The sequence below is a fragment of the Drosophila eugracilis genome, unplaced genomic scaffold (assembly GCF_018153835.1).
Source record: "Drosophila eugracilis isolate 14026-0451.02 unplaced genomic scaffold, ASM1815383v1 contig_2154, whole genome shotgun sequence".
NCBI classification, from domain to species: domain Eukaryota; kingdom Metazoa; phylum Arthropoda; class Insecta; order Diptera; family Drosophilidae; genus Drosophila; species Drosophila eugracilis.
Genome location: NW_024573038.1, coordinates 7,060,133 through 7,132,221, shown reverse-complemented (window position 1 = coordinate 7,132,221; position 72,089 = coordinate 7,060,133). Strand labels below are relative to the sequence as shown.

The window sequence follows — 72,089 nt, the reverse complement described above, 5'->3', positions numbered from 1 at the left end:
CAGGTTGCTAAAATTAAAGAAACAACTTTTGGGATTAAGATACTACAATATAACCAAGTTATCCTTACGACATTCCATGTTCCTTTTCAAAATTCAAAATAGCTTGATAAGCCAGAGGCGGTCTGTGAAGGATTCCCCTTTACAAATCAGACGTATTTATGCTCAATCTGACTCACCCGAAACTCTTTTGGACACCGCCCAGGAGTCGTTGTTGGAAGGATAGCTCCTGGTCTAAGCGTCGCTGGCTGGATAACTTCCTCTTCTTTCGCTCCATTTCAGGAAAATTGAATCACTCCAAAGGGAATTATTTAGTTTCAGTGGGTAAGTCAGCGCCGACTTTGGTCTGCAATTATGCAAATGTGGATCACAGATCCCTCCGGTTATGATCTCAACGATCTGGCTTGGTCCAGGTTTTTAGCTTCCACAAAGGGTGAAGGTGGAGGTGGATGTGGAGGCATTACCATAGCCCTAAGCGGCAACTCTTTCCTGGAAAAATCCAGCTCTTATGATGTGTGGGCGTTTTGGTTGGCGAGGCTCAAGGAATTCGCTACCTAAATTATGCAATGGCCCCGGGGTCTTGGGCAAACTAATTAGTGTTGGCCAGAACGGGCATTTTTCAAATGCTATATATATACCCCCTTCCAACCCAATTGGCACCTGGCCATAAATTCACCGGCCTTGGGACGGACAAACTACAGTTTCTAGTTAAGTCTTCTCCCGCTTCTCATTCTCTTTATCATTGTGTGGGGCCGACAACCCGCTGGGAGACACCTCCTCCAATCTTTCCAACTGCCGAATCGAAAATGCAAATGCTGTCCCCTTTATTCTTTTTTTCTTTAAAAAATTAGGCATTCTCCAAAGGGGCCAGAAGTCAACTAAGCAGATTTGTTTATTTTATTTTCCTTTCGATAGTTTCTATATCTTAAGATTTTACTTTGGACTTTACGGGTACATGATAGAGGAAAGTATTTATTTTATTTTTAGGGTTTTATTTATTAACTTTGAAGACCCTAAAGAGTTAGGGAAATATTGTGCAAATAATTGTACTTTTCTTAGAGCATTCCAAATTCTCAATTTTTGTAAAACTGTTTAGCCATTCCTCATTCTAAATTCAAATGAGCTGCCACTATTTCTTTGTACAAGGCTTGTGTATAGAAAATGTGTTGAGGTAGTCCGTCAATCACTTGCCATTTCACTGGTGGGTGATGGTGGCTGCTTGTAACCCCTGGAAACATTCTGATAGTATTCATTTATAACATAGAGGAGGATCCACTGATCATGTTTCATTAGGAAAGACCATGAACAGCAGTTTAAGAATCATAAACTTAGCTACTGCTACACAATGTCGTATATGCTAGCTAAGTGGAACCCATGATTTCGGATTGCAAAATCAAAATCATGACCTTCAACTACTTGACGCTATTCGTACGTCATTCTGTAGACTTTTCGCACCAATACTTATTCAAATGACCTAAGCATAAACATGAAATTGGGAAAAAAACCCAATTTATTCGCTTCCTGTTTTTTAAAGGGTAAAACATGCGCCAGCTTTGAAAGCGAACTAAGAAAATTCATGCAAAAAGTCACACTATGATAATTTCTTGAAAATCCGCGACTTCCGTAGTTACATTGTTGCAAGACTTGTTTTTGATTTTCGTCAATGGAATTGCGACTTTAAGAATTTGCCAAATACCCTTCATGAGTACCTTAGAATGGTTTGGCATTAGAAAATGTAGTATTAATAGTTTATAAAACATAAATGATAGCTTTTAAGCTTAAATAAACATTTTTTATGCTTAAAATAACTTCACTTTTTTGTTTAAAAACGAAACCAAGTTGAACATGTTAGATTTTTTCTGCGTGCATGTAGTGAATGGTTAATGTGGAAGCTGTTGCTGCTGCTGCCGTTGCAGATGTTGCAGTTGCAGTTAGATGTGGCGCATCATTAAAGTGCAGACAAATGGCAACGCGGCATGTGCGGCACATGTCAGGCTGCACAAGCTTTAGCAACAGGTGAAAATGCTGGAATTCTGATTATCCACAGCGGCTGCAGTTGCTGTTGCGGTGATTGGCAGCAAACTGTTGCTGCTGCTCCTCCTGCTGCTTCAGTGGCAGCAACTTAAACTGTAACTTTCAGCGATTTGTCGTCGTTGTCGCTGTCGTTCTTCTTCCACTGGCACTTTGATGTTCGCCAAACCAAAACTATCGACCAGACAGCAGCGCAACATGCGCATAATTATCTGAATGGCCCGCCGGCAACATGGGGTGCAACATTCCTTCAGCCACGCCCCCAATTCAATTTACAGCCGGAAGTGTGGGTGTATACTTATTTGATATACATTCGCTCGGTTCTTGGTTCTCAGTTCTCAGTTCTACGTTCAACGTTCTCCGTTCGCGAACTCATTTGCTGGTACATAAATCAAAAATCGCAGCGTCGGCAGCGGCAACTCCCGCATAAAAAACTAAAAAATAAAACCCAAATCAACAGTATGAAAAACGCATTTAATGATTGGCGAACAGCAGCAACATCGAGAGCAACAGCAACAGCAGCAGCAGCAGCAACATAATAGGCCCATCTAGAGGCAACATTCGCGTACCAGCAAAAAGTGGGAGGATGCAGTGAATTTTCCCTCGCCCCTCGCAGTGATGGTTTTTTTTAATGCCATTTGTTGCTGCCGCAGTAGATGTTGCTGCTGTTGCTGCTGCTGTAGATGTTGCTGTTGTCGGGCCGTTTGCCTTTTTGGGGCCCGTGAGGCATTCGCCTAAGCGGCAGGTTCCTGTCTGCCCCATCCAAAGAGACGTTGACTGCATTTTTAAGCGCGCTCCGCGCATAAAATAAAGCCAGATTGCAGGTCTCTGCCTCGGGGCCATCATCCTCCTGGTTTTGGCTTGAATGGGGCGAGTAAAAGTGCAGGATGCTTTGTTGTCCTGCCCCTGGACCCAGCCCAGCCCAGCCCAGCACAGTCTGGGCGAACCAAACTCCACTCGGAAGAGCTTCTGCAGATACGGCAGCTAATTTTCGATGGGCAAAACAAAAAAAAAAAAAAAAAAAAACAACCTTAAAAAACTGAAAGAGAAGCATCTGAGATCTTGGAGCGATAATGATGCAGGTTAATCATTAGCCTGGTACGTGTATTATGCGATTATTAGTTGGGTGTTCGGTGTGTTCTTCTTACTTTTCGCCGGGGATTACCCGCAAGCCCATTTTTTGGTGGGCGTTCGCTCTGCTTTTCGAGCATTTTTTTCAGTAATTTCCAATTTCCGCTCAAATGTTGCATCTACATGCGGCCAATTTGTCAACGCGGCGGCAGCATGTTGCTGCAACATGTAAGTTGTCAACGTTTTTTAAGAATCAATTGCCGCCCAGTAGTAGTACTGGAAATCCGATCTAGCCAGAGTCCGCCTTCTCGGCTGCCGTCTGTCAGCATATAGGATATAGTATATATGTTGCATATATATAACTTATAGCCACGCCGGATGCCACACAAGCGGATCGAAAAAGGCGGCCTTGAACGGAGCGAAAAGCCAAAGTACTTGGCAAAAATCATTGCAGAATTTAAATGAGCGGAGCACACACACACAAACACTGTCGGCCACAAATATTTTGAGGGCAAAAAGCTCGCTCAACTGACGTGCAACATGATTTTGTAGGCGTGCAACATGCGCATGCGCAACAGCCGCAACTTTATCAGATTCTGCGCTCTTTTTAGCATTATTTCTGTAATTTTTTTCGCCTGCCTCGCCGGCATGTTGTTGACTGTCAATTGTTTGGTGGGCGTTGCAGCGGCAGCAACCAGCAACTAGCAACAATAGTCTGGGCAGCAGCAGCAGCAGCAGCAACATAGACTGTCCCACAGTCTGCAGCCAGACTTTTGAAGCTATATCAATGTCAACAGCATTATCACACTACGCTGTCAATATGCAAATGCCCAGAGCAAGCCCAGCAACAAGCACTTGCCAGCCCAAGTAGCAACAACAACAACAACAACAACAACAACTGCAACTGCAAGAGGCAGGCAAAAAAAGACAAATAAATGCTTGTTGCAGGCGATTGTTTTTCATGTGTGCGTATGTGACACTCGTTAACACGAAGCGAAAATGCGCGAAATGCGATATTTCACACGATTTATGCACGGACAACGACAAAAGTTGCAACTGCAAGGGGCAGCACTAACAGCAACAACAGCGAAAGCCGCAGGAGCAGCAGCAGCGGCAGACCACACACATTGCATGTTGCCTGGTGGGGCAGCTTAAGTTCCTGCCTGCTGCTTGTTGCTGCTGGCAGAATATGAAATACGCAACCTGAAGGCAACCCTCCATTTGTTCAACTTAATTTGGACTCCCAGGAAAAGCGATTGGAAAGTGAGTTCGCTAGATCGCTAAGATGTTGCTGACAAGCTTTAAAATGGTTATTTACATGTTGCAAGTTTAAGGCAAAGGTGCCATATGATGACGATTAAGTTGTACAGAGTTTTTCCAATGATCTCTAGCTGAACTAGAAAAGTAGCAAAGTCAAGCTAGAAACCGATAAGAACTGATTAGTCTCCTTGGAATAAATCAAGGCTGTCATTTCCCACAATGTTGCAGTTGGCAGTACATGCTACGTGTTGCTGCCATTCCAGCAGCAGCCAGTAAAGAGTAAAAGAAGAAGATGCACATTAGAGTGTTGCCGCTTTAGGAGTAGGGAGCTGATTAGCCAGATCAGAGCTGCTAATGGCCACGATGCTGGCGTGCTAATTTGACAGTCGGACCAAGTTTCAGCGAGGGAGAGAGAGTGACTCCATAGAGATTTATGCGTTGCCAATTGGCTTTGCCAACATTTGCGCATATACATAATTGAAACGTAATAAATTCTGTGTCTGTGTGTGTGTGTTGCTGTTGCAACTTCTGCTTTTCGTGGACAATTAGCGGCTGCAAAGCACCATCAGCCACTACTAACGACAATTGCTGACCATTTTCCATGACTGGCCGTTCGATTATTAAATAAATAATTTCATAGCGTGGCCAGTATGTGGCTACTGCCTTTGCTGGTTTTACAAGCTGTAAAGTGCGAAATCAACACGCTTCATGCCAACTACAGATCTCTGAAACGAGGGACTACAACTACCCCATTCCTTTCCTGATCCACTGTCCAGTGTCCACTATGTTAGTTGTCAACACAAATGGCAATCGGCGTTGATAAATTGTTGCTGCCTTGGGCCAATTATAACCGTCTTTGGGCCTGGCTGAATATAGCCGACAATCTGACAGCCCCCTTCCGTTGATATTGCCGATTTACTACTTACTACCGATCATGTTGCTGCCGATGTTGCAAGGCTTTGCATACAGATACTCTCTGATCGACGGGTTTCCTTTCCTGCGAAGCCCCGCAAGTAGGCATGTACGTACCACTGTGCAATTTCCGGTGTGGGCGCAACAAAGTGTGCAAGATTTTGTAACCCAATACCCGATCAATCTCCTCTTTCACCTCAACTCTTTCAAATGATTAAATTGTGAAGAGGAGAAGAGGTTAAAAAAAAGAGAGAGAAAAGGGCGCCAAAAGGTAGCCACGTGCTGCAAGGCAAAAAAAAAAGAAAAAAAAACAGGAACTGAGACGAAATCTCAACACCCCCGCACCTGAATCTCCTGTCAGGGTTTCCTTAAGGAACATCAGCTGTTCCCCGCTCACATTGGCGCGCGCTACTCCCTCTGTTCATCATCATCATTATTGTTATTATCTACGGCCCGGTGTGTCCTTATACAATAACATCTAATTTCCTACCTTTCTTAGGGCTACCTAAGATTTCTACCTAGATTTGGTCTTTGATTTTTTGAGTTTTCCTCAGGACACATATTTTGGTGGAAGAAGGGAGAAAGGCAAAGAGAGGAGGGCTATCACCCGCATCACATCCTTGATCGGTAAATGTTGCATATTTGTATGCAGCGCTAATGACATCAGGGGGAGATCCACGGAAGGGGCTGATCAAATCGGGGACTTAACAAAGGAATTTGGGTTTTGGGAAAATGTGAGTAGTGAAAGATTTTTAAGATTGAATGCATTTCGATAAAGGTAGCGAAGTATAGACTAAAGTTCAATGAATCAAGAAAATTCTTAAGAAAACTGTAAACTTTTCTTTCTATACATTCCTAAGTGTGTATTTTTTGGATTTTGCTAAATTAAGATTGGAATAAACTATGAATAAACTTGAAGTTTGATTATCAGCTATGAACTATAAACTATAAAATCTTATAAAATTAAACTTAAAAAGTGAAATCAAGGTTGAATTAAGATAAAACTCATTATTAATATTTCCCTTTCTCTGCTCTCAAAACTAAATTTAGCTAAGATTTCAGCACGAATTCCCTTATTTTCCTCCCTGCAACATGCAGCCACCCCATCTGAGATTATTGACCTCAACCTCTCTCTCAGTAAACAAGCGAATCCAAGGACCCTGCAGGGTAACCATTGTTTGGGCAGCAGAAGCAGCGGCAGGACAGCTGTTGGTGGGATCAGGAACCGACTTAAGAAGTCGTTGGCGCGCAGGCGGGAGAATAATGCTTCAGGAGCTGATGTCGAAGACGCCGCCCGGAACAGAAGTTGTGCCAAGGAAAATCTGAGAAAGAACAGCTGACAGGGAAAACACATACACGAGCCACAAGGAAGGCAAATTGATGAAAGGATCGCATCTGATCCCAATTGCGGTTAAGAGCGGAAAAGGTGTCGGAATTGTAGCAAAACAGCTGTGAAGGTAATTTCGGTTTTAATTGCAAATGCAATTACGGGGAGTCAAAGGAGAAAACAAGTGTTCTGTCAAAGAATAACATGTGGGAGACTGCAGGAGAAGATTAGAGAGTTTACTTCCCATTAGAGATCAAAAAAAAGCAATAACATAAAATTTATAAAATTAAATAACTAAAAAAGTCCATGGGCCATAACTTCCCCTTGGTTAAAACCAAATCCCGCCTTTCTAAATTCAAATTCAATATTTATTTATTGCCTTTTAATGCGTAGAAAAACTTGGCTAACAAGGCCATAAAAATTGAGTACCTATAAAATACATATAAGCAGAATGGTCCTGCAAAGATTAATAAAAAAAATGCTAAAATAATCGATGACCTGCCAGACGTTGAAAAAGCATTGGGGAGAAAGGTAAAAAGATTAGAAGGTGGAGTTTTTTTTTAGAAGATCTCCTCGAGAAGAACCGTTAGTCAAATCAGAGACAGAGAAACATTTCCAGAAACTCAAATGATTTCTGCATTTTTGGCATTCGTTATATAGAGATATATATATGTGTTTATTTCCCGTCTGACTGTTTGACCATGCCCTCGGGCACCCCGCCCACTTAAATTGCGTGCCACGCTGAAAGCATTCATTTGCTGCCAGAGACTCCCCGAGAGAGAGATATTTGTGTGCGTTTATGTGCCACTGGGATGCGGCGAACTACAATTAAATTTGCATTTGTATGATTTTTTCCTGCCGTCGTTGAATGCCGCGGGTGAAATACCTTGGCGTAGGAAACATTTATCACTGCTATGTGGGCCTCCACCACCGCCACCGCCACCGCCAACAACTCGCCAAACCCCAAATGGCCAGTCGCCGAGAGTCCAAAACGCACAATAAAACTAAAACGTTTATAATTTCATATGAATTTCTTGTGCCGGTCGCTTGCAACTATTAGCCGGGACATGCAATTGGCCAAAAAGAAGCAGGAAAACGACTGGAAATATACAGACAGTGAGACAGCCAAGTCAGGGCCCAACTTAATCACAGGTTGGCCAGCTGAATGGCCTAAACGAAAATGCTTAAATTTAATGACATAAATATATACGCTGAGCGGTTTAGCACAGTGCAAAAAAGTTTATAACGTTGTTGTACTTGGTTAGAACTGTGGATTATGATAGCCGGGATTTAATTTAATTATAATCGAAAAAGTTTGGATTTTTAATATTTATTTTGGGATTAAAAATATGAATTGGAAGGGCTAGCTAAAGATACTAAGTTTTAACCTTAACCTTAAGTAATATTTTCTATTAGTTCCTTAAGACATTTTAAAGACTTTCAAAGAATATTATTTTTTACCAATATCTGATACTAAAACCCTCCTCATTTTCCTCTCTGCACGAATCTCATCAGCGATGGCGGGTGGTTCTCCCTCAGACTCCTTCGCTCTTCTCAAAGAAAACGCTGCTCATCTGGTGAAAATCTTGGAAATATTTATCAATCTGTCACGGCACGAAAGCCCATCCATGGAGGATCTCGCAAGCAGGCAGCTGTCCATTTAGGGAAAACGAGTTGCGAGTTGCGAGTGGGAAAAGGTGTGGCAAGATTTATAGGGCGACCCACCAACCACCCTTCCGGGAAAATTGCTTATTGCGCACTTAAAGGGCCTGTCAGAGATCCCGTTTCAAGGACCTATCCTGAGGCTCGCCAACGCCACCCCGTGAGGCGGGACAACGAACGGCTGCTTCTTTTACTGCCGGCGAATAAAGAGGTCCTCCTTCTCCTCCTCCTTCTTCTCCTTACCTTACCATGCCACCCCATACCACCCAAAAAAAAAAGGAACCCATCTTCCTCCCTCTTTAGAATCCCTTGGGATTTTCGCTGCGCAAAGAACATAGAAACTAGAAAAAAAGGGAAGACAGACAGCGCAGCTGCGCCTGCTAATGAACAAACGAATCCAAAAGATACTTTCCAGCCTTTGCTTCTGCGCAGTTTGGGAATCTGAAAAGTGGGAAAAAAAAGCTTGCCAGCTGGTTCGGGACTTCAAATTTTGATGAGCTTTGTGAGTGAGCGGAACTAATTTCCATTGTATCGAAAAGCGAAGGGAATAGATCTACGGAAAGTATCTCACAGCACTCCCTTCCCCATTTTGGCCTATCTACGAAACTATCTCAATCCCAGCATAAACACTGATACATCATCATCGAGGCATAAACTTTAATTCAAGTTCGCTGCCTAAGTCTTTCGTTTGTCAGCTTTCGGCATAAATTATGTTTATTTTTCGGAGCTCCAAGCCCAAGCTGAGGATTACACACGTTTTTAAAGACTCCCACAAGCAGGAGAACACTGCCTTGGCTACCACTTTGCCACTTGGCATAAAATTAACTGTTCATTCAAATAAAAATTAAACTATTAAATGCGATTGGAGAGCGGAGAAATGATCATCGGACGCATAAACGATTAACATACACAAGGGGCGAGCAAACACAAAAAACACACACGATGGCCCACCAAAAAAAAAAAACTGAAGCGTTTCAATATATATATATATGTATAAAGCTGATCAATAAAATATAACAATCATGCGATCAAAAATCTTTCACAAAATACTTCTTTCGAATCCCCCATTCACCTGTAAAAGTGTGGGAAACCATAGAAATAAGAGAGCGCGCCAAAAGCCAAAGAGCCTAAAGAAGAAGAAGAAGATGATGAAGAAGAAGAAGAAAAAAAGAAAACGTTGAAAATTCAAATTAGCCCGAGACTCGTAAATAAAAGATATTATAGCCAATCGGGCAATAAAACCAGTTAATCTCTAAATGTGCCGAGCTGAGACGCAGGCCCTGTCTCTTTCTTTAAAACTCTATCTCATTGCCAGTCTTCTTCGATCTGAGGAAGCTGACCACTCCATCCACTCCACTCTTTTCAAGCTCATCAAAGTGGTTCGGCCTACATCTGGGCCTTTGACTTGGGCTCCATGGCATTTACGATCTGCAACAGCAACCTGCCCCGGCCATGGGCAAAATTATTTAGACTCCGAGGCGGGTGTAGTAGGCCTCTCTGCCCCATCCCTCTATATGATAGCTCCTTGCTTCTGCTTGATCATCATCATCTTCTTGGCAATCAAATCAATTTTATGCCGCTGTTGCATTTTTTATGGCATTTCTAACACACAAACCACACGATAGCCCCATTCACTCATTCATTCACTCGATCGCTGGCTCGCTCGATCACTTACTCGTTCATTCATTGATGATCGGAGGACCGCAGACCGGAAGCGAGTTACTACCCCAATGGTGGGGCAAGAAAAAAAAAGGGGGGAGGTGGTCAGTCGTGAAGAGGAGGAGGCCAGCGATTACCAACAACTTAAAGCTTGGCCACAAAATGTTGCATTCGGATTGGGTTATTAAGCCATTTAAGCGACGTGAGAAAATGCTGCCAACGATTGGGAAAAACTAAGCTGAACTACACGCTAAGGAAAAACTTTAGGTTAATATTTTCGTTATCGAAATCTATAATGTGTGAAAATAAAAAATAGTTTTTTAGATTTAAAGAAATGGAGTAAGTAACGTAGATATTAATGTGAAAATTTCGTTCAAATGTAAATTCAGTTTTTTGCCTTGTTAAAATATTCAAAAATTTATGTTTTCTAATTGCTTTTCCTTAAGAGTCCCAAATTTTTCTATAAAAAATAAGATCAAAGAGGAGGTAGGTAGTTTCAAAAATGAATGATGAAATGAAAATAAAGGTTAAGAAGGGGTAAACAGGGGTTAAAAAGGCTGAAAATCAATTTAAATTTATAAAAAGTGCAAAAAATAGCTGTCAACCCTTAAAGAAATTGATTAAAATTATATGTAAATTGATTGAATTTTTAAGCCATCTTTTAATGGTGAGAAAACTGCCTGCTTTAAGACTATTTTTTCTCAAATATATATAACCTTTTTCCTTCGTGTAACTCAGTTTTTCTCAAAGCTGAAACAGGCAATTACTTGGATTTAATGACTACACTAAACATTTATCGGTGCCAGCCTAACTAACATCAAAATCAATTAAACAAACGCAGACGAACATATATCAAGGGCTCTAAGCTTAAAGAAAACAGAATTGGCTTCTGTCTACGCCTTCCAGTCAAGTCGTTAAACTTCTTGGTTAAACTTCTTCTTAAGACTTAGCCCAGGCGACCTTCCCACTTCGGCTCAAGACTCTAGACTCTAGACACTCAAGTCGTAGAGATTTTCATTAAGACAACACTTTTTGTGAATGAAATGGAGTCGCGCACCCGCAAGCCGCCAGCCTTCCCTCTCATCGCATCAGAAAAGTAAAGGTTAACTCATCTCATCGCTGTAGGTAAATCATTCGAAATTTGTCTTCCAAGCGAGATCTTGGCCAAGATTTCGGGGCGTGCGCGTGATTTAAGCTCATGTTGGTAGCCAAAATACAACCAACTCTTGTGTGTTGGAGGAAGTGCAAAGTGCCGTGATAAGATCTCCAAGTTGTGCCAAAAAAAAAAAACTTTAGAAAAATGAGCAGCAAGAAAGGCTTAATTGCTTGAAAAGCCCAAAACAGAGGGGACAGGTTATGATAGATCGCAGAACATGACTATAGAGAGGGGCGGAAGTTGAAATGCTTTCTGGCTAAGAAACAAACTTATTGATTTTTGATTCTATAGCCTAGCTGAGTACTAATGAAGCCACAGTAAATAGTAAATTCATAATCGTTTGATTGAGTTTAATTTGCCATCATCAGTGGCATCATCAATCACGCCATATGAGCCAAAGAAACTTTCCCAGAAAGCTTACTTCTCTTTTTAGGGGACAAAAAGTGGGGGATTCCCTTTGGCTAAAACAATAATATCAAATGCATATATTTACTTTAAGCAGATTTGGTCCCGTTTTAACAGTGGAAAAGTCATTAATTAAACTTTGTTGTTTTTTTAAACAATTTCTGGGAATTTTCTTAAGTAGCTGCTGGAACGAAAGCGATTTCATGAGCCAAATTGTAGGACAACCTTTCACTCTTCGAAGGTAGAAAAAAGTGCTAAAAGGTTAACATAATGATTGATATTCTAAATATTTTTTTATTAAGTAATTTACTATCTTCAATCTTAATAATTACTTATTTTCCTAACTGTTTTTGTGGCGTTTCTTGGCTTAAATATTATTTACTTTTCCGATTAAAATCCAAACAGCTGTTCGTTCTAAATCATGAGCTTGCCTGACTTTTATAAGAAACTTTCCTGAGCCCGCTTATCCGTGGGAATCTTAGAGGTGAGAAACTAAGCATTCGCATGCAAATTAGATTTTTTTTTAATTGGCGCATAAGCGGCGACATCTCCGTCTGACCCCCAGAATAACGCCCAACAGAAATATCTGGCCCGATCTGGGCTTTATTTTTCTCTTTCAGATCTCCTCTGATCTCCTGCCGTTGGCGTCACCTCAAGGTGCTGAGATGTCATTCGCTTTTATGGTTATTGCGGCGGCAGCTGTTGTTGCTGTTGCTGTTGCTAGTATGATGTTGCTGCTGCTGCATTGCTAGTTGCTGCTGCAAATGCAAATTGCGACTGGCATTGGTTGCTCTGCTTGGGATGTTGGCGTTTTTGCGTGCTTAATTGAAAATTGTGTTTCGGCGCTTCTAATGAATGGGAAAGTCAAAGACGACAAGGCAGTGACTGGATGCACAGGAAGAAATGTGTTAGAAAGAAGTTCTTTTGTAACTTTTTAAAATAATATTTAAGTATATTTAGCTAAAATTTAAGGTAGAGATGATAAATATGAGTGGTATTTATCCTTTTTCTTGAGGTTTTCAAGGCAGGTTTCATAGGCTTAGTAAGAATATCAAATTTACTTCCTTAAACCATTTAATGGCTTTTTTTCATAATAAACTTAAGATTTAAACTAAAAACTAACACTTTTACAAAATATTACCAGCATAACTAACAAATAAAGTTGCTAACAAGATCGTTAAATATTTTGATTTAAAAATTAAGTAGGTTAGGTAAACGTCTGCGAAATCTGTGAATAAATATTTATAACTTCATGGTTTTGATTCCATTCATTTCATTTATAAAAGTCCCTAAAAACCAAATCACAGTTTTCATTGAAAACTCATAATTTATGATAATATTTTCTTTTTTTTTGCAAACTTAACTGCCTTTTATTTAAAATTTGAATTAAATTTGTCAACTAAGCTTAAGACCCCCTGCTTTTCCCCCTGTGTGCCCACCCATCGCGTTGTTTTACTCATTAAGGCCGAAATAAAAAGCCAACCCAATGGGGTGTGGCAGTGGGCGGGGCAGGATATGCGAAAGAGCAAAAAGGAGCAGCAGGAGTCCAAGGAAAAGTTCCGCCTAGAGGGGTTGGATCGTTTCAAGTTCGCCTGGACTCTCCGACAGTCCCATGTTTCCTCTGCCGCAGGCCACAAAATCTCGACGTGATCTTGACTGGGCCGCCTTTATTGTGAGCGCGAAGACGTTCGAGGGAGATTTCCCGCCAAAAAGTTACGGGGGTTGCACAACGGGATCTGAGATTTCAGATCCCGGTCGCCAGCGGTGTTGGTGGTGGTGGTGGTGGCGGGTTGCGATCGGGGTGGTGGGTTGGTGGTGGTGGTGGCGGTGCTGTTGGGGTGGCACACAAGGACGACAATAAGGAGGCTGAAGTCTGAGAGGGCGACGACGACGATGATGTTGATGATGACTGGGCCAAACCGTGGGAAGATTTCCAGGACAAAAGGCAAAGGAATCTCGCTGCGAAATTCCCTTGCAGCTGCACTCAAATCGCATTGAAAACGAAAAACACATCCGAGGCGAGAACTTTTACCTTGATTGCCGTTTCGAGGGGTTTTTTTTTATTTATTTTATTACATTTTCGGGCGTAGGCATCTGCGACACTGAAATGTACTTAAAGTGATTATAATTTTTGTACAGTAGAAACGCACTTTATGGTCGACTTACTGATACCCGCTATGTGAAAGGTAATTAAATATGTTTTTGGATTAAACTTTGTTCTGTTTAAGGTTTCTAGGGAGAGAGAAAATGTACATAACGACTCCTGTTTATAGTTTTGATAAAACAAAGCTTTCTAAGCTTAAGCCTGATATTTTTATTGCTTTCCAAACTTAAAAACTGGATTAAAAATCAAATAATAAATGAGGTTATTTAAAAACAGTTAAAATTAACTGCTTATAATTATTCAATCTCAATTTAACGCTTGCTTATAGCCAGCTCAGTCACAACAATAACTTTATGATGCCCATTTGCTAATAGAGGCTAATCCTAAAAGTTAATATTTCTTCTACAAGCAGCTTGCATGAGCTTAGTAAAATAATAATACGCCCTGTTGGCCCCCAAAATACCGGGTGTATTAAAAAAATGTCGCCACCTCGACGGACGGCTTAATCAACAAATCAGCGGTGTCAATCTGCGTATCGTGTTGGCTGCTGATTACCAGCCTTTCCCCTCCATAAAACACCTTCCCTTTGCTAAAGGCATATATCTCAACGATCGCCGATCGCCGATCGAATGGCCTACACCATTTTGGTTTCGTATCTTTTGTCGCTGTCTCATTTTAATAACTCACAGATACATCTGCATATATGTGTATATATAGCATATGGATATATATATATAACTTATAGCCAAACACCTACGTTCGATGGCTTTTGGCTCTTTGTCGTGCTTCTCTTTTTTCTTCTTAAATACCCACGATTTTTGTACGAATCGCGTAAACGCGTTTATTTTCCCTGCCCACAATCACTCACACATACACAGGCAAGCATTTAGAGTTCCTGGTGTGGGTTGAGTATCTCTCTATGTGTGTGTGTGCGTGTGTGAGTGCGCCACTATTCGTTCATTCACAAATTGTGTTGTTGCTGCCTTGGCATGCTTTTGCTGCTGCCGTTTGTTTTTTTTGTTTTTTTCTCAATTCGGTTTTGTTTTGTAAACACACACATACACACGCACACACCTGGACTGAGGCGCACACACAGTTACACTTACGCTTCGGCAGCTGCGAAACACTTACACACACACACACACAATGTTAGCAAAGAGAGAAAAGGCGCTCTCTCTCTCGCGTTCGACTGCATCGGCATTTCAAGTTCAGTTATCGTATATGTGAAGTTGTTTTTTTGCCGGCATTTCTCACTGTGAGAGCTGTGAGAGAGTTTCAGAGGGAGAGAGTGCATGTGTGTGTTTGTGATGTAGGTGAGCGAGTTTATCCGAAGATTTTATCCGGACTTTTAATGCGGCTAAAAATCTGGCAGCTGAGATTTTCGTTTAATGCAATTGGGCTGAAAGGGAACTTAAGTTATTGGGAAGATTGGAAATAATAATATACATGTAATATGGTATATGAAAAATGCATTTGTATCTGTTAGATTCAATAATTAACAGTTTTAAGATACTTTTAGATCTGCTTATTTAAGGTCTTGACTTCAGTCCTTTAAGTAATTGATAAATATTATATCTAAAAATCAATTAAATAACGTTCATTGATTCTAAAAAAGAAATATTAAATAATAATTCAATATAAATTAAGGAAACTTAATGTTTTTAATATTTATAAAGGAAAATGTTTAAATTTTACTATTAATTTGGTATTGAATTGCTTTTAAAGCTTATAAAATCTATATATTACACATTATAACACCTTAAAAGTATAACTGTAAAGTAAGCCAATCATAAATTGTTAGTAAAATTGTTAAGAAACCTAACCAAAATTATTTAACACATATAAAATCCAAAGTTATACTCATAACCTAATTAGCTATAATGGCTAAAGGATACAATTTAACTTCCTATATATTAGTCAGAATAAAGCACCGCAAAGTGTCTTAAATAACGACCTTAGCATATCCCTTTGATATGCCTGACTGGCATTTTAAATTTATAAGAAAGCCCTCCTTTAAGTTCTACCTTTTATTTAAAGTTATTGCCAAAGTGACCTGAAAGCCAGCCAAGAATAAGGGCCAACTACGGGCTTTCCGCTTTTATTTACTTTGCCTTCCTGCAAATTTTCGCAGAAAATACACCCGCTTCCCGATTCGGATTCAGATTTGGATTTGGATTTTGAATCGGATTCATCGTTGGCTTATCTTCGCATTCGATGTGTTATATAACGCCAGTCGGTGGAAGTGGGAGGTGCCTATTCGGAGCTCAACTCGCAACTGGCGACCCAAAAGCGCCAAATGCAGCCGAGTGCCCCCATTGGCATAGAGTTTTGAGCAATTAGAAGCCCACGCAGCCATAAACAACAACTACACCAAGAGCGGAGAGTGGGAGGAGAAGCTCTTCGAGCAGCTCCCACCAGAGCAAAGAGGAAATACGGAAAAAAAAAAAATAATAACAAAAAAAACTAGAGAAATCTCCACTGCACGTGCTGCTCTTTCTCGCTCTCTCGCCGACTTTATCCGGCGAATGAGAGGCCAACAAATTCAGTGTGCCACACACATACCAAGATACAAACGCCCGACTGCCTTGGTGTGGGTGTCTCACGATGTCTGGCATTGGTATTGGTGTTGGTTTCGCCGCTGAACGAGTGACGATTCTACTCAGAAGTCAGTTTCTTGCTGGGCAGTGTCGGTTCAGGTTCATCGACGCTCCGCACGCGCTGCCGCGATTTCCTCAGTGCTAAAAACGCAAGAAGCGTCTTTTTCGGCTCAAAAATTACACAAAATAAAGAAAGAAAAAAAAAAAAAAGGAGGGAAAGAGGAAAACCCGAACGTAACGAAATCTTCGCAGTGCGTTTGCAGACTCCCCCTACCCCCCGCTCAGTACTCAACGGACTACTTCTACTCTCACTCCTTCTCGCTCGCTCTCGCCGAAGAGAGTTTCAGTGGTTGGTGGTTTTGGTGGTTTGGTGGTGCTGCTGCCGAAGCTCTGCCGACGCCGACGACGACGCCACGTCGGGAAAACCAACCTCTTGCAGTGGAAATCTTTTCGTACGTTTTCGTTATTTGTTATTCGCACGTTGACGCGACGAGACCGCGAAACACACACGACAGCAACGACTGCAGCAAAATGCAATTGCCCACAATGATCGCGCGTGCAACACTAAGTGGCAAGCCCTAAATACCATCTAATCCAAAACTAAACTTGCCAAAATTCAGTTTCTCAAAGCCAAGTGAAAAGTGTGTGTCTTACCATTAAGTAATATAAATCAATTAAAGCCAAGAAAAAAGAGAAAAGAAAAAAAAACACACAATAAGCCAAACACGCAAACCCAGCATAAAGCACAAATAATACATAAAAAAAAAGATAAAGTGTGATATTTTGATATTAGCAATTAGAGTTTACACAACGCAGCCTAAAAAATTATTGTTAAATCTGTGTGTTTGCCACCCAAAAGGCAAAAGCTGAAAATTGGATAATGCTTGGATAATTCCCCGCCTCCTACGATAACAACAAAAACCGAAACGCTAAAGGTGAGTTTGCTTGCGAGATCGCTCAATTTGCCGACGGCTTAGTCACTGCTACCAGGCTAGCCAAAAAATTATGGCATCTCAGCTGTTTTTTTTTTTTTTTGTTAAACCAAAAAATGTGTCAAAAGCTTAGCTCCAGTTACGAAAAGAGAGATCGTTTTACTATAACCAAAGCCTCAGCGTAATATCAGATCGGTAATTAATATATATTTATGGGAATATATATATATATATATATTTGTGACTTAGCAATCGATTGCAGCCATGAATGATGGACGGATGAGTTCATATCAGCACAGGCCCCCACCAGTGGCATCATCCCATCATCCATCTCCCGATTCCCTCTATCTATATTGACGTCAATCGCAGCAGCAACTTGACATCGCCGATCTGCAGATCGTGTGCCTGGCAAATTGACGCACACAAAAGCCAGAGAGAGAGACAGATAGGATAGGACCCTATAGCCTACAGTTCCAGATTTGCACTTCCAGTTTTAGTTAGTTTTGGCCTTTAAGAATTTTAATTGCCCATCTTGGCCAAAAGTGGATCGCAGTCTCGCTCCCTCTCTTCATATGTGAACTATGCCAATTGTCTACACCTGAGCTGAGGCAGAACTGGACAGCCGTCTGGCTGACAAATTTGTATGCACGCGCTTCAAAAGTGCAATATTAATTAATTCCAGCAACTGCCGAGACACGGCAGGCAGCAGGCAGCAGCATCAGCAACTGATCTGTATGCAGCAGAAGTTGCAACTAGCTAGTTGGTTACTGCTTGTTGTTCGTTGCAAGTTGCAAGTTGCTACTTAGTCGAGGCAATTAAATCGTATGTCATTCATTGGTAATTTATACCATTTAAAGGCATGTTCTCGGCCAGAGCTGGGCTTCCTCAAGGATACTTCTTGCTAGCTAGTTGGGGTTTTCCACTTGTTTTCCACTTTTCCCAAACTATTTAGCATAGATTTTCAAATAGTAAGTGAACTTTTGTTGCCTTGTTTTTTTTTTTTTTTCAAACTGTCATTTTGGAAAACGACAAACGCTTGATCGATGATCGGTCTAAAGCGATTCCGATTCCGATACGATCCGGACCGATCGGCGATAAATGCAACTTGCCATGAAAAGTGCTGCCTTAAATGGGCATTAGGCTATTGCACATTTCTCAATATGTCGAGTGATTTTTCCTCGGCTGCCTCCTCCAACGCGGCTGACTTATACGCACCGCGCCTTATATGACGAATGGCGGCGACGTCTGCCGCGTTTGTCCCACTGCATTTGGCATATAAAACAGCCTATAGCTGGTCGTCGGGTTACTGCCACTGGCACTGAAGGTGTCTCAGGTTGGAGGAGTCTCACCCGCACGACGCCATTTTCCAGACCCCAAGAGTCAAGAGGCAATTTGCATTTTCCACAGACAAAAGTCAGCTTGGCATGCGCTCCTGGAACCCTAGTAAAAAGAAAAAAAAAAATATATAAAAAAACGAAAACTCAAACCCAAAACCCCCCTTTCTTTGGTCGACTTAAGGTCCCTGGTTCATTGGTTAATTTATTTCTGGCACAGCCTTAAATTAACAATTTTAATGCAAACAACAAAAGAGCGCGCATTGAAATTGAGACGTTGAGCGAAATACAAAAAAACAATACAGAAAATACAAAAAACACAAAAAAAACATAAAATAAATTTACAGCAAAACAAAAGCGTGTAACAGAACAAAGGGGAGAGTGCTGGCTGGCTGGCTGTGTGGCTGGCTGACTTGGAGGAGCTGTGGCAGAGGAATGTGTAAAGTGAAATAAAATTCTGGCGCGTTAATTAACTTTAAACGATTGAAAACGAATTGATTTGGAGAAGCCATTTGATTTGGATTAGTCGTGCCAGGTTTAAGAAAAGAAAAAACAAAAACAAAAACAGAGGTTGCGGAGGTGGCCGACAAAAGGGTTAAAGCTTTTGGCCCAGCCGAGTTGCCAAGTCGGGCTTAAAATTAAAATTCAATCATCACGTGTCCGTTAAGAGAGACACATACACAATCAGACAGATCATCGGAGATGTTAATTGGAATGCGTTAAACAATAAAACAAAGACTGTCAAAGTCTGGCACTGTACACCGCAGCAGACTTAACACCTCTGCCTTTTTTCGGGAGATCTGCGGTTATGGCCAACATCTTCGACATCTGATAGGGCCAGCACAGAATCGACCCTGGACATGCGTCGTTATCATGCATTTGATAAACGTTTTGTTTTTCATTAGAGCCTGGCCGCGGAGGTGGAGATTTCAGTTCAAATCACACCCCTTTGATTAGCAGGGAGTTCGGTCTTAGGTTTCCCCAAAACTTTTGATGGCCATTCTCTGATGTATTATCTTGAAGTTATTTGGAGTTTAGATAGGTTAATACTGATTCCTAAAAACTCTATTTTAAGTTCTGAAATGAAGTTAAGCCCTTGCTCTTGATGTCTGGCCAATTCAGCCATTCAAACTTCAATTTCATAATTATTTCTTAGAGATTAGCTTTCAAGCTATGGAAGCGATAAAAACAAACAGGAAACGAATTTAATCTAACTTCCTACAGCTACATTTCACCGACATTCCCTGGATGTCACTTTTTATATTTTGTTTTAATTTTAAAAACAAACCTTTTTTGTTATCTTAAAATACAGCCAGACTAACCACAGTTTTATCGGTAGATTCTACTAGTCTGGGGTTTGCTTAAGATAGCCAAGTTCCCACAACATTTGGTTTAATATTATATATATATATACTATATACATATACTTTGGCATATCAGGCAACCACACGCAGTCGGTCCTCAATGAAGTGAATTATTTTTCGGTGGGGCCAACGCCGCAGCACGTACTTGAAAACAACTTTTAATCTCGAGTAGTTTCAATTAACGTCATTGGACTACATAGATCGCTGATTACGAATTGAATGAGCATTAAAAATATATATATATATATGCACGATTATATATAGGAGTATTGGGTATGCGTATTGAAAATAGAAACGAAAACAAAGTTAAAATCGTGAGCGGAGATTGCGCGATTGCGGCCACCCACCGCACATGGTCGTCTGTTATCGGCGGGAAAAGCTATATATATATATATATAGGCTATATATGCCATATACGCACATATAGCCAACCGATCCATTGGGCTATCTGTCCTTCGATTTACGTCACAGCTCGGAGTCGCAATTCATGAATTTCTCGCCTGGCACAGAGGAAAAAAAAAACAATTCTATTTACCGGACGCCCACTTTTGAGTGGGTGGTTGGTTGGGTTTTTGAGGTGGTGGCGGGAGGTGATAAGGAGGGGTGTTTGATAAGCACAACAACTGGTCAGTGGGTGGGCGGTGGATCGAGTTAGGAAATTTACGGGCATTGCATAAAGCCAACTGATAATTTCTGACTCAGCCAGCGAGCCAAGAAACTCGTGCAGATCTTTTGATTGTTTTAGCCACTTTTTTTGATTACAGCCAAACGTATCATAAAAGCGGAAAACCTGTTGCTCACCAGGCCAGTTTTCCCAACTGCAAAAATTTGCAACTTTAGCTTATATAGTGTCCAATATTTTAGCCAAGTTTATAAGCACAAATGTCTGTCGCATAAAACTTAATTGTAATGTTTGTTTACGAGCTCCACTTGCTGGGTTTTTTCAAAGACCGAAACTGAAACCGAAACCGAAACCGAAACCAGCCACCACCCCCGAAAAACTAATGGCAGCCATAAATCCAGCTAGTATCTCAAATATGAATTGCACTTTAATTTCTCGGATCTCGGATCTCGGATCTTGGATCTCGGCGAGTGCCTAATTTATGTAATACCCCCGCCTGCTGTTTGGCTGGAAGGAAAGTTCCTCCTCCGAAAAGTGTTTTAAGTAAGCGACGACGCCGAACAAAAACCGAATAATAATAATAAAGAAATATCTTCATGCCAACAAATCCATTACAGTCAAGTGCACGACAACAGCAACAGCAAATAAATAAAAATATACGAGACACACACTCATCGTGTGTGTGTGTGTCTGTGTGTGTGTGCGTGTCGAGTTTAAAAAATTAACCGAAATTTTATTAGTATTTGCGCAAGCGCAAGCCAAAGTCAACCTCAAATATTTGACGACCAGCGTTGACCAAAAGAGCCCGACTCTGCAGGGGAAGGGGTTAAGGGTATCGGGGAGTCATCATCATCATCATCATCATCATCTGCATTCTCCCAGCTACGAAGAAGACTCTCTTTTCGGGCGGGAAGAAATGGACCTGGTCCAGGAGAGACCAGCAAGCATGGCGAGGCAAAAGGCAATCAGAGTTGACACTTTTGGATTTTAGGTGATGTCGGGTTTATTTTTTAATGGGATTTTGGTTGGCTTTATACTGTGGGAATTTGGTAAACCTAAAAATATTTAAGATTTAAAATCACTAAAATATTTGCTATTATTTATGTGATGATCAAATCCCAAAGCTTAACCAGTTTCTTTTTGTTGTTTTTTTCCAACTCCCCCACAAGCTGAGAAAAAGATTTTAAGAACTGACATTTGGCATTAACATTTATATACAAAATTATTTATGATGCTCTCAGATCCAACAACAATAGAATAATCTTTGGCAACTTTTCAAATAATTTTAAGATTTATTTCTTTGTTTTTAATAACTTTAACAGTAAAGAAAAAAGATCCATAAAGTTAGATATATTTTTGTATATTTTAACACCTCCTTTTTTATTAATATTTTCCAAATCCCCATTAAAGGGTGTCACCAAGCCTCTCTCTCTTTGGTCTTAGCTGCTTCTCATGATCCCAGGAACTCCAAAGGGTCTAAAGAAGATGTCCGCTGGTCCAGCATCCAGCTCACCTCTACCGAAGTCAACTTCGTTCAGTTTTTGGCCGGGGCTTAGTGGCTCTGATGGCGTTGACGTGCCCAGGGGACAGTTTAATTTTCACTAGACATTGCCCACTTAAAAACCATTTTCACTTGAGACGTGACCGCTTGGCCAGATCTTCTTCTTCTGCTTCAGCTTCTTTTGGCCATCAGCATCTAATGTTTGAAGTTGGTCTTGGGCATTTTTTTTTTTGAGTTTTAAACCCTGGTCCGGGAGATCTGTTATTTATGGATCAATATTGACGCAGCAGCCGGGGGGGCGGGGAAATATCTGTAAAATAGCCAGGCAACATTGTAAACAAAGTGTAAGCCGCTTTGTTGTTGTCTCTGGCAACAGCGACACCTCCCCAAAAAAGCAGACCCCAACCAGCAGACTACAACCAGAAAGAAAGAGAAAAACTGTCACTAAAGCATTTTTCAAATCCGATTTTTCTACCTCGAAAACAATGGCCCCGAAATCGATGACAATCAGATGTAGTAGAAAAATGCAGGGGGAGTGGCATTTAATCATAAATTTGTCGCGCGATTATTTTTACAGTTTTTTGTAGTTTTTTTTTTAGTAAACTTGCCTTTCCACAAATATTAAGTGTCTGGGCGAGTGATTCCAATGAGTTTAGCCCTCAATGGCTGACTTATGGTCTTAGGCTTCAATCCGATGTTAGATGAATATGCAAATGACTTGTTATTATTATGTTTATGCATATTTCCAGCGGCTTTCGTCTAACAAATGTGTTTCTTGTTTGTTTATTTGTTTTCTATTTGTCTCTCAGTCATCTTCGTTTCTTGCTTTTTGCCTGGCACGTGTGCGCTTAAGTTTAGTATATATTCTAGCGAGTTGAGTTCTGAAGTGAGCACAGGAAAAAGGGAAGCCTGTTGAGTTCTTTGAGCTGATTTCCGCCTGCAATTTATTCGACAGCCAAGAAAAAACAAGGAACGCAAAGGGCTGAAGTCTCGAAATTCCAAGACGTTGCCTGAATTTTTTTTTTTTGCTGAATTCACTTGGAGAATTTTGTGGCAGCAGCAACAAGAGAAATGCATTGCCAGAGAAACCACAAGGAATTGTTTCTCACGCTTGTGACCGGGCCAAACGGGGGGAATGAGAAAGGATCCTGCCGAGAAACGACACCCACGACAGGCGACAGAGATTGGAGATGGAGCTAAAGGAGACAGCAAGCCAAAAACCCATTCCACTTGACTGAAAAAAATTCCTGAAAGCCGCTTCTCGACCAATAAAGTCTTATTATATACTCATCAATTCAGCAGCAGATAAAAGTCAAAAACTTTGAGATACGCTCACGCTGGATGTCGTCGATGCCGACTAAGGCACAAGTCAGATAAATTATAATTAAAGCAGACGAAGAAAAGGAGAAGACACCACACCACAGAAGACGAAGACACATGGATGGCTGGTGGGGGCCACTGATGTCAGAGCGTATTTAAAATACGAGTAGAATCGCCGCTCTCGCTTGCATTCAAAACGCCGACGCCGCCACACGACCCAACAACCCGACAACCCGACAACCCGACAACCCGCAACCAAAACTGAAACCAAAACCAAAAACCTAAAACCCAAGAGACCGGGTTAAAAAACCGAAAGCCAGGCCAAAAACCGACGGTTAAACAAAACAAATAAACAGCCAAAGAGGCGCAGACGTCGCATAGAATCGGGCTTCAGTCAGCGGCAAGAAAACACCTGTCAAACTGGTCCAAAAGAACAGAACTGCGAGGGGCCAAGTTAAGGAACGAAAAAAAAAAAAAAATAAGTAAGAAACCAAATACAAGTCTTGGGATAATGACTTGGCAAAGGATGGATCCCATCCACCAGCCCTATATATGATGACAATGATGATGATCGTGATTTGAGCCAGGGCCCGAAAACGGATATGCAGCATGAAAAAAGAGGGCCAGAATCGGAAAATGAAAAGAGAAACTGATTAGCCAGTTATTGATTTAATTGAAGGCAGGCCAGGCAGAACCCAAAACGGAAGTTATTACGCAACATGCAGTTTGGCTTTGCCTTTGCCTTTGCTTTGATTTGATTAGATTAGATGATGCTGCAGATTTTCCCTTTCTTCCAGTCGACTAATTGCAGTCTAAGGTTTAGTTTCCCAGGCCCAGAGAACCCGAGAGCAGGAAATGGGGGAAAGGGAAGAAAGGGCTTAACTATTTCCCTGTGAAAATCCTTTCAATTAGCAGACACGCAAAGCCGAAAACGGAAAGCCAAGGACAAAGTTTAACAACTTAACTCGAAAAAGAGAGTGAGAGAGATAGTTACAGATACTAAAGCAAATCAAATTACCAAACTAATCGCATGCAAGGCGGACAAGTTAAATGTGTCTATTTGGGGGAGTTTGACTCTGGGCTGGAAGTTGGGTTGTAGTGGGGGATGTGAGAAGTCAAAATGGAAATGGAAAATGGCAAGGAAAATGTAAAGAGAAAACTTGGCGCATTTTGAAGGCGTTATGCAAAACAACTGCAATGCGTGCGTGTGGCAAAAAGTTTGCACAAAAGTGGGGGAGCTAACTGGCTTCGCTACACATATACATGAAGTTGAAAAGGATACAGAGGGAACTTTAGTCGACAGGCGACAGGAAGTGCGCAAAATGCCACAACTTACGACCGCATTGTGCTGGCAATGTGCTACACGAGTTCAGAGCTCTTAAGCTATCTCTTTCCCTTCAGATTTCCCATTTGCCTTTCAGTTGGCTTCGCCGTTTGGCCAACAAACTATTAAAGTTGTTGCATGTTTGGTGCTTGTAAACAAGCTTGTCGCTTCGGCCTATAAAGTAACAAAATATTATTAAATTAAAACTGAAAGGCAAGTGAAGAGAGTGGCGTGAAGCGTGAGGCGTGAGGCTGAAGGCGTAACTCCACCCACCCTCCAAAAGCACCTCTGCGTTTTGCTACATATATAGCTTATATACTATATATATATATATATATACGAAGTTAATTATGGATTGGGTAGAGTATGGCGACTGGTCATTAACTGCCTGATGAGCCAAGAAAAAAGGGGCTGGGGAGTGGCACAGTAGCCAATGCCAAAGTGGCAGCCACTCTGCTCTAGGAGAGCCAGTGAGCTGCCCCTGGGCCGCATAAATAATTATTAGCAATTGTCTGCAGGTGCAACAGGCAACTTGCAACTGGCAGCAGCAGCAGCAGTAGCAACCTGCTTGGGCCACTCCAAATTGCACACTGCAATTTGAGCATTTTTCACATTTCCCCCCGCCAAAAACAAAAGACTCAAGCAACGAACTCGACAGGATATACCACTATCTCTCTGGCTCTCTCTTACCCATGCTCTTACCTCAGTCTTAATGCCCCAAATAAGGTCAAGGGGTTGGAGGTGGCCACCCACAGACACCGCATCTCCACCAGGTAGCCAAGAAAAACATCAGAAAACCCTTTCGAATGCTGTAAAGCACTTCAGCGGCGGGCAGGAGGGGGGTTCTCTCTTTTTTGAGGTAGGTAGAAATTATTAACTGACATTTTAATGATGATAATGATGAGGCCCCGTTGACGTTGCCCCTGCAACTGCGTCGGTGGCTAGACATAAACCCCTCACCTCCCCCACACAGACATTAACCCCCTCCCCCTCCGCCCCACACACACACAGAAATGGAAAATAAACAGGTAAAGCTGAGAGAAAATCTTGGCCAGTTTTGTTGATGCTACATCGGCGTGATTTTTATCAGCTCCACTCGACTGGCGCCAGCTTCATTTCGAAGCCAGCTGCTTGTCCCTTCATTTTGGGGGCACAAGAAGAAGCTAAAGGTACTCCCCCCTCTCTCCAACAACAACAACAAAAAAATATAAATAAATAACAGAATTCGAAGGGAAGAAGTGCATAAAAGCTATGAATTTTAATTGATTTTTTTTTCGCTCTAAACAAAGCCCGGGAATGCCGTAGAAGTTGTAATTCATTTCAGCTTTCGTTGCGCTTGTAAAGATTCCTTTTTTGCTTTTAACTTGCCTTGCCTCTCTCCGCCTTGCCGCTGCTGCTGTTGCAGATGAAGCATGAAAATAAGTTTCGAGTTGCAGAGTGAGAAAAGGGAGTTCAACTTGGTTTAAGATTCCAGAGAGTTTCTACATTCATTTTCTCCACCATTCCTGAGCTCGTAAGTCAATTTTCTTCAGTGTATTTCTTGACTTCCCCCATTTCCCCCCTCACCCTACCATTCTGGCTAATTTCCGAGGCACCCACAATTCGCTGCAGCAGGACTCATTGTCAGTTTGGCGAGGCAGCGTCTGTTTGCAACATGCTTAATGTCATGCAACAACAGCAGCCCGATGCAGCAGCAGCAACATCAACAGCAACAACAACAACGCACTGTCACTGTCATGCATCATCATCTCGGTGGAGTTACTCGGAGTCTGCTGTTTGAAAATTATTGCATGTCTCCGGGGCCGTTGGAACTGCAGACCGAAAAACAGCCTGCAACCTGCCAGAGGAGGAGCGCTGGCTCCAAAGGAGAGACGACTCCCAGTGAGTGATGCGATTATCTGCAAGATTCGCTTATCTACGGTGATCCATCAGTCGCAGTCTGCAGCAGCCTGCAGTCTGCCGTTTGCAATCCTGTCCAGCCTTTGGCTTTCGTGCAGAAATGCAGATCCATGGAAAGAGCTCCAAAGAAATGCGTAGCCTGCGCGGGCGTCCGCCTTATAAATTAGAATGTGAGCTGCGTATGCTCAGGTATCTTACAGGTATATGAGTATCTCGGGGATGTGTTTGTGTTTTTAATTTACTCTTTATGGCCAGGCTCCCACGGTTGAGCGGAGAGCAGAACTTGACCACCTGAGATGGCCAAGAGCACCCGCTAGCCAGAAGTTGTTGCCGCTTGTTGCGGTTTTCTTCTGCTGCCAGGAAGCTGACTTGGGCTTGGTTAAAGTAAACCACAGTGGGTTGTCTTTTTACTTACTTTTTTTGTTGACTTTGATTGAAAGTTGACACAGCCAAGCGTTGAAAACCACATCCGTGGCGAGGCCTACGCAAGAAGCAACATCAGCAGCAGCAGCAATCCCTCTATCTCTATGCAAATGCAATTAGTTTTTGATTAAGTTGTAGGCTGCCGAAAAAAAGAGAGAAGAAGAAATGAAAAAGAGCGGGAGATTCGCCAGAGACACTTTGCAACCAAAGTACACTTAAGCGCAGAGCCAAGCGACAGACCGTTAAATTGTTGCAATTACCATTGCTAGTTGCTGCCGTGGCGGCGATATTGCTGCTGTGCTGCCGCCATATTGCTGGTAAAACAATATGCAAACTCGCTGTGTATATGTGTGTGTGTTAGAAGTGGGTGTGTGTGTGAGTGTGTAAGTGCATTGTGTGGCAGCTACTGTTGCTTGGGGCAATTGTTTAGCACGCGCTGCTAATTTTGTGCCGCTGCTGTTGCTGTTGCTGTTGCTGCTGTGCTGTTGCTGTTGCTGCTACTGATGTTGCTGCCAGGCAGCAATTTCTACGTTGCATGCACGCCTCGTTGATTGTAGTAGGTGGTCACCCTCGCCACAATCATTTTAATAGCAGCTCTTTCGGTGGTCAGTCCGAGGTTCTATGTAATTTATGCCCCCAACTAATTGCATTTGAAAGTTTAACTGCAAAAGTCAAACGGTTTTCCGATATGCTAGGCAGCTAGTATGTATATATAATATGTATTGGGGCATGCCATAACCCAAAAAGCTATGGAAAAAATATAAATAAAATTCCCACAGCAGTGAAATAGATTTTCCCTGTTGCGTGGCTCATTTGAAATTCGAATTTCAATAACGCACACAAAACGATGTTTATCTGAGGTTTCCACTCTTTGGAGCTGGAGGCTTGAGTAGGCGTTGTCGAATAGTTTGGAGTGCCTTTTGGTCCAGTTCACGCACAAAGATTCAGATTTAAGATTGAAGAGGCCAAGGTTCGTGAGATAAGAGCGGCTTCTGGCTGTTGTTGTGGGGGTGCTGCGATAAGGCGGAGCCAGAGTTTATCAGCCAGCGCGGTTCCAGTTGCGCCAGCCAGCTGTGGCACAGATACAGATACTCACTGGGTATTAAGGCAACAAGATTTGGTTTTTCTTTCTTATTTTTAGTTTTCAGATTTTCGATTTTGAGTCGCATTTTTGTTAAGGTCGCACAGCTGCTGTTGTGAGAAGTTAGAAACTGGTCACATTGCTGGTCATATGTGGCACATGCAACCACAGCATGCCAGCATGTTGCCTCCATAATTGCAACAGGTGGCAATCGATGCTAGCAACATGCCAATTAGCCACCGAAACAAAGCACCCGCACTCCGATGCAAATCATGTTGACAATCCTCGTTATAAATGGCTTAAATTGCCAAGATAATTAGCCAGTAATAGCCGCAATTGTCAGGTCCAAAAAAGGCAGTAGCCAGCTATTGCAGGCTGACATTTATTTGCTTTTTTTGTTTAACGTAAGCGGGGCTACTGTATTAATGAGCAAAAATAAAAAAAAAATATTTATAATTTATTGAAGGCAATTCTAAACGCTTCCCCCCATCAATCAGCTGCCGTGGCTTTTGCCTTCGATTGCCAATCAGTTGGCGGCTTTTACCTTAACTTTTTTGATATCTCTCTTTCGGTGGCCAGGTAACGCCCCTTTAATTTGCCCAGCTTTTTGTGGGTGGCAACCGCTCTTTTTCGGTGGGTCTAATTTTGTAAGTAATATTAAAACACTTCAATCAATCAATGTCTGTTCGGGGGCTTGATGGGGTGGGGAAGCCCCACTACAAATTTGGCTAAAATTTTCATTAAAAACCGCCAAGCAGTCTGAGAACCAAAAACCGATCGCTATTTGCCTAGACACCATTAAATATTTATGAGCTCTCTCGGGGGCCGAGAGTTTTGTCCAACCTGCCAACTATTTCCAGCTTGATTAATGATCACCGCGCTCGGCTCGGTGTTCTGCTTTAATTACCCCAGCAATTAGCAGCTGAAAAATCAGCCGCTTCGCCAACTAGCTGCCACAATTTGTCATAGCCTATCTACATGCAGCAGCAACAGCAGCAGCCGCAGCAACATCATCGCCAAAAAATCTAATAATCTCCCAACCGCATTTCTCTTCTTCTTTTTTCCAGACTATGCCAGATCTCTAGAGATTGCGACTCGGCCACCAGCTAAATCAAAGAGGTAAGTTTCTCACTGCACCACCAGCTGCAGTTTTAATTTTTTTCGTTTTTATTTTTTTGGCTCTGAATGACAACCCTGGCCTGGCTGCTTTATTTTGCGATCGCAACTCCACCTGGCCAGGGGCAACCTTCACAAAAAAGCTGAAACGCATTTTGAATTTAATGCGTGTGGCTTGTAGAGTCCAGGGGAGGGGTGGTGTGGTGTGGGAGGGGGCTGGATCCCCTTCGGATCGATCATGTACGGCTCTGGGGCTGTCCAACTTTGCCACAAGTCAGAAACGTCTCTTGACGGAGAGCTTTTGGCGAAATCAGAGATGGTCATCGGATTCGATAGTTAAGAAAGAAAGATTTTTAAATCTAAAATACAAAATTTTGTCTTAAAAATCATTTTGAAAAAGTAACTAAAATTAAACTTAATATTTTATATGATAAACTGAATATGTAAAGGAACTCTAAGATAGTTACTTTTAGGATCATAAAACCCAAACCTGGAACCCTCTTCTGTAAACCATCGCCTCCTTTGTGAACGGTTTCAGGTATCGCTCTGCAGGTGCACCACTGGTGCGTGGTGGGGGCGTCGTCTTAGCGACCTTCCCCGCCAAAGGAGTCGCCGGTTGCCATTGAAAGCGAGTGAAGCTGAGCACTCTAGACAGATTGCCAAGTTTCGTCTCGTACGAGTTGGACAAAAAACAAAATAACAAAAAATCAAAACGATTCGAGGCAGTGCAGCTGGACCTGGCCACTTTTGAAGATTAATTGCTCGCGACAGTCGCAAGTCGCAAGCGGCGAGTTGCGGGCTGGCGAGGCTGCCCCCTGAAGCTGCTGCGGCTGCTGCTTGCTGAATTCGATGCTGCCTCCAAAAGCTGGCAACCTGACCATAAAAATCGGCATTTGTTGGCAACACAAACAGACTAAAAAATAAAACAAAATTAACATGACGTCAACGACAAGCGGGCAGCAACAGCTCAATTGGCCGGCAGCAGACGCGACCTTTGCGATTTGGCCTGGCCAGTGGCGATTAAGGCCAGAAAAGCGTTCCACATGTCCGAATGCTCCAATGTGCCAATCTTTCAAAGCTGGCCAAAAGTAATCCATCGAATAGCCAGAGATTTCTTTTGACACGCCCCACGTTTAGCTGGATTTTTTCTCCCCCCTTTTTTTCGGGTGTCATCACATTCATATTTTTTTTGTCATTTCGTTGGACATTTTTTGCTAGCTTTTCTTGAATTTTTTTGGAACGTTTTTGGTTTTGGATTTTTATGTCTCGTCGTCGGTGGTGGCGCTTTATTCATAAATCCGTCAGCTGCATGAAATACAGCTTAATTAACAAAAAGCTGAGAGAAAAGCCGCAGCAGCACGCAGCGGAGGCGCAGTTCCATTCATTCAACCGCCCATTGAACAACGGCCGGAGTCTCATTTTTGGTCTTATTTGTGCGACCGAAATTTGTCAGCCATCATCGTCACAATATCTTCATAATTGAGCTGAGAGAGATACGGATTCAGTGCGGTTGTTGTTTTTCGATAAAACGGTACGCAAACGGTAAATACACGGGGCCCATAAACAAACGAGTCAAATTACAAGCGAATGAAATCAATTAACACCTGCCGGTGATGAGTTCCACCATCGATCAATCCACCAATCTCCACACCACGAGCTGCATAAATTAGCCAACATAATTGTGTGTGTGTGTGTGTTCTTTCAAGCGATTTTGAAGAGAAATTAACATATCAAACACAGCATAATTGCGCTTTAATCGCGCCAGGTTACCCGGGTAAGAAAATCAAAGCCCCAAGAAACTGTGATCGGACATTGGAAATTAATGACTTTCAAGGGCTCCCCGTCGAGCGGGCTGTATAGAAAAATAGTCAAGGAAGCTTAAGGTCATCTCTAGTCACAGTTTAGTTTCAGATTTTCTATGACAACAAAGATTATTTTAAATGGGAAGTCAAAAGCCTGGACTTTGTAAAGGAAAGATTTCGAAGAAAGCCAAACGAAAAGGTTTTTGGGTTTTAGTTTTAATATGATAAAGAGTATGAAAGTTCTTCTTGTTAATACATGAAATATATATATTTAAAGTTCTTAAAAATTCCTAAAACTTTAGATTCGTATACTTAATAGATCAACTGGCCTAACCCTCTTCACTCCACTTTCCTTTCAATATCAATCTAAGCAAATTATTTAAATTTTCTACGTTTCTCGTTCGTTCTTTTGCTTATTTTTGAGTACCTGACGCTTATCGAAAGGCCTTCCGACCCTCAAACACCCCTCTCCTGAAACCCCCTAAAACCCCCTGAACGAAAACCTCTTTTAATCCCTCTCTTGAAAACCCCTTTCTGGACTCTTGGACTCGTATAATGCAAAGTGACAGCAACGGCTTGTAGGCAATCAAAATGCGAGCCAAAACACGCGCAACTTTGCAATTGTGTATGGTTGTTGTTCTTGTTGTTGTTGCTGTTGCTGGTTGTTGTGTTTTTATTATTATTTTAGTTGTTGTTGTTGTTCGACTCCACCTGGCAACGCAAATTGAAAGAACTTGTTGCAGTCAACGGGGCAAAAATTGAATGCTTTGCACTTGCCTTTGCGGTCACAGAACTGCACTCAGAGAGAGAGAAAGAGAGATATTGGTGGTGCAGTTGGTGGTGCTGTGCTGTGGCTGGTGGTGGTGCACTTTTGGTGGTTACAACTATTGATTACATGCCATGGAAAGGCTCACATTACCAGAGCAGCAGCAGCAGACCCACAGATGCGGGTGTTGCTGCCGTGCCCCAATACTTGCAGCAGCAGCGGGAGCAGGAGCAGCTACATCGGAACGGAGTCTGTAATTAATGCGGGAGCCTGCGCTGACATTTTGAGAAATTTATTGCTCCAAGTGGATTTATAGTCTGCGACATTTTATAGTTTTTGGCCCCGCGTGAGCCTGCGGTTTTAACCTGTCCAAGAATGAAAACACCAGCAAAAAGCGATCGCCCTTGCGAGGATCGAGGAGGAGATCGACCAGATCCAAGGCAGATCGATGTGGGAACTGCTGGGGAACTGGGAATTGGGAACCCTTAATGCGCATCATGTGCGCGCGCGCATATATAATTTGGCTACCCGATAATGATCGGCCTTTGGCATAATAAATTTTACACAAAGCGAAAAAGAAACGGGAAAAGCACAAAATGTGCCGCAAAACGTTAAGAAACTTTCAACTTGTTGCTGCTGCCTCTGCGTATCCCCACTTGCAATCTATATTAATTTTTATACGAAACCAAACTGAACCGAGTCACGCTGCTGCACTTTCATAAATGCCAAAAATTTCACCTGCTTTCACAAAGATGATTAAAAATAAATATGCAGGCGCTGCAATTCTCGACGGCCGAAGGTTGATATACGATAATTTCGTTCTGATAATGTGACGGACGGAGGATGAGACAGGCTGGACCTGTGACCCAGTTGAGGGTATTCTTCGGCGAGCTTCGTGTTGAGCCAAAAAGCGTTTAAGGCTAATTGCAAAGATCGCTTTTGACTGATAAACGAACTGTAGAGGGCCCCGAACGGATATGGAGAAGGTGGAGTGGGCGGACTCCGAGGTTTGCCCCCTTGGCGCTGACCCAAAACCTTTTGCCCAAAAAAAAAAAAAACCTACGTTGAGAAAAAAAAAATAAGAGAGAGAGAAAAAAAAACAAATACGCGGCATTCGAAGCTCGTGCTTAATGATGATTGCTGGCCCCCAGAGGTTAAAATTAAATAATTTCCGACTCCAAATGAAGTCGAAGCGCGCTTCTCTGGTCTAGGCTAAAATGGCGGGCGTTCCAGCCATTCATTTTGGCCCGGCCATATATAATTAGCATGAAATGAGCCAGGGATCTTTAGTTTGGTCAAAGAAACCATTTTTTTCAGCTCCGAAGACTTTTCGCTTGTGGCGATTGTTTTTTTTTTTTACATTTTTTGTTCCTAAGTTTCATTTCGTTTTCAGCTGTTTTCTGCTATTTATGTTAATGCAGCGATTAAGCAGCAAATCGTGTGCCTAATTATGATAAACATTCGCCAAAGTCAAGAATAGAAAACAGCAAGAGGAAGTGCCGCATTAAGGAGTGTGACCAGGCTGTGGTTAATCAATTACGGAAACTTGTTCTTGAATTTTGGCAGTACTATAGACAGTACCAGAGCTATAAATACTAAGGAAGTAGTAAAAACTTAAATAGTGTGGCCAATCACAGTTTATTGCCATTTTATGGTCTGACCAGTCGGTGTAGTTTCTTTTTTCTTAAGCACACCCAGTTTTAAGTCTTGTGACCCATTTAAAGTTTGCCCCAATTAGGATCAGGATTTACTTTTAGATCTACGAATATTTAAGAAAGTTCAACACTTTAGAGTGTGACCATGCTGCTTTAAATTCGTGTCTAAACCTGTTTTGAGTTTATTTTTATTTCCACTGCTGCCCCTTCCCAATTTTTGTGGCCCTTTTAGGCGCCTCAGTTAGTCGGCAACGATAAGGCGGCAATGGTTTAATTTAGCTGCACCAGCGGCAGCAGCAGCAGATGACGACAGGATCGTTGGGCCAGCCTACGTGCAACAGAAGTTGCTGCAGCACCAGCAACAGCAGCAACAGCAAAACAAATGTGTCTGTATATCGCAGCTAAATTGACTTTGATCACGCGATTTCGGTCCCCCTTGGCCCGAGCTTATATAGCCAAGTTCAGAGACGATTCCAGGTTGCAGGCTCCAGGTTCTCGGGCGCGGCCTTTTGTGGCTCAAACGGAAGTATGCTAAGCAACTTGTTGCTGCTGCAGCAGCAGCAGCTGAAGGTGTATATTGCAAAAATAATTACATTTGATTGTAAAAGGCCAGCGTCTCTAGGCTGGGGACTCGAGCTCGGACCTCGGCCTGCCAGAGAAAAATGTGCAACATGATTGCAGTTTACAGCCCCAGCAGCAGCAGCAGCAGCAGCAGCAGCAGCATCAGCAGCAGAGGCAAAACCAACAGATAAAATGCATTTACAATTGAATTTGAATGTAATTTTATTTAAGCTGCGGTCAGCCAGGGGCAGCATGTTGCTTGGGTGTTGCTGTTGTTGCTTTTGCTCTTACTGTTGCTCCTTGGCACGGCAGCAACAATTGGCCTGGTGGCAGGAAATTGCCATTATCTGGTATTATCCATTTGGCCAACGGTAGCGTAGGCTGCAACCTGCAACCTGCAACCACGTCAATCCCCAGATCAGAGCCCCTCTTAATTAATGATCCGAGTCCATGGATCGGTAGCAGTGCCAACTAATTAGCATATCGTTAGCTCACATATTGACGTCAAATTTGGTCCGGGCCAATTCGCAGTCGTTTTCAAATTACAGTGATCATTTTAATTGCAGTGCGCCAGCAGCTCGGACTCAGACTCCGACTCAGATTCATATATACACAGATTCACATTCAGAGGCTGTGCCTCCAATTGATGGCAAACGAGCAACAGTAGCAGCAGCAGCACCAGCCAAGCTAGTTATAATAAATGAGTTAGCCTCATAGGCCATGTAATGGCGGGGGAGCAAGGCGATAATGAAATGGCTAGATATATAGTCGAAGATATATAGAGATCAGAGTTCAAAGCAGCGATAAATTACAAAGATAGATAGTATATAGCTCAAAGATCTGATATTAAGGCTATGCATATGATGATAGGAATGGAAAATTAAACAGTGACATACTTATTTAAATGATAAGCAACATATTCCTGTTCATTCATTCCCAAATAAACTCCTTGGTTTTCCCATTCAGTTTCCCAAACGAAAACAATCGAACGAGTGCTTTTCCAGCCAGTTGCGAGCTCGTGTTGCTGCGGGGGGCGGTCTCAGCAACATGTTGCTGCTTTCATTGGCTACCAACAGCAACAGCAGCGATTGTTGTAGGCGTACAAAGAGTTTTCCCCACTTTTTCTTTTATATATATATTCAGTTTTTTTTTTGTATTATTATTTCTCGTTTGATGAGCAGTTGAGTTCGTTGTCGTGGCTAAGCAAATGGCGTTTTATTTTATTAGCCATATTTCTGCTCCGTCATGCTTTGTTTGCCTTCGGGCAGCGGGCTGTTGTTGGTGTTGTCTTTGCACTTGTGATTGAAGTTGAGGCTCCATACAAGACAAAACCCACTCCTACCTCCTACCCCTAACCACTGCCCAAGCACAACACTTTTCTCCAAGCGAAAAGGCCTGTCCATTATCAATGCATATCACGTTGAATGCTGATGTTTATGATGTCGTTTATTACGACCAAAGACAAGTGAAGTAAACTCCAGTGAAGTGTGGCTTAAATGGCGTCAGAGACATTTGCCAGATTAATGGCCACAGTCCCCCGGAGATTTTTTATGGGGGCGGGGTAGCCCGACAGGGGCGTGGCAAACATCAAGCAGTAACACTAACAACAACAACAACGACAACTGCATTCGCAAACACACACACACATACAACAAATTGTTTACATTTTAATTTCTGCAATTTTATTTGCTTAGCTCTGCGAACTGTCGTCGGTTTGGAAAGGGGTTTCGAAAAGGAATGGGTTTTCCAGGGGAAGGGGAGGAGGGAGGGGTCTAAAAAGGAGGCACATGGCACGAGGCTTATCGCGGCGTCTCTCGGTCCCAAAAGGTGGGGGGGTATAAAATGTGTTTGACGGCTGCTACTGCAAAACTTCATCAAGTTTCGCTGTGTGTAATAAGCGTGACAAATGCCAGGCAAATACAGTGGTCACTCAGCGGGGAATACCTCTTGAAATTGTCAACTTAATAAATAAGTCATAAATGATTTTTCAGATTTAAAAGGAGAACTTTAACGATAAGGAATACGTTTCCATTGTTAAAGTTATAAGCACTTTTTTAGCCCATTTTCTATCTTATTTACCCCTTTCCCTAGCCAAAGTGCGTCTCATAATTATCATAATTATGGTCACCTATATGGTTGTTGGACTGCTTAAAAACAAAAACTGGCCGTGAATCATATTTCCATGGCATTGCACATTTTCAGTTCGCAATTCGCAATTCGCAGTTTTCGCAGAGAGCGTTTATAACAAAAGCCGAGTTGGCAAATCTGAGGTTCTCGTTTTTGCCATTGTTGACAACAAATGAGCGCCATTTAATGCGCTTCCTAGTTGTTTGCTAGTTGTTGTTGCTGCTGCATGTTGGTTGTTCATTGTTCGTTGTTTGGCGTAATTAAGCAGCAGCGCTTTTCTTCAGTCGCCCAGCCACTCAGCCACTTTGCACTTGGCTTGCACTTTTACAGCTTTCGGTTTCCAGCGTTCAGTTTTTCAGATCATTTACGAGCACTTGGCATTCGCCGTTCCACTTTGCCAAACATTTGCTTACAAGCATGTTTCGGTGTCCGCTCTTTTTGGTCTTTAGCATGGCGACTTGTTAGCGCCATGTTTACACTCTAGAAAAAGCTTAATTAAATCTCCGAATGCTCGAAAGCTTTCTTTCCATTACCCATTTTTCTTATATTTTATATATATTTTTTTTTTGGGCATTTACCAAGTCATTCCACCCGTGGCCAAAAATTAACACTTCATTTAGCATAATTTCACACCATCTCCACATCCATCGCCTGACAAGTCCATTCTGTCTTTGCCATTCTCCCATTATGTAATCTTTCTCGCTTGGCCAAAAAAAGAGTCCCATAAATGAAGGGAGGAATAAAGTTTTTGGGTTACTTTATAACGAAACTGGGAGTACCCTTTAATACAAAATAAATCTTTAAAAATAACTAAAAAGTTTCCTACAAAATATTATAAGTCCTTGCAAAATTATCGATCAATCTGAAGAAAAATGACTGGCAAACCCTCTTTTAGCATACAACTTCATCGATTCAAAGTTCTTTGGCGAGTTAATTAACACTTGGCAAAGGGTATGAACATTTATACGGATATACGTACATTTGTGTTTATCCAAACTCTGCCAGCCATAAATCAAAAATCTCGACACTCACCCGCGGACCCTGCTCCTCCTGCACCTCCTCCGTGAATCCGATGCCCGATTTCGCGTGCTAACAAGGCCCCAAAGCGGCGGAACCTTGGAGAACCCAGAAGAGAACTTCCACTGGCGTGAAAATTTATGTTTTTTTTCTCCCAGCTTTTTGTTCATTTTTATTTTATGAATATATATATATGTATATATATTCTTGTATATATATATATGGGGGACAGCTTGAAAGAAGTGGGAAAAAGTTGAGCGGAAAAGCAGGAAAAGAGCCAATGCCGTTGGCCACATTTGCTGGTGTAAAGTTTTTCGCATAGTTGTCAGCATTGCGCTGTTTAATTACCCTAATTAAGAATATTAATTGCCCTTCGGGTGGATAATAGTAATAAAAAAAAACAAAAGGCGAGAGCGAGGAACGGTGTTGGGGTGGTGACCCTATTTCCCGGAAATAGAACATGAATTATGATATGCAAAAAACTTTCCACAACGTTTTCCATTTAAGTTGCGAAATCGAAAAAGTTGAGACAACTTTAAAGGGGGGCGGGGCGCAGCAAAGAAGAAGAGGTAGAGGGTCACGGGGCTAGGACAAAGGACACGCACTCCATTAAACCAAAAACGGGGCCGACACATACATATGCGACAACAGTAACAACGGCAATAGCAAGCCACTAACTGGCAGGAGGTGAAAGGTGAAAGGCAGCCCGGAAAGCTGCGAAGGATGAGCAGATGGACACAGGTGTCCTGTCGCTGGCCCATCAACACCTCTCCTCGACTCGGCCAACAGACCAACAATAACAACAACAGGAAAAACACTCACACACATTTGGAAACAGACGGGTCCGGCTCTTTTCATTTTCTCAACACGTAAAGCAAACACGTGACCGTTAAGGACATGGACTCCTGCTGCCCCTTGCTCTTAGCCCCAAGTCCTCAGCCCATTCCACTCGGTTGTAGGCGCAAATTGCCAACAGAAGGACAACGACAACGAATGCACTGAAAGAAATTGGTAGAACGTTCTAGTTCTGCGGGGTTATTTAAGTCTTAAAAGGAATTAAAGATTATTATTTCGGTCATTATTTTCTCCTAAATATCTTCAGTTTTATAAAATAAATTAGTTTTTAATTTTAGAACTAGTTTTAGTAGTTTTTTCTCTTAGTGTACAACCGAGAGACTCCACCATAAACTGACGGCTTATGGCAGACACAGCACAAAGCTTCGCTCTGCTCCTGTCCTGCTGCCCCACCGCCCTCGGCACCACCCCCTGCCTTGCACCAACACCACCACCACCACCACCACCACTTCATATCGCAGCTACGTGCGTGTGTGCACAATATTCATATATCACAAGGATAAGCGCAATGCAGCAAACGTCCTTCCAGACGTGCCGTTCCTTGTTGTTGTTGTTGTTGTTGCTGTTCTCGTTTGTGGTGCCTTGTCCTTTTCCCGAGCCAACTTCAGTGGCAGTAGCAGTAGCAGTAGCAGTAGCGACACCACCACCCCCTCCTCCTGGTGTGTGTGTGGTAACTTTTAATTATTTGCGAATGTTGGCGCCAGACGGCGAGATGCGATGCGATCCTGTCCAGGACTGTCGCCCTTGCCATCCTGTCTCCTTTCCTTCATTGATTTCGCTGACCAGAAGTTTAGGATGAGGCAAAGGAGGAGCGGTGGGTGACAAAGATAAAGGGGGAGGTGTGTGCCGCCGGTCAAGGCGAAGGCAGCGCCAAAATCCAAAGGCCCCATAAACATTGAGCGCCATAAAATCTGCTGGCAGCGCCATAAAAATTCCCACAGCGGGAGTTGGAGACTGGAGACTAGCGACTGTACCCCCGAATACCCTTTATGCGCCCTACTAAACTCCACAAAACTCCACGTCCCGGTTAGATAGAGTCGTCCCTCTCCCACCCATAACAGACAAACGCATAAAACTAACGCAGCGTAAACGCCGCCGTTGTTGTCATCTGTCTTCTCGTTACGTTATTTCTTTTTGGCAGCTTCAGCACAAAAATTTATCTTATTTATTTCTTTGACTGAAAGCCAACACAAACGGATGCCGGCGAAATTGCTGCATTTTGATGCTTGACTGATTGCTAAATCCAAAACATACAAATCTTTAATTTTCTTCGCTCTTTTCTCTGCTTCATTTTTAACCCATATTCGATCTAACGTAACTTTACGACAACTTGGCGTAGGAGTCGTAACGATCTGGCAACACTGAACGTGTAGATTTCTGAAAGTAGCGAGTGTAAGAGGGACGTCTAGTTGTATTGTAGGTGTGTGAAAGAGGGATAGATAGTTTTCTTTTTACCGAAAATTTGCAACTCCTTGCAGAAAATTTTCGTCTTCAAGCCGGAAGAAAGCTACATTTTCAACCTTCGCGAATCTGGATTTTTTTTTTAAGTTTCCAGATTTCTAATTAAATAACGTGACTTAGATCTTTATTTATCTAACTGAAGTGACCATTATACTTTTTGTTACTTTATTTTTTGTGCAAAAAATATGTCTGAGAAAAAAATGGTGGTGGGTGTAATAAAAAAAAGTGTGAAATGGTTAAACAAATTGCTTAACTGGTTATACATTGTTTTAATTGTTAAGCTTTTAATTGTTTTCAGATTAACCTAAAAATTTGTGAAATTGTTGGTAAGAGTGTTCTGAAGGGAATGAGTGCCTCAAAAATGTCACGTCATGGAAGTAGGAAAGCTTTTAGGTTAGGGTACCTTAAAAAGGAAAAAAGAAAATGTACTTAGTGAAATGTGAGTTTTATGGTGATTATATTATCACCATTTTGAATTTCATTGGTGGGTGTTGTAAAAAAGAGCAAAAATGTACAAATTTGTTAAATTTTTGCGTGTTCTTAAGAGAAGAAATGCGAAGTCATCGAAGTGGAACAATTTTTTGGTTAGGGTATCCTCCAAAAAAAAATTGAAAATTTGCTTGGTGAAAAGTGAGTTTTATGGTGATTATAAATACCATTTTCTCCCCTGAATCTTCAAAACTAATTTTTAATTTTCCCATCTACATAATTAAAAAACTAATTTTAAATAATTAATGTAATTTTCCAATAATTAATATACTTTGTTTTATTATTTAATTTTTTTTCAGTTTGGAAAGTCTCGCCAGGTTGCCCGCAAGAATCCCAATCCACGCAGGCTGGATACCCTGTGGCCAGAGTTGCCAAGGTCACACCCGCTGTATAAGGAGACACGACCCCCGACCCCATCCCCAACTCCAACCCAATCCCAGCCAAAAGCCTCCAATCCGCAGGAGAAGCCGCCGCTTAAGAAGCAAAAAGTTGACCTCATGACGATGGCAGAAGGCACCGACCCCATGGGGCATGGTCACCACACGAATCCGCACAACCCCCCGCCCCAGCCGCCGCAGCACCATCCGCACCACCTGCCCCTGTCCCATCCCCCGCCGGCACCGCCGCCGCAACTCCTTAATTTCAATCACCACCAGCAGCAGTATCTTCCCCATATGTATCCTGCGCCCGCGGCTGCGGCTCAATCTCACTCCCACTACGGTGGCTTGCAGTATCCGCATCCACATGCCATGCAGCATCAGCAGCACCACCCTCATCAGCACCACCTGCCGCTGGCATTGAGCCTGCATCAACAGGCGGCTGCTGCGGCGGCAGTGGCTGCAGCGGTGGCCACCAACCACTCCAACAACAACAACCAGGCCTGTGTGGCCAACAATAATATCGTGGTTCCATGGAAGCAGCGCAAGCGCAAGAGGCTCTCCGCGGTGCTGGACAAACTGCACCATAATAATAATAACAACAACAATGAAACCCACTCCAATGGCTTGGCCTGCAAAGCGGAGCCCATGGATATGGAGGAGGTTGAAGATCCTGAACAAGATGAAGAGGATCATGATGGTTCTATGCCCGATGATGAAGAGGATCAGGAAGAAGATCCTGGCAAGTATATCAAAAGCGAACATCCCGTAAGTGAGGACGAGGAGAACGAACCGGAAATGGACAACGACAACGAGGACATTTCTGGGGAGGATCTCGAGCTGTCGCACAGCGATGATAATGATCAGGATAGCCCTAGGATCAGCATGAGTCCTCTGCAATTGCAGGCCTCCCAGAGCAATATCCCCCAAGACCAGAATCAGCCGCTGAACAAAGAGAATCCGCTGCATGTGGACATCAAGACTGAGATTCCCGGCCCCTACGATAGATATTTCCCGATATCATCACCTCTGTTCGGTTACTACCTGCACACCAAGTATCTGAATGAGGTGTTCCGCCGGCGTCATGATCTCTATCCCTCGCCCCTGCAGCACACCCCATCTTCGATAGCTTCCGAGACGGAGACTTCACCCAATTCTCAGGAGCGTAAGAGCAGCTCCAATCACATGTTGCCCCATGCTCTCTTGGCTAATAATTCACCACCGCCATCGCTGCCCTCGCCACCGCGCAGCGAATCCTCGGTGACCAATAATGTAGCCGCCACCACCACCACAACTAGCAGCACCACCAAGAAGCGCACCAGTCCCAAACCCAAGGGCAAGAAGGGCGACAAGAAGCCCATGCCTCCGCCACAGGAGCGTCCCTTAGATCTTTGCGTGCGCAACGAGGTGGAGCCGCCCAAGAAGTACAAAAAGTCCGGCTCGAAATCCTCTCATGAGTCCCGTTCTGCCGTTATGATGCCACCACCGCCGGCCCTAAGTGCGGCTAGCAGTTTGGAGAGCATGAGTGCCCTGTCCCCGGCTTCGAGTAGCCACTCAGGTCACATGCCCATCACCACCGCTGCCACGCCCAACCACCAGCCACCGCCCAATTCTCCATATGCCAATGCCATGAACGCTGCCCATGCAGCTGCAGCGGCAGCGGCAGCCATGATCAAGATGGAGATGCCATTGCATCCACTGCACCACCAGCAGATGCATCACTCGCAAGTGCCCACCACCACAGTGGGTGTGCCGGTGATCAAGGGTGATGTGGCCTCGCCCACAACCAAGGAAACTGTGGCCTGGAGATACAATTTGGATGTCTCCCCGGTGGTTGAGGAAATGCCTCCCGGGTCGGATGTGGCCTATGTCTGTCCTACTTGTGGACAGATGTTCTCGCTGCACGACCGCCTGGCCAAGCACATGGCCTCGCGTCACAAGTCCCGCAATCCTGCCAATGATATTGCCAAAGCCTATTCCTGCGATGTTTGCCGGCGATCCTTTGCCCGCTCCGACATGCTGACCCGCCACATGCGCCTCCATACGGGCGTCAAGCCGTATACGTGCAAGGTGTGCGGTCAGGTGTTCTCTCGCTCGGATCACCTGTCCACCCACCAGAGGACCCATACCGGCGAAAAGCCCTACAAGTGCCCGCAGTGTCCGTATGCCGCCTGTCGTCGGGATATGATCACCAGGCACATGAGGACCCACACGCGCTACGATTCCAAGGGAGGATCGAGGGAGGGCAGGGAAGGACGCGAGGGCAGGGAGAGTCGCGAGTCCCGCAGGAGTGGCGAGCGGATCGAGGAGCCCAAGTCCCCCAATTCCCATCCGCTGCTCGACATGAAGATGAACATGAACATGGGCATGGGAATGGGCCTGAACATGGGCCTGCCCATGAACCCCATGAGCCTGCTGCAGGAAGAGCTGCTGCAGAAATCCCAACCCGGCTTAACCCTCGGTGGCCCTATGCCACTGGTGGTGAAGACGGAAAGCGCCTAACGGTATCTGTATGCAGCAGCAGCCAGACCGTTTATGACCTGTTAGGTGTCAACGTCATCATCATCTCGATATTGACAGGCCCAGCTTAGTGCTACACAGAAAGAAAAAAGAGAAACAAAACAACAAAACAAAAATCTAAAAAGATAACATATTAACTAGAGCAGTTTGTACTTGTACCGGAAATCTCTGCTAAGACTGAGGAACCTTAATACTACCTACAGTTTAAATAGGCTAAAAACAACCATCTAACTAACTTTGTAAAAGAAAGAGAGAGAGAGAGTTTGAGGGCAGCACTCAAGACCACCCAACGTATTAGCACTTAAACTAGTTCTAGTTGCTAGATCCATTTTGCGTTAAATGAACCCCCAGGAGTTTAGATAGCCAGGATCTTCGATACAGCTAGCAATTCCATGTTCCACACTTAGGTTATACTATAATTTACTATATATATTATATATATAAAGATGATCAGATCCCTACTGCGATCCGATCTCTCAGCATTTTGAGCAACGTTGAAATTATTAAGCTAGACTCGCTACTTAGGCTAGAAGTCATGCCGCATTGGAGAAGGCATTAATTTTAATTAAATTTTAATTTATTTTTAACATTACTCAGCAGCATGTAAACAAATACCACAACAATTTGTATTAATTGAATTTTACTCTATTTTATTTAATTTAATTTAATTAACTAGCCTACGGAAAAACACAAACAAAAGACAAAGAATTCTCCCTAGGGCTCAAAAAAAACAACAACTACTACTCATTTTCCATGGAAATCTTAAAAGAAAAACAAACAAACAAACACTAAGCAACAAGAAAAAACTATTCCTTTTTTTTGTTCAACAAAAAATCTTTGTTAAATTTACTTTATCTTTGTAATTGATTTAATTCTCGCTTTTTTATATTCTATTTTTTGTTTTCATAAAATGAAATAAAAACCTTTAAGTTTTCTTTAGTTCATAAACCATTTTTGGATTGGACAAACCTCACCCCCTGCCGATCCCTGATATGAGGGGGGGACAGGTTAACCCGTTTGTCCCCCCATCGGGAGCGCAAATCCCCTCCGGGGTCGTTTCCATGTTTCAAGTTGAAGTTTTTCGTTATTTATTATAAAAAAAAAAAGAGAAAGAAACAAAGCCCCGACTCCCACTTATTGATTATTAGTTTCTAGCTAAACGTTTAAATAAATTATTAACTTATGTTATTCTAGTTGGTTATGATTAGCTCTTAGTTAAAAACGTTTTTCACAAAATAAAACAAAACAAAGTCTGCACACCGATGGACAATGTCATACAAAACAGAATTTAAATCAAACGCATTTTGTTTTTATTTTTTAAATTGGATTTTATTATTTTCAGATGGGTTGATTTTATGGTTTGAGAATGATTTAATCGATCTAGTTTATGTTTTTACAAAAGATATCCTTCTTTTATTAAGAAAACAAAATATTGTTTAACAACTTGTATGCTTATTTTCAACTCCTTCACGAAAACAACTTTAAGACTTAAAGTTCCCTTAATACCAATAACAGCCTTAAAATATTTAAACATATCCTTTCAACGTCTGGCCACCTAATTTGGTTATTATTTCAATGATTAGCCGTGTGGATTTTTCAGACATATTTTTTTTAGGAGCCTAAAACCCTATACTTTCCCTACAGTTTTCTTTTAGTGCCCGTGCCGGAGACGATGTCGTTGTTTTAGCCGTAGTCGCAGCCGGAGCCGGAAACTGGCTTACAAGCTTTTAGGCAATGGGAATCGCTTACAAGGCGCAGTCAGCTCCTTTCGCCGGTCACGAAACTGCATTTTGGCACGCAGCCCCCGCTTTTCCCACCCACTCCTTGCTTTTCGGCTGGTTTTTCCCACGCTAAGGATGCGGGGGTGCCTAGGTGGCCGACCAAGAGAAGGAGAAAGGTGGAGGAGTAGCACACCAAGTCCTTGTTCTTCGCATGGAAATTTTCTTTGGGGGCCTAATGGCCTCGAAACACGAAGAAGGCCGTCCAGGCGTGGGAGTTCCATGGATAAGGTGGGTGGTGTTTGGATGTTTCAAGGGGCAAGGAGTGGCTACTCTGTGGCTCGGGACTTGCTGCATTGCAGTTTGCGGCTAATGTCTGACCTTGTTTTGCAATGACTAAATTAATTCCTTAATAAGTGCGGTTGCAAAACAAACACGAAACTGCAGTTGTGGCACAGTTGGCGACGAGTTTGCCGGGTAGCACCCACTCTGCCCGCCACCCTTAGGAATTTCCAACTCCACCCTCTGCTTCTGGTGTAATTAAGCAGTGAAAATGCCCCAATTGACAGACATTGTGTTGGCTGCGGGAAAATGTAGGAGTCTCGCATCTCTGGGGCAATAAATCAGGGCAAGGGGCAGACACAAACTATGGCTAAGTAGCCATCGTGTTGCAGCTAGCATGTTGCACTCTATCACTTTTCACGGGGAGCGAAGGATGGTTGGAAAGGAGATGTGGGGATTCCGTGGAGGGTGACTTATGGCCCAAACTGTATTAGCCGGGCCTAGATGAGATGATGCCGCATTGCATAATCCGCTCGGGTCGTGCATCATTTTGGTCAACATCGCCATCGCCTGACATTATTTGCAGCTTGCAGCGGATTTTTCTCCTTTTTAAGATATCCTGTATTTTAGTAATGAGGGGTATATTGGTACTAAGGTCTTTAGGGATTTAGAAAATCTTTAACCTTACTCAGCCCGTGAATATTTTTATAATTTTTAAACAATTTAAAAGTTTTTTCCAATAATAATTCCTTCTTCTTTTTTGTTCTTAGTAGGTCAGATTAGATAGTAAGTTCCCCCTTAATATTTTAGCCTTTTCCAGTGGACACCAAGTGTTCGGATATCGTGGCTATAGCCATTATGCGTTCTCCTATATTTTCACTCGGTTCTAGTCTGTGGCATGCATAAATCTCTAAACAAGGCGCGCGTGTCGTGCGTTTATTATCACTTCCTCTCCACAAGTCCACAAATTTAGAGGGGCAGGGCGGTGTTGCAGGGTGCAGAGATTCAGATTCAGGGGGATGGCTGGCATCCAACTTTCCTTTTGTCTCCACTCGCGAAATTTATCGCCGTCATTTGTAATTGTGGCGCGCAAAATTGAGTTTGAGTTTGAAGTTTGGCCAGGGTGGTCAGGGGAGCAGCCCCACACAGGAGGCAGGGTTGTCGCCGTTCGCCAGTTTATGCATTGTTTCCATCAACATAATTCAGTTTGGCTTTGGATCAACTCCAAGTGATTGTTTCGCCTGGCGGAGATTTACGGGCACTAAGCTGGGCAACGCTAACAAAAACCCGAAACGATATTTGTATATAGGCAACCATAAATAGAGAAATAGATCTAGATTTATACTTAGATATAGTGCTATATATTTCCGTCACACGGAAGTGCCTTATAAAACAACAACAACAACAACAACAACATTTTTGATACTCAACAAGAAAGAAACTAAAAAAAACGAAACAAGAACTAAAATTGAGATATTGTAAGATAGACTTTTTGCCTTGTACATTGAGCGACTTTTGCCAGGCCTAATCAACTTTTTGACTAATGATTAACAATAAATGATAATGGTTAGCCCGTGCAAGGGCACATATATATATACATATAGATATATAAATAAAGTATATTTACCAGAAATACGTAACATATTTTTAACAAACAGAAAACTTAGTCGTAAGATTTTTCAACTTAACGCTTCTGAGAAGTTAAAAATTTTAAGCATTAAATGCTAAACGCATCCAGTCAAGTATTTTTTAATAAAACTCCATTTACTAGACTCGACAAAAACGCCTATAAAAATACGAAAAATAAAACTTTTAAAATTCAACAAAAACACTCAAACTTCACTCAACTAAACTCAAGTAAATTTTATGAATCGCTTTCAGAAATATTTTTATAGCGCTTTTCGAATTTTAAATCAAGAAATCAAAAGAAGATCTAAACTATGTAAATTAAATCAATAACTATGATAGCTAATCGATCAAAAGACTTTTCAACTCTTAGCTTACATTTGCCTTCTAGTCCTAAGAATTCCAGAATCGAAGATATATTAATCGAAATTTTATCGAAATTGCATTGAAGTGGAGAGCGAATCAGCGAGCAACATTGTGATATTAGTTGAGAACAAAATCGAATCACTTCCAACTGCTAGTTATGCTATCATTTTGGGATACCCCAAGCCCAACCCAATCCGATCTTCCAATTTGATTAAGGTGCTATTAAGTTCGATCTTATCTTACGGTGCTATGTACAGTGAAAAATGCTTGGTTAGTTTAAGTTACCCTTTTGAACTTCCCCTCTCCCTAGAACACTCTGACAATCCTTAGCTGCCCAAAACCAAAACAAAAAGGAAAAACATTATATGATTCATTATTGTACTAAAGTCTCTTGGAACCGTCTTAGTAGTTCCGCCATTGTACGCTAAAGTTTAACTAAATTATGAATAACTACGAGTATTTCCATTAAGTCTACTCTAATTAGTTTCTCTTCCATCGCAAAAATACGAAAATAAATAAACGAAAACGAAAACGAAAACTGAAACTTAATGCTGTGGTGAGGAGCGGATTTTTGGAATGCGCAGCTAATGTAAAATGTCTTCTGCCCTGCAGTCTTAACTGAATGCAATCAGGAGGGGATGGGCTGCTTGGCTCTCCAAGATCTCTCCAGTTTGGGCTGGGCTGGAAGGATCGGGAGGATGGCGGATGGGGACACCGAAGGGCTGCGGCAGAAATAATGCGCGTAATAACAAACTGCAGGCGTAACTGAAATGCCAGGCTACTGCGCATTTGTCCAGCTGAACACTGAGAAAAAATTAGGTACATCTTAAGATCTTAGTCCGGCTAATTATCTAGACAAAGTCGGTAAACCTCTATGCTAAAGAGACTTAAGATGTTGCATCTTAATCTACTGTCTCCATATCCTCCATATCTCCATATAGTTTTCCATATTTTCCTATCCTATATTGAATATTAATAATACTTGATTCCAGCTTACATGACCTTCCTCTCAGTGTAAAATTGGCGAAGGCGTTGGCCCCGACGGACGGGAGGCGCAACTGCGGTAATTACAATTGCCGCCGGACATGGACGGCAGAAGCGGCATCACTGCCACACCGCACCGCACCAAAAGCGAGTTGCACAGTGGCAGGCACAGCTGTGTGGCTCCGTCAGTGGATCCTCATCCTCGCATTTCGAGTCCCTGCCCAAGAGACAATTATATGCTGCCAGAGACGCATGCGCAGCTTCCTGGGTTGCGGCTGCATTTCGTTTTTACGTTTTTATTTGAGCAAATTGCTGGCAACTTTGCGCTGACTGACTGACTGACTGAATGATAGACTCACTGACTGCTTCGGAGTCCGGGTTTTTGAGTCCGAACCACAGTGACTGACAGTTGCCAAGGCTGGGTCCCCCCAACTTTGCCAGTTCTGTTCTCCCCCCGGTTACTTCTCCAGCTTCCAAGCTATCCAGTTCTCCTCCAAAATGTCTACGTGCGGGCGTTTTGCTCAAGAATGCTCTCGGGTCGCTGGTCTCGAACGATAATGATGATTGCAGTCTAAATTATGATGCCGGGCTGCTGTACAGAGAGAAAGTGTAGCATCAGCAGCAACATCAGCCGCATCAACGGCAGGAGCAACAGCAGCAACAGAAGCTGCCTGCAACATCATCGACCTGGCAAGCGGCTACTCCTCCTCTTCCTTTGCAGATCAGGGCTGGAATGGATCCTGGTTAGGAAAGGAATAATAGTAAGTTTATATATTTACAAGTTTTTATGTGTTTTCGTATTTATTTCTTTTTAAAATAATTCTTGTTTTTAAAAACCCCTCAAAAAAGGTTTCTAAAGGTTTCTTTCAAGTTCTTCAAAGTCCGCTCCTGGTTTGTTTAGCATAACTCCTTGCCTCTGGCCTCGCAGCTTCACAGAGGAAGCGCAAAAAATCTCATAATTGCAAAGCAGTTTGCCGCAGGTGCGCCACCCGCCCTGGATGTGGATGTATATAGGATGTGGATGTGGCTATGGCTGGGGATTGGGGGATTGGGGATGTACCTGGGACCCTGGACAGAGGACGCCAGATGAGCAGCTCCGATAAAGCGGCGAACTGCACGTAAGTAGATGTGTTGTTATTGTTGCTGTTGGCGTTGCCTTGATGTTGCTGATGTTGCTGCAGCAACATCCGATGGCAGCGACTTGGTCTCGTTCTCGTATTTAATGCATTTGATCCTTGATGCTGTTGAAAATGAACTGAGCCCGAACATGCAATCAAGTTGAGTTGCCCCCTCCGCTTCTTCCATCTTGGCAATCTTGGCAATTTCATGAATGAAAACTTGCCTCGTTTCGTTGAAGTTTGCATGTTTTGGCTTTGCGATATACGAGTACACGCACACCCACACACAAAAATAAGAAAAAATAAAAGGAAGAGAAAAATACGAAAAGAAAAAGGCTCGAATGGGATTTGGTGAACTAGCAACATTCTGCGTCTGCTGCAGCTGCAGCGCATTAACCTCGTTCGTTCGTCTTTCGTCTGTAAGAGTAAGACTCCGAATCCGAAAACTCCTTCTCCAACTCTGGCAAAATATTTACCAAAGTGATTAAGATGCCTGAGTAATTTTTAACACAATTACGCTGCCAAAGAGACGACGCTCTGGAGTTGGAGTTGCTGCCGCTGTTGCTGCTGCTGCGTTTGCTACCTCACTTACACCGCAGCAACGATTGCTGTTGCAGCTGCAATGCTGCTAATGACCAGGCACAGGCTGCAATATAAACTGTGGCATTGTCTGGAGTAAGCCTCGCTTTTTACCCCGTACAGCCCCAAACCTGGACGAACACCCAGCAACTTGTGTGTCTTTGCCATTAGCGCTGCCACACTAGGCTGGCTTTAATCGTAGCGAGGCGACTGCTTCGCGGCTCAAAATCAACAGTGAAAAACCAAAAGACAGGCGGGTGTTCACGCATCACCGTTTTTTGACAGCTTTTTTTTCGCCCTAGACATAGTCACTTATTTTTTTTCTTACTGTGATTTCCTGTGATTTATCGAATTTATGAAGCTTTGGCAGGTGTTGAGCTCGCTTGTAACTTTTGGATGCATCACACATTCGAAGCGTACACAATGTTGCCCCATTCAACGCACGACAAGCTGCAAAAAGAGTCGTGCCGCATTTGGTTTAGTTTTTGGTGGCTTCGTGTGGCACGACTTTTTTACTTCTGCCTCAGAGAGTCCATTCAGATTGCCGTGAATATGTGCACAAATGCACTAACAGCCGGGACATTTGTACAAAATATTTGTCAACGCGGCACTGAGAGAACAAATTGGTGCTAAACTGTGAGAGGAACTTGGTGTTTTTAACAGTTAATAGTTTTTAAAGAACTTAAAAAAACGAAATAAAGAAAAAATTTAAGGCAATGCCCTAACATTAAGATTTTTAATCCCTTTTAGTTTTTTAGAAATACTTTTTAACATTTTTTTAGCCACGAAACATGACTTCGAAAACTCCAAAAATATCTTCTCTCTGTTTTTGGAAAACACATCTTAGGATGGCGTTAGTATTAAAGAGGCAAAAGGCCAGAGAAGCTTAACTCCTGGCCAAGAGGCTAATTTCCTCATAGCCAAGTACCTCTATCTCCTCCTTACTCCGGCGGCTCAATGAAAATGAAAATGAGCTCGGCACGCGTTGCCATGGCGCACGACTGGAAAATTGCAGAAGCCGCTTGGCTGCACTTGCGAAAAAGGGGAAGCATTTTGGGTCGGAGGGTTCCCGATCCCTCTCTTAAAGCTCTTTTAGCCACTTTTCAATGGTGTTTCGGCCACGTGTTGCGCATGCGCTTTGGACTCCGGGGTCCAAGTCGAGAGCTCTGAACATGAGCACGACGCCCTCAGCGTTTGTTTGTCAGGGTCGACTGCGTTGCCAGTTGCTAGTTGCAAGTTGCAGGTTGCCAGGTTGCAACTCGAAACTGCCGCATCGTGCAGCGGCCGTTGCAATTGTTCTTCCCCCAGCGACTGGATGGCGTGAGGCAGGCGCAGGCACACAAGCAACACCACCGACACCGCAGCAACACTAGCCGCATAAGCAACACCTTCACTCTCTTTGGCAGCGATATCGCGATGATGTATGGTCATGGCTGCCCCGGAACAGCCGCTCCCCTTCCCCCTCCCCGCATACTTTTCAAGGCCCCCTCCTATGAAAGGCCCCTCTTCTCGGATTGTAGGCGTCAACTCACGTTTATGCTTTGTAGACATTATCGCGCCTGTTTATCTTTAAATTGCAAGTAAATTACTTTCGGCTCGCACAGTGGATGATAAATTGTCTGGGCCGCGTTGAAGGCTCTGATGGATGCAATGAGACCAAATCAAGGGGAGGGGTGTCGATGCGGGGGAAAATGGGAAAGTATCAAGCTCCACCAATTATTCGCTGGCTGAATTCACAGATTCTCACCCGTTTATCTGAACATTTCGTGAGCTAGCTTAACGCCTAATAAATTCAAAATTATATTAGAAAATATCGAAAGGTGATGTGAGGTATATAGATTGGGGTTTATTAGAAAACTATTTTGAAAATTAGTTAATACATATTTACATTTATTTATTTTGTATTAAAATCCTGAGCTTATCTTTTCAAATTGTCACCCGTTTATTCGAGTTTTCTTTCGTAAACTAAACTAAGTACTTAATAAATTAACAATAATGAAAGAGCGTTTGGCTAGTCAGAGGTTTCTATGGACAATGGATGGTTGTTGGAATCTCTCAATAATGGGTTTCGGTGATCCTGACCTTTCCGTATTTGCCGTGCAGGGCGTGCTTGGCGAAGGACAGCAGGTTCGAGTGGGTGTGGGTGTCGAAGTGGGCTGGGATACTGTGGTGAACCACGGCGGCATGGGTGTCATGATGATGGTGGTGCACCACTGGAGCGGCATGCAGACGGGCATAGTGGTAATGGAGCGGCTCATGGTGGTAAACAGTAGTTGGCAGCGACTCCACCAAGTGGTGATCCAAATGATGATCGAGATGATGGTTCAAATGATGATCATCATGGACAATGGCAGCACTGTGTCCCAGATGGATGCCATCCGAATGGTGGATCTCAGCGTCCAACAGATGAGGTAGTTCCTCGTGATGGTAGCCATGATGGCTATCCAGATGAGGCAGGAGACCAGCCTGAGCAGCGCCCACCAAAGCCAAGATGCACACGAAGAACTGGAATTTAAAAGAATTAATTATTTTTCAAATTTAGGACAACTTTTTGGTTTTAAATTTTAAGTTTCGGTACTTAGTTCTTTAAGTACTTATCCTTAGAGCCTTTTATAACTTCCTTACCTTCATTCTGAGAGATTCCTTGCTTAAGTTGAGGTATTATCCAATTGCTAAGCTAACCTTTTGTCGGCTGAACTGTTGTCGTTTGACTGTGCCTTCATCGAACGGAAGCCTATCATTTTATAGAAGGCTCGTCCACCAAGAAAATTCAAACGAAATCGAAAACCGTCGGCGAGGACGTGATTGGAATTAATCAAAGTTCGAGTGAATGAAAGGTCTTCCCTCATTATGTAAAGGGAGTGCAGGGAGGGCCACTGTCAACAAACCCTAAGTAGGTGCCGACCGATCGTGTCATAATTTTATGGCCCACAGCCCCAGTGCAATTGTTAATGAGTAACCCAGCGACTACTCCCACCACTGTGTTGGCCATTTGGCAATAGCGCGTAGTGAAAGCCTCAAGTGGATGACCACCAACATTATCCGACTATTTTGCCGGGCTTCAATCAACTGGGACGTGAGCAGTCCAAATATTTGGCAAACATCTCGAATAGAGGTGCGAAAATGTGATCGACGCAAGTCGCAGATCGAAAATCGCGATGTGTGGGTGCTGGTGCCGTTGGCAAATAGAAGAGGTGCCACAAAAAATACCTGGAAATGCTTTGTTGGAGGATCAACAGACGCGTTGAGGTGAGCGACGCGTAAAGAATCAATTGGATGCTAATTGAATATATCACTCCCACAAGATGCCAATTAGAGGCTTCCCAGCCTAGACTCAAGGTGGTGCCAACTTGTAATCCAAACAAAAATCGCAAACTGAACTTATTAAAATCGGTTAGGGAGTAGATATTTATTATATTCATTATTCATCAGGGATTAATTGAAAATGACAAATTGAGCACTTAGGATGATAGGCATATAAGGGTTAGTAAATAATTAATTTAATAATATTCGTATTATCAATTTATAAATATGATATGCACCGATATTTAAATTGGAAATAAAATTAATTAAAAACTAACTTAACACAACTTCTTTGCACTTTTCTATTACCAAAGATATTACATCATAAATATTCAATAACCAACTAGCATTATTTTTCCAATTTTCTTAATTAAGTCCGCCATAAATTCTAAATACAACTTAACATTGGCCATAAAACCACAATTAAATGTAAATTATCTTGACTTACCAACATGCAGCTTGTAATATATAAACATGTAAGTATAAAACTTTATTAATTTGCTAATAAATCGCTAAAGTTTATTAGCCCGAACAAATGCATGTGGTTTAACACACATACTTACGCTCAGACGCCTGTTTTAATCGGTCAGGAATGGAGTTAGTATTACCACACAATCCCCCGCTGGAATAATTCACTTTTAGTACATATACAGTAGATTTCCCAAGCTCCGCAGCGAGTTTCCTAATCTGAGTCCCTGGACTGCTGACTTCCTGTCAACGACGTGCCGACAAAAAACACGTTCCATAAGTCAGTTCCAAGAAACATGAATAAATCAGACTGATAAGAGCACCAGCCTGAACCACCTGCTGGGATGTGGGTCAGCCTGTAGCTAATTACATAATAATTTGGTCAATCAAACGACGTGGTGTTAATGAGCCGCACTGTATGCAGGTGACAAGCCAACTTCGCCGAACTTGGCTAACAGGTGACGGCGCAGGGGGTGTGGTGGTGTCTCAGGCTGATTCAATGGGGCGGTGGCTTTGGGGGGATTCGGCATACTGAACCCACGTGCTACGTGCGAACAACTTAAAATGCCAGACAGGTGTCGTTCCCCAATAAGCCGGCGGTGCGAATTTGTTTGGGGTTCAGAAGCGCGATCGCAATTTGTGCACGCCTGACAAATGGTCAAAATAAAACTGATACGTTCTGCCCAGAACGTAGGTTTTATAACTGGACAATCAGCTTGCTAATATATCTCGAGGTAACGAAGATAATTAAATACTTATTTATTAGTTTGCTGTTATTTGGCAAATATAAACAAAGATTGCAATTTGACTGGGAATTAAAATACAAGCTTTGCAAGGTGTGACCGTCTTTATTACGATAATTTTTAGCTTTGTTTTGCTTAAAATACTGACTTTTTTGGACATCGAAACAGGATACTGATCAAAATCAGTATTGTTATCGAATGTAGTATTTTTTTTTGGTTGAATCGAAGGCCTTATTTTTAGTACCTAATCGAAACCTACAAATTTTAATTAACTGTTTAATATGAAATGACTATATGAAAGGACCAAATCGGGGTAATCATATGGCCTGGCCTGCTGGCAAATCGAGCGGGAGGCATAACAAAAGCAGAGCAGCGCCGCATCGAAATTAAAAATGAAAATAAAAATAAATAAACTATAATTTATGCGACGTCACCGCACTGGTCGCTGTAATTGAGTGCATCGTTAGTCGGTTGATGGTGCGGATAGTGGGTCAAGGGGGCTGAGGGGTGGCGGTATGTGGACCCAGGGGGCGGTGGTCTGCATTAGCTGCCACTACCGATGCCAACAACTAATTTAATGCCAACGGCAGCAACATCAGCAACAACAAGCGACGGCAACATGTCAACAGCAACGCCTGACCAAGGATGAGTGGGAAGAAAAAAAAAAGAGGGGAGACTATATATATAAATATATATCGGGTAAAATGGGGGGCTATACACTCTGCATACTTAATGTCTGGCCACCACAGCCCACCCCATTGTGGGCAGATATTTTATGAATCTGCGGCTGAAATCATTTTTGCCACACATTCGCCTCGCCTCGACCACAAATCAGCAGAATGAGAAATTTGATGGTAATTAATATTGTAAGCGAAATTAATGGCAATGCGACACTGCACACAGATACACACTAGTGCATATAACGAGCATATGCATATATGCATAGGATATATAGACGATAGTGCTTTAGACAATTGGAACACTTCAGCTGGGGATGGCAATCAAAGTTGTCGAGATCGAGGGAAGAGATCAAAGGGGATTTCCATCACTCTGCGCAGATATTTATCTGTTGGGTAAAGGGGTGAGTAAAATTATGCTAAATAAGGGTTTTTAGGAGTATCATATAGAAGATATTTTGCCATAACATGTCATCAAGTCCTAGACAACATACTTATTGAATATTATTAATTTTAAGGAGTTAAATCTTGGATAGAGCTTAATAAATATAAATAATTATTACATTTTCATATGAAAACTTTAATATTTAAGTTTAGTCAATCCAAAATCAGAAGCTCAACGATAATAATTGATTATATATTTCCCCCATATATCATTTATAGGTATCCACAAAATGGAATTCCCATACTCCCAACAGAATTAATTTTGCAATCATCGATGGGGATATGGGCAAAACAACAATGTGGATAATCGCCCCGAATGGCTGCTACCTTGATTACCCTTCCTGGGAAGCTTCATCAAGAGAGGTAGGTTCAGTAGCTGGCCAACTTCCTCCTCATCGCGGCGGCCTCTTGCAGGTGTTTCACGTGGCACTGTTCCAATTTGTAAGCGAATATTGTTTTCGATTGGGTCCAGTGCACGATTTTTAATCATTACGGAGGCGATCTTCATATGAGTCCGTGTCTGTTCCTCAGCCGCCATCCCTCTCCTAACCAACGAATTGGCGATACAAATTGCCGCCTAGCCAAGAGTTGGTAGCTCATTCCAGAGTTTCCCTCTCCGCAGCACCGATCTGCCATTAGCTCATTCTCCCCCTCTCGATTATTGCATTTTCGCCAGGTAATGAAGTTCAACAAAAAGTTAATCGGAAAAGCGCAGGCCCCGCAACTAAATAGACAAATGATACGGAACGGAAGCTGCTCCAGACAGCCTCTCTCCTCTTTTTCCATCTGATCTCTTAGCTTTTACTATACTCCTCCGCGGGCTGCGCTATCGCTACACTGAAAAAAATAGCATAAAAATAATATTGGAATTTAATTAATAATGAAATGAAATAACACAAAAACGATATATTTAATATCAGTTTTGATTCTGGTTTTTTCTTTCTGTGCATTTCCCTTCTGGCCAATTGCGCGGTGGGTTTTGCTTGGCACATTAGCGGCTATAAATTGTCTTAATGCCCGCACACAAATGCAGATGCTTCAGAGCCAGAAATCTGGGCTACCAGAGGGGCATTAAAAATCGAAGGAGATCGGGGAGGAGCAGACACCTTGAATGGCGGCAAAGATCAGACTTCGAGATTCAGGCGAGAGTTGCGAACTTTAACCAAGCTGCGATTGTCTCAGTCTCAGTTGCAGTCTCTGTACTCTGATTCAGATCTTCATACATGATCATATAACAAGAGGATGTGGGGAGCTGAGATGAACGAGACTTTGAATACCCTCTACAAACATTGTAAGTACTATTATTAGTCGGGTATAATTAAAATTATTGGGTATTCCAAATGAGAGTTGAGGATGAGTAATGGTGTAGAGGACAGAAAAGCTACAATCATTAGCCGTTGATCATTAGAACTTGGAGATTCCTAAACAACCCTAAGGTAAGTTTGTTTAAAAACTTAATAACCATAATTAAAGATATAGGTAGTGTGATTATTATGATTAAGTATTTCATATTGAATACTGTTTCCCTTAAAACAATATTTATAAAAACAATGAATCATTTTCACTTTAAAAAAAATATAGAAGACCTATCCATAACCTTTTCCAGGGTATGCCAAAAGCCAAGATGGATTTGAGAAGGAGGTGGGATTAGGCTGGTGGGTCTCTCGCCTCGACTTAAGCCATGCTGGCCTCTAGCTTATGCAACTCCTTGGCCCCACTTGCATGTCCAATCGCAGCGAGATTGTGAAAATTGTAACGCTCGATTGAGAGCTCAAAGTTGCTGCCGTTGCCGCCGTGCTGCTGCTGCTGTTGCCGTTGTTGCTGCTGTTAATAATATTGCAACAAAAGGCAACTTTTGCGAAAGTTCGTCAGTTCGATGTGAGACTGCAGAACAATGGCCCAGGCGCACTCAATTGAAGTGTTTGCCATGGCTCAGGTTGAGAACGGAGGCCTCCAGATTCTCGATGAACGATGCCCGTTGCCCGACTTCTCGTTTCCTAGCAGAACTTCACTTGGCCCATTGTCAGTTGATTCATCTGAAATAGAAAGCATGCAATTTTCATGCCATGACCGTGGCGTCGATAGGCGGCAGCAATTGATCTGGCAGCGATCGATTGAAGGAGTTATTACACGCGAACAATGAGCCAGTGGATACCATATACAATACCATAGTGGATGAGGATCAGCAGCTTTAGCTATTGCTCTATTAGCGTTTTCGGAATCAGCCCCACCAGCCCCGAATCGAATCTGGCGGGGCATAATGATTTTGCGGAATTCCAAATGGATTGGACCACAGTCGCAGTGCAGCGGAGAGACAGGTGCTAATTTCATAGAACGGCCAATTGAAATGCCTCGAAAAAGAGTCGGGAAGAGAAAGAAAGAGTCCGTTCGAGATCTTCTAAAGCAGCCGCCAAGTGCGTGGCTAAAATCAACTCCCAATTACACTGGCCATCAGGGATGATTGATCTCTGAAGGAACTATTATTCAGCTAGTAAGGAAAATAAGTCAAATGAATATATAAAATGTTATTTTAAAAGAAAATTAAAGAACAATTTTAGGTTTAGTTCGAAAATAAATATTTGGGCTTTTCAGTAGAAAATAGTAATATTAGTTATATAATTTTAGAAAGTAACAATTTAGGTTTCAATTATTTGTCATTCTTAGTTTTCCCTGTAGTACAGTGTGGCCAATCAGGCAATTGGCCAATTGACTTTGGATAACTGTTAGCGGTTCCAGGTCGCAGTGGCATCCGCTTTGAGTGAAAGAGATGCGATCTGATCCACGGACCGTTTAATTGACCCGGTCTCAATGAGCTGCCGCAGCTGCCTCGGGTGACCTCATCCTGGTGACCGAGCCCCTTTCCCTTCATTCCCTGCTTAATTGCCATTCCCACGCACAGCGGGTGACAACAGGTAGCTCCTGCAGATGCCACACACACAGGAAGCCTAAGGACCTTTAATGGCCATCGATAAGGACGCACTTGTCCCTTCCTCTAATAGTAGAAAAAACCTAGGCAAGCCTCTTTTATGTCCGCTCATAAATTTCAAGTCGTTGAATGAAATCGATTGAAAATTGATTGAGTTTAACTGTAAATGCATTTTTAAGCGTATGTTTTGCTGTGTTTTGTTCGGTTTACTCCCTCCAGTTGTGAGCCCTCTTATCGCGGCCAAAACATCTAAGTGGCCAAGACACCGACTCGGATTCGGCTTCAGATTCAGATTCCGATTCGGGCAGCTCTTTCAAGCCTCCGCTCTCTGCCCTCCGGTCTCTGGTCTCTGATTTGGTCGCCCAAAAACTCTATGGACTCCGGTCTTTGGTCTTCGGACCTGGTCCAATCGCCACTCACTCCGCTTTTCCATGCATTTATGCATATCGATTCCGGGGCCTTGTAAATCTGTGCGTAAGCCATTAATTCTTTTTATTTATACCCTTTCAGCAGGTACTTTCAATCTGTCATGCCATGAAATATTTCTGTGATTTAAAGGTGAAGATTATGATTTTGAGATCTAGATTGTGAGGAAGTTATGGTAGTCATGAGAATTCTCCTTTAAGATTAGTTTAATTGTTAAGATTTCAGAAATTTGTTTATACATTTGATTTTGGTTTGTAAATAAGACAAGAAAATGTCGTTGTTTTAAGATTAAGCTTTTATATACAGCCTATATTTTAGAGTATTAATTATTCGTTTAAGCCACAGTTAACATTCCTATAAGCTGTTTCCATTTCATATATATTTTGGCTCCGTTTCGCTTCGTTTCTCCTCTCTCTGCGGCTTTGAATGCTGCGGGGCTTGTAAAACTGTAATTTTAAATTAATAGCCGCGTATTACAAGCAGTTTATATGCGCAGGCGTAGGAGTCCCCCGACGCGGGGGTGACGGCAACACTGTGGAGTGGTCAACAAAGTAAAAAAAAAACGAAAGAAGTAAAAATATAAGAGGCGCTCCACCGACGAACGCTTATCTAAGGTGTTGAAATCAACAGCTAGTCCAAACTGAATAAGAATTTATAGCGGAATTATGTGACAGCTGCTGCCGAGACCCAACAATGGAGGAGCTTTGGTTATTCGGGGTCTCGTGTTTTGTTGGGGAGCATTTCTTACGGCATTTGATTTCGACGCATTTCATTTGAGTGGATTCCAATCCATTCCATTCCATTCGATTTGATTTCTTTTCTTTGGGCTCAGTTGGCTGGCTGCTCTTTAATTTTCACCTCTTCGACCTGGAAGCACGAAGAATACTTTGGCTAATTTATGCAAATGTATATTTAATCGTCGTTGACAGTTAAGGCGGGCAGCAGTCGAGAACCCATTCTCTGTCGCCGTTGTCTCAGTCTCTGAAGACTGTCTTCCCCCCACCATACCTTAAATCTCCAGGTCTTTGTGCGATGATAGATGTTTATGAGGCGGCAACACCCACCGTAGATGGCGTTGATGTTGCTGCAAATTTGTTGACTGCGCATGTTGTGCATCTCAAGAGGTCTTCTTCTCGGTTCTTGGTTGAGTTCCTCGGAAATGCCGTAGATGACACGAGATCGTGTGTTCCTCCCGATATGGCAATAAAAACCTGGCTCAAAGGAAGTCTTTTGTTCGGTTCTATGTTTGGCCGAACCTTGAAAGCTCCGCGGGAAGGCAAATTAATTGCCTAAGCTGGGCTTACATTTTCAGATAAGATAAATCCCAGATTGAGATGTTATGTGCAGCATTTTATTACAAACTATTTTGTATTGTATTTTAATTCGAAATCATTGCTTTTCTTATTTACAGGCGTGTAAGGATTTAGAAATGCCTTAAGGCACTGCTTCCGGCTTTTCTTTTTTGTGGTCACCAAAGAAAACGTAAAATTTTCTTGCCTAAGTTAAGAGCCTTAAAAATTAGAGCACATAAACCTGAAGTAAATAACCCATTTTAATGATTTGTTTTGGCCAAAGACTACAAAAATTAGCAGAAAAGCTTAGAGTACTTTCACCGCGTACTTTAATGAAGCCATATTTGCCTCAAAATCGCCACTAAACGGGGCTATTAAATCGTTTGGCCAACTCTCGGCATCCTGCGAAACCCTCCGCTAGCCATGGAATTGATTATGTCCGAGTGGAATATAAATATTTTCTTTTAGGCCCACTGTGGCGAGAAGGGGTGCATTAAAATGGGAATTACTACCTGAATTCCGCAAGCGCATAAAAATGGAAAGCCGAAAACAAAGCGGCATACGCTTGCAGTCGTGTTTATCTAGCAAATCATGGACAAAAAGGCGGCCCCGGCAATGGGCGCCATAAAAAAAAAAGAAAAAATACAAAAAATGTAGAAACCGAAAAAAAAAAACAGAGAGACAACCGATTGCTGCAGGATGCAACAGCACGCGCAAGGGGCATACAGCAGACCACTCGCTAAATATAAATAACATTTTTATTTATTTTGTTTGCGGGCATTTGGGCATTTTTGAGTGCATTTATTTGAACGTCCTCAAAGCGAACGTTTTGTAAAACGTTTTGTCTGATCTCCCCCCTTGGTTACGCCCCCCTTTTTTCTGCTATTTGGCCCCCTTCTCTGGCGTTACGATCCAGTGCACGCCGAGATTTTTGCTGGCTTCTCTCGCTTGGCTCCCGTTTTTCCTCGAGCTTAATGCACTCGAAAAAAATCTTAATATTAATATTAAAGGAAATATATTATGATTTTTGTTATCGCAAGTTACTTTAAATTATTATTTTGTTTTCATTTTGAACAACTAATATTTACCGCTATGTCTTACTACGTGTATCTTGCATCCTTCAATCGTAGAGTGCCCGTTCCCAGATCTTCCACTTAATCCTGAGCTTCTTAGTCTTGGCTTAACTTAGTTTTACATTGTATTGGAATAGCGGAAATAAAACATAATTGCGAAAATTCTTTCGTGCACATTACTTTTTCGCATATTCGCATAAAAAGTTCATAATAAAATATGTATTTTTCTTCTATATATTTTGTTAATTTTAAGAAATATATTTTTAAAAAGCTTCCAAGAACCTTTCAAGTTTTCTTTCCGTGCATAGTTTCCAGTAGCCATGGCTCGTGGTGCAATCGACAACTGGCAACGTGCAACTTGCAACTTGCAACTTGCAGCTGCAGCATGGACTGCACTTGTCGATCCCTCCTCCATGGCCAGCCCCCCTGCCACTCCACCTGCACTCCCCCCTTCTGGGCCAACAATAAATAATAAACCTTTTGTGGATTTTGGTCTTGATGGCGGCGGTGGTGCTGGTGGTGCTGTTACTGTTGTTGGTGGTGCTGGCTACCGATCAGGCCTGGCACGAAGATCAAAGCCTCGGACCGCCATTGTTCCGAAAGAAGAAGAAGGAGTAGGAGGAGGAGAAGGCTGTGGAGGAGGAGGACCTTAAGGAGGCGACTGAAAGCCGCTGGCACTTGGAAAGTCCGACGCTTAGACAAGTGCTAAGTGCGAGGCATTTTTATGAAATTTTAATTAAAACTGGGCAGTGAAAACAGAAAGAAAAAGGGAAAATCGAGCGGAAGCAACTACCACAGGCAATATCAGTTAAAATCGGTCACAAGTAGGCATAAAAATCTCTCCACACGAAAAAATAAAACCGGTGGCAATCTGGCCAGTTTTCGGTTTCACTCAAAACCCAAAACCCAAAAAAATAAAAAGGTAAAGGTACAAGTACAAGAAGAAAACACACAAGACGATGGCGGCATCGTAAAATTCTTAAAACATAAGTATTTTATGAGGCAGCAACAACGGCCGCTGGGGCAGGGGGCCAACTAAAAAGCGGCAGAGAAATATACTAACTACAAGTTGACAAATTTGAGGCCCAAAAGAGGTCGCGAGCCTCATCAGGCGGCAAAGTAAGGCGCCCCCAAAAGGAAAACCAGCCTCATAAATGACTGCGATTTAATTTAACGATTCCCATACGCCACACTCAGGGGGTGGAGGGTATAAAAGCGGCATTTAACTGGAAAACCCACAGAGAGCTGGAAAGATTCACCGCCAGACAGAAGCCACCCACATAAAGCAGCGGAATCCGAACAATACCAAAACCATTGTCCCTCGCATCAGGCGCTGAAATTCACTTGAAAAAAGCTCGTAAAAGCCGAAAAAACAGAACAGAAATGGGAATTCCATTGGGATGACTGGCCGAATGAGAAATGCCCTCTAGAGTGGAAGGTGTGGAAATATTTTAGTTTGAAAGATTTTATTAAAGATAAAGGGCTGACGAAGTTTCGTAACTTTAGCTGGCATGGTTTCTTAGTTTATCTTAGTTTGGAGTGGTAAATTTTGCATAGAAATATCGGAAAGTTGTTTGCAAATGTTTTTAGTTTTATTACATCTCATTTTCACTAGAGATATATGAAGGTTCTCAAGGATTTCTTATAATTTCCTTTAAAAAGAGATAGATATTTTATCCCAAGATCTGTGATACACATTTCATCGCTATCTAAACATCGATTTATGGAAACTTTTTTCCAACAGGTTGATTTTCCATCAGCATGTATGTTTTCAACAGAGAGACCAAAACAGAGGCCACCCACCCAATATCTCAAAAGAGTATTATTGACAAGAGTCAACGAAAGAGATCCATAAAAATGTATTGAAAAGCCCTAAAACGAAAGCGACCCGGAGTGAGGAACTTGTGGGCTCAGTGCACCCAAAATCCAAAATCGACATGCCACAAAGAGTAGGGGTAGGAGGAGAGGTGGGGCAACCAATAAAGGGGGGCGGGATACAGGTAGAGATCAACAACGTTGATCACGCGCATGCGACGACATTCGATGTGATTTCGTTTGAAGAGAGCCGCGCGCATGCGCGGGAGCAAAACAATCGCTGACAGTCAGCGGCGACTTTCTGGCGGACTGAGCTGGAATACACTAAGAGAAATAATGAAATAAAATGAAATTATGATAACAGATCAATCAGGCTTACTAAAGCTTTAGGAACTGTAAATGAAATTAAGAAAAGGTTTCACTTTCTAAAAGGTAACTTAATCTTAATTTAACTTTCATCATCCCTGTTCTCAACCCGATTGCTCCCTCTGTAAACCGTGGACATGGGCGTCATCCTGCGGCTGAATTGGGTCAGATTGGCAGATCCCTTCAGGGCGACGCCTCTGGCAACCGAATGAGCTCCTCCTAGACCGCCGCTGCTCGAAAGTCAAAAGTGAGCCAGTGCAATCTGATAATAATCTGACAAACTGTCGCCGGCGTTTGATGGCGCACAAAAGCGCGCACAAAGGAGCAGGAAGAAATCAAATTTAGGCAGGGAGCGGCGGCTCATCGGTGGAATCGGTTCGGTCGGTGGGTTCAGTGGCTCAGTTCAGTTCGGTTAGCTCAATGGCGATCGCTTGCGGTAGCGATTGCCTTTTTCCTAATGATGACAATTTGAGCTGTAGCTTGGAGTTTAGTTGGCTTTAAGCTACACCGGGAGTCAAAGTCGGGGCCTGTGTTGAATTTTGAATGATTAGTTTGATTCGCCATCGATCGGCAGCAGATTGAGCCCCGTCTTTTAAATGTCGCCGGTTGCCTGCATTTGAGCCGCGACTGAGTTGCAGCGACATCTCGGCTGCTTATTAGCCGCACTAAATTGCACTAGGGACCCAATTCCACGACGATCGCCAGTCAGGCTCTCGAATGTAACGTGTGTCAGTTTTAAGGCAAGCGTCAACTCTAATGAACTCTTGTGTGAATTTAGCTGAATTTGATTCGACGAGAGGGTGCACAGTGGAAAATTAGAACATATTTTTTAGTACTTATTATGTTTGTGATTAAAAACAGCTGGAATTTATGATCCAAGTATCATTGGGGGTTCAAGTTACTTTTATAGCTTCACCTTGCTGACCCTGAAATTCTGACACTTACTTGTCTGAGTTTACTTAAATTTACTTACAAATGAAAAAAACATAAATATTTATATTATATATAGACTGAATGGCTTTCAAACATTTACATTTTTTGATTGATAAGTATCAGTAAGTTAAGTGTTATGTGAATAATAAATAAGCATCTTTATAAGGCGTTCGCAAACGTTTTCATATATCAAATCTTTATATAACAGGTTAAACCTAATTAGAATCTTACTTACTCCTTAAACATACTTAACACTTTTGATTTCCAAACTGGAGGCTTATTAAAACATTTTAAAATTTGATAAGTAAATGTCATAAAATAAATTTAAACCTGACTCTTGAAAGTTTGCTATAAAAAAACAAATTTATTTATAACCCAAATGATCATGAGTTCGCCGTACTTATTTCTCTCTCTGATGTAAAATGAAACTTGAAAAGTAAAGGGTGAGTAGATCAGGTACTGTATATCAATTAAACGGACCGACAAGATCGTCCCCCTTTATTTCCTCCTCCCATCCCCCTTGCTTTTTGTGAGCGACGCCCACTTGGGCTGGATGATCAATGATCAATGGAGGAAAACACATTGAGGCACGTTCGATTCTGTGCAACATGCGAGCTGCTTGTCCCACGTCAAGTGCAACAATTGAATCGCATCGCAGCAGCAACATCCCAGCATTGCAGGAACATTGCCGCTGACCGCTGACCAGCAACTCAAAACTCGCTGCTGATGCTGCTGCTGCTTCTCCTCAATAAGAACATTATCGCAGAGGCCGTAATCAAGATCAATTGCAATTACAACTCACAATGAATGCATTTACCTCCATAACTCCGAGACTATGACTGCGACTACGACTCTGGATATGAGCCCCTGACTGGCCATCGATCTAGTTGCTGCCCACCTTTGCGGAGCGACAGGCCAGCGATATGATTACCTTCCTCGGTTATGGAACGGTGCGAGGGAATACGGCTGAGGAATCCGGCGAAGAATCACCAAGACCGGCTGCATTTGTCCTTCTGTGCGGATGATGCGACTAATGTGCTAAATTCACACAATTCATCATCATTGCAGTCACTGCAGTCCGCTCGAAGACTCCGATCTCGGACACTAACAAGCCCAAATCATCTTTTACAGTGGCCAAGGATTAGATTGTCAAGAGATTAGTAACAGAAAGGAAATGCTTTTGAATTGAGAATCTTAATATCTGGATGATGTTTTTAGAGGTGATACTTGTTAATGGAATTTTAAATGGATTAGTTTATATAAAGAAATTAAATTATAAACCTATAATCAGTGAAGTTCTCCCTATCTTTACCCACTGTAACATCTCCAGACCCCGACTGATGTCCCATCAAATCGATCTCCTAGCGCTATAATTGGTTAACGAGCGTTCAAAACTCCTCCAAGGAGGATAAAGAAAAGTGGGCGGCGAATCAGCCACTGGGCAGGCGCCTTAATATGGCAAATGATTGACAAGGAATCGCATATGGATTCACATCATAATATACATATATATATCATGCTTGAAGACGCACTCAGAAATGCGTTGGCGTTATTCAAGGGAAACCGAAAAACGAAATATAAAAAGGGGCACAAATACTCGTATTTGTAGCATTTTGTGATTTCCGCGGAATAGATACATCTACAAATGCGAGTCTATAAAGAGTTACGCCCGCCTGGCCGCCAAAGTCGAACTCTGTAGAGACTCGGGGTAACTCTTGATGTGATTTCGTAGAAGCGTTTGGTTGTTGTTACCGGCGAGCCGGTAGGTCGGTAGGTAAAGCGGATTGCTCCGACGACCTCCGGCGGACAAGCTCTATTCCAAGTCCGATTCCGATTCCGAGCCGCCGAGTCCCGTCATCATTTCATTGTGGCCATAAACTTGCATTTATGATGACTTACGGGTCAGTTTTTCCTTTTGTTTTTCAACTCTCCATCGCCGACGTCGTCAAAATAACAAAAAAAAAAACCAAAGCACTTAATGTCGCACATGAGTTACAAAATGCGATGGTTGGTTCTCCTCCACACACTTGAGATGTAGGAGGCGGGGGTTCTCTTTTTTTTTTGGCGGGTTAACCAGGGGTACCAAGGGGTCTTGGGGGAGGAGCAGCAGCTCAAGTTGGAGGAGTTCGAGCTGGAGTTCGAGTCCAAGTCTGAGTCCGAGCAAAGTTGAGGCGATTTGAGCTGAGTTTCTTCGACTGCAAGAATCCGCTTGGTGTCCATGTCATGGTGTTTGGCTTTTCGGTAGTTTTTTCTCTCGTCTTGTGTCGTTTTCTTATGAATGTGTACTCTGGCAAAGGTTTCTGAAGGCTTGTGAAGAAATTTGAAGGATATACTTAGGGATATGCTGTACAGAATAGTCAATATCTCTCTTGTGCGGACAGTTAACGGACATAAATCTGGACAAATCTGTATGGAATATTTCGTAAAGTTTAATATTCATAAATGTAGGTTCTTTACCTTGTAAAAACAATAACAAAGTTTAATCATTATCTTTAAAGAATACTCCGATAACAAAATTATTGTCCTTTTTGCATTTTTGAAAGAGCTTTACCTTCTTTATTAGTAATAATAATAATAACTTCTAAAGGGTATACTTAGTTTCGATTCAAAAAGATGACCCTCCTTTCTTGCCTTTTTTTTTGTGGACCAGGCCAAAAGCGAAATCGTTGTTGCTGTTGTCAGTTGTTTTCGTTGTTTGTTCTTTTGTGTTAACCTTTTGTTTTTACCTGATTTCGACGTCGCCGACGTCGTTTACCAAACGCATTCGCCCTCAATGTCACAACAACAATAACAGCAACAGCAACAACAACAACAACCGGCAACCACAACTGGCAACATCGCAAAGAGGAAGCCTCAGTGGTTGTTGTAACATTCGTAGAAATCACAAGTGCCACAAGCGCGCTTCTTCATTGTGGGAACTCTTTTTTTCTACCAGACAGAGCTCCGAGTCGTCGATGTGCGGTGTGCCCCCCACTCTATATTTCTCTCTCTCTGTGTATGGAACTCGATCGGCGATCTTGTGGGCACTTCACATGTCTCATCTAATATCCTTTCGAAATCGTCTTGATTAACCTTTTGATGATCGCTGGCGAATGAATATTTATTAACTGCACCCAAGACGCGGCGCCTCAATTTCCCACACTCGGAGCACTCGTAAAACTCAAAAATCGAAATCAAAATCAAAATCAAAATCCATAAACATTAATTTTCAAATTGGGAAAAACAAAGCAAAACAAAAGGTGAAAAATTGATATATTTTTTAAGTATCCTGTCTCTTTTGTAACAGTTACCATTTGATAACTGCCATTAAAATCTAAGAAAAAAAAAGTTTAGTATAAATAAAGTCAGGCTAATTGGGTGTTGGCCCTCTGCGAAGTAGAATCCCCCAGCCAGGCCAATATAAACACGACTCAAAATTCAAAAACAGTTAATTAACCGTTGGCCGATCGTCGGTTTTATGACTCAATTTGGGTGTACAACAAAAATATACTCGTATATGCGATCAAATTGAAAACTTATTAAAAATGGCGCAGTAAAATCTTCTGATCAGTTTAGCTTTGGGCTAGTTTTAGTGGGGTGTTTTCCTTCTCATTTGCATTCGACGGAGATTCGTTAATTGGGATCGGGGCTTTATCAGACCGACAATTAAGCATATGGCAAAAGAGCCTCTTGGTCGTCTGGTGAGTGATAAAAACGATCTCATTAATGACATTTAATGAACCGAGTCTAGGGAAACACATGTCCGAGTTACTTCTGACTATACTATATATTTTAGATATTGGTATAATCCAGCCAGCGCAACGGAAACATAAAAGCTCAGAAACGGTTGTAAAACATCGGAAATGTTTTAAGATAAGCTTAATAAAAAGGAACTTGATTGGTTTGGGCTTAGCTTTGAGGTTTTCAAACAGTTTTCAAATAGAAATCTTAAGTTGGTAGTAAGAAAGCTGAAGAAGTACCTTCCAAAAACATCTTTGAATAATAAATCCTATATTTCAACATTAAATCTTTATTGGATTTCAGCTTAATATTGGACAATGAATATATTAAACGAAACTATATATCTTTTATCAACAAACATCGATAACTTAATACTAATTCATCTTTAAAAAGCATTTATCAGAAAGAGATGAATTTGATAAAATCAAACTTAAAGTTATGACTGTATTAGGTTAAGGTTTTCAGATTGAAAGTGTATCTGAAAATCAGAAATAGATACCCTACGATCCATATACATGTACACTTTGATATAGTTTATTAACCCAAAGCCAAACTCCGAGTTTCACCAAGCGGATGTACGGTATGAGATTACCCCAAATAAACGACGGATATATAACTTATCCGAGTTTATAGCGAACTTCAGATGACTGCACCGCAGGCCACCGAAATATATTAAATATATATTTGGATTGCAGACGGATATTTGAATTTCAGAATAGCGTTCGAGCGATGGGTGGTGGCAAAGTGGTGCGGCGTGTTTGGTTTGGTTTCGGGTGATTTTTGATACCCGACCAGAGGGCATTAGCATAAATATGAAATTTATCAGCGGCCAGTTGAAATGGATGCTGATTGAACTCATTTGGCTATTCAGGCAATTCTTTATGGGATGCCACATCGTAAATTGATGCACAACCACACTCTTGTTTAGACAAAGGCAGTGTTAATAAATAGACACATGAAACACGACAACTAACACCATTAGCTCCACTTTGGATGGTTAAATTATTCACAAGCTAATATGGCCGATTCCGGCGACACACAAAAACCGAACGATAAAAGCCAATTTGTCTGTCATTTTTGGTCAATTTCATACAATATTTTAGTGGTCATTTTGGCCAAAGAGCCAAAGCTCTTCACAATGAATATTTTTGCTCTATATTCGTATATACGGATGATGGCCAGCAATTTAGCCTAGACATATCAAACAAATTAGTTTATCAACAGGCAGAGCTGAAAAAAAGAGCTGCTGATGAACTGATTATGCGGCCCTTTCACCCTCACTCAGTCTCGGTCTCTTTCCTTCGTATATGTCCGTCTCCCTCGCAATTAGCATAAGGCGGGGTGTGGTCGCTTTTGGCCCGGTCGAGCGTCTAAGCCAACCAGCAACTGGCAGGCGGCCATAAACACCGGACCACCAACGGCAGCTGAATGTGGGCAACAACAGGGCCCAATATTAACCCATTATGACCGCACTAAACTTACTTAGCTAAGTGCTTAAAATATATTTTTTATTTAATTTTTGAACTTTTATGACTATCTTAGTTTATATATTTTACAAAATTATTTTATGTGATACATTATTAAATTAATGAGAAATCTGCCAACTTGCTGCCTAGTTAACCATGGGTTAACCGCCTTCTCCTTTTGATATTTATGCAAGGCATTAAAATATCTTTTATTAACAAGGGAAATTAGTACGAGAAATCATAATTTTATAGACATTTCTTCTCCGATTTTATTGTCTTTTCTCTCCCCGCGTAACCTGAGCTCCGATTGAGATGAGCTAAGTTATGGCGGGGACATAAATCTCCAAGGTTGGAGAAAGAGGGATCGTTTAGAGCTTTCGAAGGCTGTAAAATGAACCCCCAACGAAGACCAAATTTCTTGACAGTTATTTCTAAATTAGCTCTTTTTGGAAAGCTATACTCGTATCATATCATAAAAATATGATATTTCCTAATGGCCGAGGAGACGAGATCGAGGAGATATAGTGGATATATAATATAATGGTACCATTCAGCTGCTAATTCGATAGATAAGACACGAGCACTCACCAACTGTAGCAGCATATGGGATATGGGTTTTATTTATTGAAAAGGAGGCGGGTTGCTTATAATAATAAAGACATAGTCATATATTTTGGACTTCAGATCGGTTTCACGTTATGCAAAGACATCGCAGGCAACCAGTTTGGAAACTCGTTGTAAACAGTCGATACTATAATTTTGTCAATTTTTCGGAATTTATTTTATGAGCTACAATTTTTGTCGATCGAAAATAATGCCCAAGTAGTCACATAATTCATGCAAAATTTTATTTCGCTGCCACAATTATGCAAATTTTAATTGAAAGATTTCTCGAAACGGTCTTAGCCGCCGCCACCGCCACCGCCGCCGCCGCCGCCGCCAACAACCAAAAAAAAAAAAGATTTCTTTCAAATATTTTTTCTGAAAAGAATTTCGAAAAACACAATTTTTTGATCAGTCCGCTCGCCGCTGACCCGTTGTCCGTTCTTATTTATTATAAATTTATACTTCATGTTGGCCAAGAAAAAAGCATCAGAAAATTCGAAAAAAAAAAAACGTAAACGGAACGCAGGCAGCGTTGGCCTATAATTAAAGTATCATATAGCACTCGCGGGCTGAGCGTGAAACTGTCAAAATATTTCTGACTCCAGACTCCGTCGTTATCTAGCTTAGGCATAATGATTAGCCTGGTCATTAGCCGGACTCCGGCCAAACCAAGAGAGGGATTCATTTGAAAAGCCTTAAAGCCAAAATGTTATTTGGGGTTCGCTTTTGTTTGGGTTTAGCTCTCGGTTTTGGGTCTTTTTCTGGTATGTCTTTTGCCGGGGGTGCAGCCTAATGATGCTACAAATTTTATGCACACATGCCTCTATAATTATGCAGACCCGTTGAGATCTCTCTCCCTCGCTTGACCCCTCGCTTCCTGCGGCACGCAGCTTCACCCACAATACCGCATAGGAGTTAGATCTTCGAGTTGGGGATCTTTGGCTATATCTTATGGAATATCTGTATCTGTATCTGTATCTGTATCTGCACTGCGCATCTATTTATGCTAACTAAGCTGAAAAATGCCCGTCACTCCATCATTTGTTTCGGTGTTTGGCTTTTGTCTCTGCGGGCTTTGTTTGGTTTTAGATTTAGTTTTCCTTTTTTTTTTTTTGGTTATTTTCAGTCTGGTGGCATCGCTCACCGATTTATAGCGCCAAAAAACATTTGAAAATCAATAACAGACGCCAGAGTCTGACGCTGATAAGCAAGTGACAACGAGATTTCAACATCATCCCAACTCCCTATCAAAATCGAAGTTTATTTTTTATGGCCCAGACGAAGCGAGAGAAATGCCAAAATGTCTGATCAAAAGCTTGACTATCAGCGGCTGCTAAATAAATAAATTAAGTGACTAGCTGTGCAGGGGTGGGGTTAAAAAGGGGTTCTAACTAGTACTATTCTGTTTTATTTTGTAACCAAAAAAGAGTTCAATCTTTCATTTGCTTTTCAGCTTAAAGTTGTAGTATAATAAATAAGCTGTTAATGTTTGTATTAACTATAAATTCTATACATACTATTAGTATAGTTACCCCCTTGTAAGCACTGTCCCTGAATTAACTCTCCACACGAGATTGGGGCTATCTGGTTGTGCATATCAAATTTCATTCATTTCGATCCGTTAGTCAAATGCGATGTGTATCTAAGTAGACACCGTGGCATACAGATTCATTTTGGGTATATAATAAATTTATATATAGATATATCGGCATTATGTGCCGCGACTAAATCGGAGCTAATTAATGCCCCTAAGAGACACTCCTCCCGCATAATGAACCTGACAAAGTCCGAAGTTTCTTTCATTCGACGTTTCTTTGATGTTTATGGATCTGTTCTCAGGCTTTGCCGATCTATCCGATCGATCGGCTTTTGTTAATATTATTAAATTAAATATGTTGTTAGTGTTGTTTACGGCGCCTTTCAGTGTCGCCGTTGATGTTTATGTTCGTATTCGGATGGGTTGGGTTCGCCATTGAACCGATGGACCATCGACTACCGTTATGGCCGATCTCACAAAGGCAAGGCCAGTTCCAATCAAGTGACATTTACATGCTCTTATGCAAATCCCCTGGCCTCTTAAAATTCTAATTTATGAAATAAAATAAATGTTTACGGCCTTTTAATAAAACGCGCGTTACAATAAAATCCATGAAAATTTATATAAGCCAAAGTCCGGACTAGGCCAGACATTTTGGCAGCCTGAGACGGGGCATCCCCTCTACCAAATGATAGAGAGAGAAAGAGAAAGAGAAAGAGAGAGAGAGAGAGTGATCTGAGCTGGCCGGCGGAAATCCTCTGTCAGTCCATCAATATCAATCCGAGTGACAAACCAGAGACAAACCAAACAAAGACAAGCATCGCCGACGGGATCGGAATCGGATTCCGATTCGGAATCGGTATCGGGATCAGGAGTCGATGCGGCATCCAAATC

At 42.2% G+C, this 72,089-nt stretch overlaps 3 protein-coding genes across 3 annotated transcripts in view; 1 reads left to right on the top strand and 2 right to left on the bottom strand.

Moving 5' to 3' along the window:
* LOC108114155 (proton-coupled amino acid transporter-like protein CG1139) overlaps window positions 1-684 on the bottom strand; it is a 2,173-nt gene extending 1,489 nt beyond the window's left edge. Inside the window, exons 1-3 of the mRNA XM_017224946.1 lie at window positions 177-684; window positions 69-122; window positions 1-7 (exon numbers count right to left, since the gene is read on the bottom strand). The exon at window positions 1-7 is cut by the window's left edge and continues 144 nt beyond it. Of these exons, the coding sequence (XP_017080435.1) occupies window positions 1-7; window positions 69-122; window positions 177-274 (159 nt within the window). The 5' untranslated portion in view covers window positions 275-684. The remainder of the gene's footprint in view (window positions 8-68; window positions 123-176) is intronic.
* A 15,282-nt stretch (window positions 685-15,966) lies between these two features.
* On the top strand, window positions 15,967-43,445 carry LOC108114402 (zinc finger protein 1). The gene is made up of 3 exons (XM_017225375.2): window positions 15,967-17,116; window positions 29,049-29,100; window positions 40,130-43,445. The coding sequence occupies exon 3, from the start codon at window positions 40,328-40,330 to the stop codon at window positions 42,707-42,709; it is 2,382 nt and encodes a 793-aa protein (XP_017080864.1). The 5' UTR covers window positions 15,967-17,116; window positions 29,049-29,100; window positions 40,130-40,327; the 3' UTR covers window positions 42,710-43,445.
* Window positions 43,446-51,226: 7,781 nt separating this feature from the next.
* On the bottom strand, window positions 51,227-52,135 carry LOC108114032 (histidine-rich glycoprotein). Its single transcript, XM_017224779.2, has 2 exons — window positions 52,026-52,135; window positions 51,227-51,905 (listed from the first exon to the last, which is right to left on the bottom strand). The coding sequence occupies exons 1-2, from the start codon at window positions 52,029-52,031 to the stop codon at window positions 51,456-51,458; spliced, it is 456 nt and encodes a 151-aa protein (XP_017080268.1). The 5' UTR covers window positions 52,032-52,135; the 3' UTR covers window positions 51,227-51,455.
* Window positions 52,136-72,089: the final 19,954 nt, after the last annotated feature.

Excerpts from the sequence above, each read along its gene's own strand:
- LOC108114402 (XM_017225375.2), top strand. The coding sequence starts at position 40,328 with ATGACGATGGCAGAAGGCACCGACCCCATGGGGCATGGTCACCACACG.